Source organism: Daldinia loculata (assembly GCF_022478755.1).
Source record: "Daldinia loculata strain CBS 113971 unplaced genomic scaffold F4817scaffold_95, whole genome shotgun sequence".
Lineage (NCBI taxonomy): Eukaryota > Fungi > Ascomycota > Sordariomycetes > Xylariales > Hypoxylaceae > Daldinia > Daldinia loculata.
The window spans coordinates 20,929-84,974 of record NW_026054949.1 but is presented as its reverse complement, the minus strand read 5'-3'; the positions used below and the strand labels follow the sequence as shown (position 1 = coordinate 84,974).

The window sequence follows — 64,046 nt, the reverse complement described above, 5'->3', positions numbered from 1 at the left end:
GGTCGAAATAGCATTGTTGCTATCTTCTTGCGTTTGCTTGAGTATTATCGTGGCATGCTATTTATGACCACCAACAGAGTTGAAGCCATGGACCCGGCATTCCAGAGTAGAATCCATCTGACTATCCACTACCCCGTTCTGGATGTACCGGCGCGCCGACAGATTTGGGAACGATTTATCCAGAATTCCCATCAGAAGTCGACATTACTTCCGCATAACTTCCTCGAATTGCAATCTATCCCTATCAATGGGCGCGAGATTAAGAATGTTATCAAGACTGCTCAACTACTAGCAAGTCATGAAAGGGGTCCTTTAACTATCGAGCACATTCGTACTGCATTGGGTGTGTCGCGGGTTGGCTACAAGCCTGGAGTCGAGATATTTCATTACGTATAAATGAACCTGGTTTATTATACGATGGTAGTTGAAGGTAGGGTGTTGGTCTACGTGCTTGTCGGTCGTTATAAGGACTTTGAACACTATGGCATCTGACGACTTATATCTTGATTTTGAATGTTACAGCTTCATACGAGGGGCTGAAGCGGGTTTTTCTCTTTATCTTAGCTATTAGGCGGCTACATCGTGATACGGCAGAAATGCTGCGTTCTAACATGCCCCGCGATAAGTCGCATAGGACTGAGCTATCTTTTTATGATTTGATTCTGCCTCCGAAATTGCGGATGCTATGATCCCCGTAACGGCTGGCCTTATGCTGCTGCTCAGCTGCGTAAATATTATTTGGTAGTTGTAGCTCTTCGCTAGTAGGCTTCTTGGGGCGCGCATGTTGGCTCTCATTACCCCTGTCAAATCGATCTCAAACGTTGCTATAGCCTTGGGGATAACTGCGGGGAAGATGATCCACGATGGAATATAACCCATCACTAATCCAATGTACCATGTAGTCCTTAGGAGCGATCGTGCAGAATAACTTGAATTTTCATTACCCCCACCTCCGAATTACCCATCCGAGGAAGCTGACGCCTGTGATCCAATGGCCCAAGGCCTTAAATTTCAGCTTGTCGCCCCCATTTAGCCAGACGACCAACCCATCCCCAAACCTCACCAGAGATAGAACGGCTGCGAACGTAGTGACGGCGGCCGCATTCCCCTGCCACTCCAAAGCAACCAGGGTAAGGCCATAGCTCATCTCCCGAATACCCTTAAAATACATGAGCGGCGACGTGAAGCTAATGCCAGAATCATCGTACTGGTCCGTCGGGGAAGGGCCCTCATCATGAATGTCAAATGGCAGGCCGATGTTATTGTACTCCTTCTCTGGCGAGAATATAGCCATAAGTCCACGGGCAAAGCATGCCGTGCCAAGGATGTACGAAGAGAAGGGCGAAAAGGCAGCCATTTCGAGGGAGACTTTAATGACGATGAACTCGTTGTGTTAAGTGAGTGCCTCCTAATGTCACTATTATAGACTATAGTAAGGAGTAATGGGGGACTGGATTCATGATGTAAATATTAAAAATAGTTGGTTTTACATTAACTAACATATCGACCTAACTGCTTTACCCAACTAAATCGTAAATCGTGTCGTGTGTAATTTGATGCAGCTCTCGTATAGGGCTAGCTGGATCTAGGTATGTTGGATCGGAGCAAGACAAGCGAGAGCGGGTCAACTTATCAACTTTTCCATTTGCCGTCTCTTACCTGCTTACATAAACTGTAACACGTGTTTTTAGTACACTGGGCCCATATTAAAACCCTCATTTTTCGGTCCCTCTTTAGCTGGGTATATCCTGGCCTAGTGCATATGGTCCTGTAATGTACGGATTACCTAGGCAGATAATTAATCATCTTTTTGGTGAAAGTCGTCGTTGAGTCTGTGGTGGTATTACGTAATTACTAGCTATACTGAAAATTACTGGGCCTTGCCCAGTAATTATGAACTTTACTCAATCAACATCACTTTACACCTTACAAGTCCAAGCTCAACCCCGTCTAAGTAGACTCGTCCCGGAGAGTCTATCTGCTAGTTTAATACACACCAATGGCGCTCATGATCGGCTTTCTCTAAGTGTTGGTCGCTGGATGAAAAATAGCGAATGTCATGGATGGGCTGCAGGGATAACATCTATGAACATCAATCTAGATACCTACCTACCTATGCTTGGCCACATGAGTTCTCACCATCCCAAGACCAACACAATTTGTCGGCAACTGTCATCAACCAACAATAGGATGGATGTCGCTCTTTGCAGATGGTTTAATTCCTCACAAGTTTACTTATGCTAGTATAAATGATGGCATCTACGAGGTAAACGGTACATACGGTGGCACGTTCGGCCTTGAGTTGATGACTCAAATTGTCGGCGGTCCTATCATGTTGCCTTTAATAGCACTATCGTGTTACCAACTTGACAATGCGTCACATCTGCCATCTTGGCATATTTTGCTCGCTTCTGTTTTCATACTGAGTATAAGACGACGACCTGAATAATTTAGCTTTTAGTCTCATTTTAGAGCGCTTTGATACATGCACATCGATCCACCTTCAAGATAAATCTTTACTATCTCCTTCAGTCATCGTCCTCTTCATCGGTCGTCTCTTCGTCGTCATCGTCGTCATCGTCGTCATGCTGTGCCTCGATATCAAATCTTTCCTTCGCGTCGTTTAGTGTATAGTCCGCAAAAGACACCCCCGAAAACAACAGATACGCATCTTCGAATTTGAAGAAGTACTTGTCCAACTTTCCCCCGTTTCCTTTCTTGCCATCCATCACGTAGACCCATAGCAACCCGCCGTCTTCCTTCCAGTCTTTCTTTGTCACTACGACAAACGCCTTCGGATAGACAGATATGTCTCCTTTTGAGCCGCGACCTTTCCCTTTATGGGGTTTGACTCCCTTATCCGTAGCGACATGAGCAGCGACCACATCGCTGAGCGTCTTACCCGCGAAATCAGCCTCGGGTTGTGCGATTTTGATTATAGGTGTTTCATTGTCTTCCTCGAACCACTCTTCTTGCAGGCCGGCGGCAACCTCAGTTAAGTTGACTCCGGGAATAAGGTTATAAAGGTAGAAAACAGCGTCGCCCCAGTGGTATTTTCCGTATGTGGTGAGTTCGGGCGCGGCTTCTGGAAGAGTCAGGTCTAGGGATGTGGACGTCATGTTGAGATGATGAGTGTAATTAGTTTTGTAATTGAGAATTGAATGACTTGGTTTTAGGTGTTTTGTATTAAGACCCTGCGCAGGAATTGCGATTGCTGAAGAGAAGGAAAGCAGCTTTTATGGCTGGTTTACTTAGGTTAGGTAAGCATGGGCATACATTGTTAGGAGGTACCTAAAATTGTTCCTTATAGGGGGGTACATCGAACTACTTTATGTGCTACCAACGGCTTTTATTTACGGCGTAAGACGAAGGATTTTCATCGTCGTAATTTCACCTGCAAGACATAACAGGAGAGGGATTCATTTAATTTAGGCACTTAGAGCCTCATTACCTAGGTACTTAATTAAGTTCTACCTAATCACGTCATATGAAAATTAACGTGGACCGTCTCTTCATTTCGGGCTTTTATTATTTTATTCCTTCACCTTTCGTGTATAGGCAGTTTAGGCTGCTTAAGAACTCTTATTTATATGCCAGCTGAGGAGTTAACTACCAGTTGACTGCTGGCGTTTGTAGGACTAATCAACCTTCTGGTTTAAGCTGTAATATAGCTATATATAGCAGTGCGTAGCCCTATAAGCTGCATTCCCCTGAACGTCTTGGCGATAGATGTTACCATCTAAGGTCTAAGCCTCTATCAAGAACTAAAGTACTGATCTTTAATCATATGTTGGTGAGATTAATGAAACGGCCAAGCTACGAAGCATCAGACAGCTCCACGAACTACCTGACATGGTAAAGCCTTTCCCATGCTGCTGTATCTGTAACGTTTATTTAAAAGTCTTGTCGGTTAATAGGGTGCTATGCGTCACGCGTGTAGGCCAATCCACCAACATAAGATACAATATCAAATAGCCTGATAGATTTGCTTGTCACTGAGAGCTAGATACATTTGAAAAGCACACGATGGACTTAGCTACGCCTTCCTTTCTGAAACGAATTGTTCTAATGGATGTCAGCCTTACGCCGCCATCTAAAGAGATTAGAAGACACACTAGTATCGTATTATGTGTCTAACACTGAAAGGGTCGAGGTCTTGAGCATATAAAGCGTCATGTATTCCCAATGCAGTCGTAGAGTATAGATGGAGAATCAAACAGATTCGGTTCATTCATTTAGTCAATATTTCCATCCCTTTTCATTTCTTTCTCACTTGTTTCATCTTGTAAATATACCATTATGAAGGCATCTTGGATCCTCGCACTGGTTGCGGCAAGTCCCATGGTCCTCGCCCTAGGCCAGGAGCCTTCTACTGGCACAGAGCTAGTTGACCGGGCGGTTAAGAAGAAGGTTCTAACCTTCGACTGTGACAGGATGCCGGAGGTCTGTCACAACATGTGCTATGGTATGACTCAACTATACGACATCTATCCCTTTCTCTTCCACCCTGAGCGTACATATCCTAATTTCTTTTTTGTAAATAGCCACAAACTGCAAGAACCAGCCTAAGCAACTCACCTGGGACAAGCCTCGCCCAAGTACCGAGAGTAAACGCAGGCGAACAGCAGGTTGTGGTAGCAATAACCGCTGCAGCAAGAAGAAACTTATGAAGACAGGGTTTAACTGCGACGAGTATCCCTTTGCCTCTACCAGAAACGCAGATAGGGGTGGCCAGATCAACCGCTGCGTGCCAGAAAGGGAAAATAGCCGTAAGCTGGATTTTTGGTAGTCACTTGACAAATTCAGCAGACTAAATATCTTATTCTCTTCAGGCCAAGGTTCAGCTCTCAACCAATTCTACCACTCCAAAGGCAAATTCAGGGCCACTGGATGCAAGAGCAAGAAGAACTGCAGTTTCACTGTCGCCTTCAAGGGCACCAAGACCAAGACCATTGGTCCATGCAAGAAGAAGCCCGACTGCAAGAACGACGGCAACCAGTGGACCAAGACTGGTCCTACCAAGCGCGAGGAGCCCCAAGAGCCTCAAAATGTGGCAGAGTACAAGCTCCGCCGCAGCGGCGACACTATTATGTCGTCTGAAGACCTGCAGCCTGGTGATCTCGTATACCACATCGTAGAGCGTAATGCCACGCTAGCCGAGGAGCACCACATGGGCCACGTTTTTAACGAGTTCGCCGGGGTTGAGCAGTATGACTACATGTCGGACAACATGGACATGGAAGAGGATGAGATTCTTGCCAGGGTCTGATGCAATATTTCATATATAGGGGTTAGGCCCACATAGAGTCCGGGTTTGGAAAAGGTTTGGACATTTCTTGTATATCTTACATTTACTCACCGACTGGATCGGGGCCGTATATCCTACATACTTCTTGTATATAAATTAGATGATGTACATCGTACTAGGAAGGGTTTGAAACCTTTTAGACTACCTAGACATTCTGCTAGACCTCTAGTCAGCCGGGCTACCGGGGGTAACGAGATCCAAATTTAAGATAATTATTGTGTTTGGAACTTCTAATTCACTCTAGTTATCAGATATAAGTTTAAACTGGGTACCGAACAGTTCCCCCTATTTAGTCTAGTTAATAGCGATCCTTAGAATACTAACATTACTCTTAGCTAGATACTGGTTTGCAAAGCTTAATGGGAAAGAGCATCTGCAGGACTATAATAACCTAGGATAGGAAAATATAATGGCCTAGCAAAAGAACATAACGTTTGGTGTAGATACGATGCGCGAGGAACCAAAAGCCGCCAAAACGTCAAACCTTCAAGCACTAAAAATACACAGCGGAATGCACAGTGCCTGTGGCTTCATAAACTTTAAGTTATAGCATAAACCTCAAGTAACTATAATTAGTCGAGATGTCCTCAGATTCATGATGCAGTCTTGGGGGTGATATGCCGCCCACGCGTCAAGAAAAGCGAACAAATCGTGTAAAGCGCACCGGCCGCGATAATCATTGCCCATACATCACCAATGACAGACACAATAACATCAATACATTGAGCCCGGATTTCGGGAGGAGCATTTGTCAAGACTTCGCTCCTGGCTCCAGCAATAGCAGCCTGGATCTCGCTCTTCGTGTAGCCCGGTCCCAGCACCTGTTGGATCCCGTCATATGCTTTAGTCTGGAATATCGCACTGGCTATCGCCAATCCAATAAGACCACTGGCACCTTGGGAGATATTGAGGAACTGAATGACGTCGGATGCCCTGCTTGGCTCTACCAGAACATTGCCTACGGCGTAGACAGCTTGACTTGTCGTCATACCTAAGCCGACGAGAACCGTATAACCAGCGATGTTCGCGTTTGACGTGTCGACTGTTACTGTAAACATTGTTGCTCCACCAGCAGTCATAAGGAGACCGCTGACAGTAAACCAGACCATATGATAGCCAACCTTCCTCATGGCTGCACCGCAGAGGAGGATTGAAAACACATAGCAGCAAACGTACGGGAGCAATCTCACAGCGGCGCCAGTACCGGTAAGCCCATAGACAAACAAGTAGTACAGCGGAATGTAGTAAACGGCAACGAATACAGCAGCTCCACCACAAGCCATGATTATGAAGAGAAGAACCAGCTGAGGATTTCGTAAGAAATCACAGGGGAATAGTCGGTCAACCTTGGTCGTGAAGATGGCGCGGGCTTGGGATACACCGAAAGCAATACCGCAGACACCAAAAACGACGAACAAGGCGATAATACGACCATCACTCCACTCCCATATAGCGCCACCAAAGGTAAAGGCAACGGTGAAGCAGCAATACATGCCAGCGTTGAGGATGATTCCCAACCAATCCAAAGTCTTCACTTTGTCCGACAGGGCTGTCTCTGGCTTGCGTGGGATGGATGGGAGCAAAAAGAGGTAGATCGGAGCCATGACGGCGAATATGCATAGATTAAGGTAGAATGCCTGGAGATGCATTAGCAACATAGACTTAGCCAATGATTATCATGGGAACTATGCTTCTTACCCATCGCCAAGTGGCAGGGCTGTCAGCTAGAAGACCGCCAACAATAGGCCCCAGGATACATCCAAGACCGTAGACGAAGCCAATGAGCCCTACATAGAAACCGTGTTCCTTTGGCGAGCTCAAGGCAGTGCAGATGTTCAACGTTCTATGTAACCATTAGTAAATAGACTTGATTCGACTTGATGGAGTATGTCCTTACCCGAGGTACATGCCCGCTCCGCCGGCACCAGCCCAAACACGGCCTACGATCATGGCATTCATGTTCGGCGCACCTCCACAGAGGGCACTAGCCGCAGCAAAGTTGGTCAGGCAGCCAATGAAAATCCACTTATTGTCGAAAAGGCCGTATGCTTTGCCCAGCGGTAAGATCATAACGGCCGAGCCCAGCGTAAAACCAACACCGAGCCATCCCAGCTGTGCAACATTGCTGTAAGTCTCCGAGACCGCACCCTGAATATCGGCAACGATGGTGGAGTCGAGACCGTAGAGGATATTTGCCGAAAAGATGGCGATGCAAATGAGAAGCCATCGGATACCTCGAATGGTGCGTTCTTGTACCTCCCCGCTGCCCTCGATGTCACTCGAGTTGGACGATGGCTGTTCCTTAGTATCGACCTTAGCACTGCTGCGCTTCTCGATGTCTTGGCTGTAGTCCGCCATTGGTGCGATGGTAAGGCACCGAAGGTGGCTGAGTTATAAGGCTTGCCGGATGGAACTAGTATCGGACACGATGGTGGAACGAGAGGAAATACAATTCAGGACCCGGTGCTAAAAGGTCTTTTATTCTCAACTCAGAATATTTTGATATCATGATTGTCACCCTGAACTTGATCCGTCTATTTCGGGCTTAAGGAGTTAATCCAAAGTTCTTTTTATTATTATGCTGCAGTTCAGATTTCGTGATGTATAGCCGTCTGTTATTACCTTGGCGCGTCGTTAAACTGTCCGTATTGCGTCTCTGAATGGACTGTGCCTAAGGCTGTCATGCTTGCTTATGCCATGGATCCTCTACCAAAAGGAGATAGAGAAAGTTTCTGATTGGTCCGATGAAAGAGGCGTTGGTCGGAGTCCTCCTTTCGGGTGCTGACTTAAATAACTTGAAGCGGTAAATATCCCATATCTCCTTTTGGAAAGATATTACATTTATGCCTAAAGTTTCTCAGCTCTGACTCCTTGAATGAAAATAACAGAAAATTTCGAGAAGCTCCAGATCCTTCCTATGATATCATGATGATAAACTCCATGGGCATTTCGGCGTTAAGCTTATAGCCTTGCATCAATACGTACTAAATCATACCCTTAACGTTACTTCGACCTCACTTCTCAGCTCACACAGCTGCAGATCGCTCGCTTCCATGAGGTATTCTCCTGCCATTCGTGCATATGTTCGGAGTAGTTCAGCTCCGCCAACTCATTTTGTTTTTTTCTTCAAAATATTACCTGCCTATTTCCTCCTTGTAGACGTAGATAAAAACATCCGCCTACCTCCTCTGCTCTTAAATTCAAACTACACATACACATACACATGCTATCTCGCGACATGTGGTGTATGTCCTACATTGTATGTCCTACATAGGTTCTAGAAACCCGAATTAAGGATCCGGAGCGACTCCACTAAGCCAAGCCCGGCTACCCGCCGCCACTAGGTCTTTAGATCTGATCCTGTAAGTAGCTTATCTTCCACGGCTAATCCTAAATTGATAGAATTTTAATGGAGAAGCGCCTAAACATTTTCTTCCGATATGCTATCCGTATGGGACCGCGTAAGCGCTAAACCCGGATCCTAGTTTAAATATTTCGAGATAACTATAACTAGTTATATCTCTCTCGGAATCCTTCAACTAGGTGGTCCTAAAGGCGCAGGGAGGCAGCCCCCCCTGACCATCGAGCAGGCCTATGCGACAGGGGAAACTGTTCCTGAATCAGCTTACTTCGTACATGGCTAAAGGTCGAGCGTAGGCGTTCAACTACCTAAGCCATGCGATAAAAATGGAGGGAATTCGTCATCGTGGCCTACCATGCCTACCATGCCTACCGGGACTGACATATGTAGTCGCCGATTTTTCACACCGAATAACTCTCGCTGACGGCGACGACAAAGATGAGGGGTGATCCTCCGCCTATAACGTTGTATGTACCACGTGGGCATATCAAAGGATCGTACACTTTTCGTGCACTTTACCACGCCAGTCTAGCTCCTCCAGAAGCCAAGTACGAAATACCTACACCACATCATCCTACGGAACATCCTGCGCTACGGGACGAAGCGGCGGCCCGCATACCCGTGAGCGTGGATGTGGCTCAGTACGCTGTCGATTACGTATATGTGTATGAGAATGTTGATATTCAACTTGATGCGAAATGCGGACGGGAGACGATAGCGGTGTATGGCCTTGGCAGTATTGATCGCCTGGGATTCTATCCGGATGCCGGACGATAGTTGTTTCACCCGATTCCGATGGAGATCCATACAGAGCTTCGGTATCCACATGAATACCGATTTGACAGCTTGGCTTGAGACTACCGACACATGCAAGCTGCAAGCGGAATCTGGGGACCGCTAAATTAGCAGCGGCTATAGCGCGGTTCAAGACAAGGTCCCCCCGGACAATTTCTCTTGCCGCGTTTGATCTTTGTACGTTTGACACTGTCATGGCGAGTTTTTACGGGTTTCTTTTGATTCTGTTTCGTGGTAACCAAATATCGCTAATAACATCTCTTACAGCACGCTGAATAAGTTCTCAATCAGGAAGAAGAAGTACCTAAATTAATCATCGAGATTAACGCCTTCAGTGCCCAGTCTCCAGATATATCAAACGAGAGCTTTGCCAAGCAATTCATTTAATCGCGTGTATCTATCGTAACCGCAAATCTACAGATAAAATGTGATAGGAGAAGATAGGAAAACAAGTTAAACCGAAAAATGATCCAGAGGACGAGTATTTCGTGAGTTTTGTGTTTCTCATGACATAAATAATTCGAGTTTATAAACTTATATACTCTAGGCATAATTCTCATGTTCTAATACGTGCCTAGGTACTTACGTATATCAAAATGAAATACTGACCCCAAACAACACCTGCATATGATATTGATATTCTCTGCATTTTCCCTGAAGGGTTCAACAGGCTCCGAAATTGTACCCCCACTCATCCGGCACATTGCCCATGGCAGACCAGAACATCTCTAAGCCAGTGGAGGAGTCTACGGAGAATGCCGTGTCCATTGCCATTACATTCTGCATCGCCACGTGGTCTTCGTTTGTATGCATCATAGGACCACTACCCTCTATGAGCCCTGTTCCCACTACGTGGTCGGGTACCTGCATCTGGCCGTCAGCCGTTCTAGACGCCAGAAAGTCAGCCTTCGTTGTAAGATCCCGCATCACAGCCGCCGCACTGTTAGCAGCCGCAAAACTGCGCCCGAATATCTCAAATACGGCTATGGCGCGTTCCACAGCCTGGCGCACAGTACCCGCGATGTTAGAGTTTGGATGCGCGAGGAGGTATCCAGCCATTGTAACGGCGGCATTCCATTGCCATTGGAAGGCTTCGAGCCAGCCACATAGGATATCAGTCTCTGATAGTATCTGATGCATGATATGTGTTATTGCCATACCATGGTTGACGGCCGAGTTAGCATGTGACTGGGTCACCGGTGTTGGGGGCGGTGGTGAGGAGGATGGGGTTGAGGATGTGGATGGGAATGCTATGAACGGCCGATAGAGGGTCATAGACAGGTGGTGATATAACAACTCTAGTAGTAGGCGCTGCCGCTGTAGCCAGAGAGGAGCGAATCGTTCAACAATCAAAGGGGAATGGTCTGTCGACAAAGCGACGCCAGCCCCGACACGTTTCGTCTTAAGCGCATCGGGAACAGCAACGGCCCAGGTGTCCAAGGTTTTCATTATGGTTGCGAGATAATCGGCATATCGTTCTAGAGCTTCGAGGTCGTCATAGATGATGGTACCTTTCTCGCCAGTATAGATATCCGAATACTTATCGTACAGTGCTGTATGGACCGCACGTGCGGCTAGGATCAGCTTCGTGTTGTATAGGTTGTAACTGAGCCACGTGACGTTCTCTCCAAGCGGTGCAAAGTCGGATCCCGCTAGCATTGCAACATTGTGGTCATCGCTAGGCAGGCTACACAGGGTCGTAGATAAACTAAGCGAGAAAGGGCGGCCTAGTTTCATGCCAGTCTTACTCTCGGCCATGTAAAGCGACCAATAGAGACGCTTGCGCATTTCTCTTTCAGCAAGTGGCAGGGTCTCGGGCGGCTCAAAATGCAGTCCAAGCATCTGCGCAGTACGAACAGCGAGAGCAAGGGTACTGTGCGCCATGTTCTGGAATGAGGCACAGCATAGATAGACGACAGAGAGAAGCTGACATTGTAGCGTGCTTATCGTCGGACTTTCCAACTCGCTAGTCAAAAGGCTCTGACATCTCCGATAATACCAACGTCCGGCGATGGTCGGGTCATCGGCGTCCACGTCAGATGAGACCCTTGTACCGCGTGGTATCCCCGCCACTATGAAGTTATAGGGTAAGCAGCTATTACTATATCTAGCATAATAGGACGATGGGTTAGGGCGATAAGATTCGTGGGTAGGATTCGTATCTACGCCCAATACGACAAGGGGGATGTGATTAAGGACTGGTGAAAACCACTTACTACCATATTGCATACACAATGCGATGACAATATCCACTAGGGCTGAAGGTTTCCGGGGTTTACCGGGGGTCACCCATAATGACTTGTAATGTTTTTTGAAATCGAGCTCATTGAGGACGAGCAGGGAGCTGTGGAAAGATTGCCAAAATAGGTCCAGAAAATACTCCTCTTGGGTTGGTGTGAGAAATTCCCCGGAAGATGTTCCCTTGTTAGGCTCCTGAGATGACAGCTCTTGGTCGTCCGATGGATTGCTACAATTGGGAGTCGGGAATGATTTGGCAACCGAATTGAGTTGGATCTGTTCATCTAGATGTAGCTGCTGAAATACCGCTGTAAGGTAGCTGTTCATGCGACTAATAAAGTAGAAGAGCGACGACGGCCCGTACCACGTTTTCTGACGCGAGTGGGCTGTGCTAGTCTCGATGCCATCCCAAGACTTCTTCGTGCTTGTGGATTCCCACATATAGTTAAGATCCACAGGCGACGATGCTTTTGTTGACGATGAGCGACTAGCATTATTGTCCTCCTTGAGCTGTTCTTCCAACTCGGTGACTTGTTGCTTCAGTCGGTCAATCTCACTATCAAATCTCAGCATCTAGACATTCTCGGGATTCATATAAGTGGCACAGCCAGGCAAACTTACCGGTAAGCGTGTGCTAAGGTCCGGGCCTCATTTGAGGCTTTGTTGCTACATTGCCATCCTCTGCTTCGGCAATTCTTGCATGGGAGGTTATTGTCGCACTTGACTCGGTGTACTCGACACCTGTTCGATGTCCATTAGGAGACGTTGAATTTAGATAAGATAGATAGGTATCTAGGTAGGCATGATGCAGCATAGAGGAGAAAAAAAGAAAAAGAAAAAAAAAAGGATTAGGTACTTACCAGTCGCAAGCCCGTGCAACTTGTGGTCGCTTTGGCCTGGGTGGAGCACGAACCGAGGTTTCGGTCGGTTCAGACGAGGGTGACACTAAGGTTCCTCCCGTATGCCCACTCTTGTTACTCCCAGTTAGTGACTGAGGCGTTCCCACAAATGTGGTAAACATTAAGCGTTAACTCTCTGTTGTTGGCTTTTTGTGATCCTATGTTAACAATCCAATCGGTTTTTTTTACCCTGGACCAACTCAGGTACCAGTATTCAGTATTCAGTCAGCTGACAGAGATTCCCGTTATAGACTACACTTTGATTATAGATACTATGTAAAGAATTGTAAAAAGGAATCAACCGCTATGGGAAAAATAAACAAGTGGGGACTCCGAATTGGACTCCGAAGGTTCAAAGTGAGGTTTGGTGGAAGAACATGTCATGTACCCAAATGAGGAGCAAGTCACGGTATTTGCAAAAACTGTGAACCGGAGGCTGTGGCAACCAGTTACCACGGTATTCGGTTTACTAAGTTAGTACATGTAAGATAAAAGAAATCCTTTCCGTGCTTATTTATGCACGTAGGCGGCGTTGAAAAAAAAAGAAAAGAGGAAAACCAATACCGCCTCGTTATTGTCAATTTTCGATTTAAGTAATAATTATTATTTAAAAAAAAAATTTACTTTAATTGCGACAACATAAAATCTAACCTAAAACTTAAAAAAGTAATTCCCATAATTATTTAGTTAATAATCAAAAAGCTTAAGTGAGCTTTATTATCAATTAAATGTTTATGAAAGTAGCTAAGGGGGTAGGTATTTATAAAGACTATAATATAATGCATAAAACCGCATCGTCAGCTCCTCACTGCAGATATGCCCTACCGGTAAGTAAGACCCAGGCTGTTGGTTGCACGGCATTTTCAGCTTGCTTACGGTTCTTTACCACTTCTATCGCATACCACACACCCCCCACGCACGTAAGATCCTTTGCAGCGCCTCCGCAGGGCCTCTGCAGGGCTTGACGTCGATCCTAGACAGCTCGGAAATATAAGCTGTACCTCTATCGATCATCTATAATTACCCCTGGAACGAATCTGCCATAATCCTTGAATAACACAAGCACAGTAAGTGTTAGGGCAACTAGCTGACATCAGTTACGATGGGTAAGCGAGATAACTTTCCAAGAGGACGCCGCTTCGGAACCTCCTTTTGGACTGTATTCGACATCAACGCTCGAAATCAAACGATATAGCCATGATCGTGTTGACTAGAGCTCACCAAAGCTGAATCCTTCACTCGGAAGGATCCAGGGGAAGTTATGACTTCTCGGTAATCTAGATCACGGTCGCGCGAGCGAATACGTGCGCCTGGCCATAGCTTACCGTATGGAGTATGTATCGAGTATGGCTATGGCGTTGTTAGCTCTAGTCTGAGTAGGCCGCCAAAACATATAAAACAGGCCGATGATGTCGACCCCATCGCAAAAAAATTAGAAGCCAGTCTCACCAGCAAGCTCTTCGCCGATCCTCGATTCCCCCAGCTTCGACTGCTTGTCTTGTCTACCTAGTCATCTGTTAATTTTATATACCAAACCGTGATGGCTTGGGCAGCGAAGACGGCATGTGCCGTCGTGGCTTTGGCTGCTATTGCGCAGACTACACCTCTAGATAATCATATCCAAGCTCGCCGTCTATTGGGTTCTTCCTTCGGTATGCCAGGCGACGACGCTACCTATGACTATGTTGTTGTTGGAGGTGGAAACGCTGGTTTAGCTCTTGCCACGCGCCTTGTCGAGCAGAAGGCCGGTACGGTTGCAGTTATCGAAGCTGGGTCATTTTTTGAGATCGATAACAGCAACCTCAGTCAAGTACCAGCTCAAGCTGGTGCTTTTGCTGGGAAGGGTGATCATGACTGGCAGCCTTTGATCGACTGGGGTTACATGACAGCTCCTCAAGCTGTAAGTTTCAGTGATGCCTCTTCGATATTTTCTCTCGCTAACGAGTCATAGGGTGCAAATAATGATTCGATTCATTATGCTCGTGGTAAAGGACTTGGTGGTTGCTCATCTAGGAACTATAGTACGTATCTCAATAAATTTCCAATGGATAGGTAGTTACTAACTTAATCTTAAACAGTGGTATACCAGAGAGGAACCAAGTCATCCTATAGCATGTGGGCCGACCAAGTGGGAGATGATAGTTACCAGTGGGACAATTTCTTGCCGTACTTCCAGAAGAGCGTTAAATTCACTGCCCCGAACATGGAATTGAGGTCTTCCAACTCAACACCCGAGTATGATATAAACGCTTTCAGCACTAGTGACGGACCACTTTCTGTGACCTTCGCCAACTATGCACAAGCCTTTGGAACTTGGGCGCAGAAGGGTCTCGAACAGATCGGTATCTCTGTGATCCCTGGTTTCCAAAGCGGTTCTCTCCTCGGCCAATCATACAGCATGTTCACCATCAACCCAGAAACCGGAGTGAGAGACTCGTCCGAGACATCTTTCCTTCAAAATGCACTTAATTACCCTGAATACACAGTATATCAGTCAGCCATGGCAAAGAAGATTGTTTTCGACGGAACTAAAGCTACAGGCGTGCTAGTCGATACAGAAGGCTTCGAATATACCATATCCGCCAGGAAAGAAGTCATCCTTTCGGCCGGTGTATTCGGTTCGCCTCAACTACTACAAGCTTCCGGTGTTGGTCCCGAAGACCTCCTTAAAGAGCTCGGCATTCCAGTTGTAGCTAACCGACCAGGTGTTGGCGAGAACATGCAGGACCACATCTACTTTGGTCTTACTCACGCAGTTAATGCTCCCACAATTTCCAGTCTCTCCAACCCGGCTTTCGCTGCTGCTGCCGCCGCTGAGTTCAACGAACGCGGAGGCGGTATGTACTCCAACCCCACGACCGACACTTTCGGATGGGAAAAGGTCCCTGAGCCTCTCCGCTCCGAAATTTCTAACGGCAGCCTGGGCGTTTTGAACAGCTACCCTGAAGACTGGCCTGAGCTCGAATATGTGTCCCTCGGTGCTTATATTGGTGACCAGGAAGACTCGCGACACGGCTCCCCTAAAGATGGCCGCAACTATGGTTCAATGGTCGTTGTACTCATCACACCGCAGTCCCGAGGTACCGTTAAGATCACTTCGCCCGATACTAGCGTTCAGCCGGAAATCAACCCGAACTTCCTTGTCAACCGCGCAGATCAGGAGGTGGTAATCGCAGGATTCAAGCGCGCCCGTGAATTCTGGAACACAGACGCCATGTCCAACTTTTCTATCGCTGATGAGACATACCCTGGTCTCGACGTTAAGACAGACGCCCAGATCCTAGAAGCTATTAAGAAGAGTTATAACACCATCTATCACGGCTCATGTACTTGCGCCATGGGTCCCAAGGACAATGAGATGTCGGTCGTAGATAATACGGCAAAGGTTATCGGTGTTCAAAACTTGCGAGTTGTTGATGCATCCGCTTTCCCTCTTCTGCCTCCCGGTCACCCTATGGCAACAATCTGTAAGTTGCAGCCATTTGCAAGCAACGTTGTGAAATTGAATTAGTGCTAACAGTTCACCAGATGCCCTCGCTGAAAAGATTGCTTGTGACATATCAGGCAACTGCTGATAGCAACAACATTACAACCAGCGTGTTCGATGAGCCAGGTCAGGTCAGATAACTGTAAAGACTTGACCTTATCCGAGTCAGGTCAAATATATTTAAAAATGAGGCTTACCTGGCCGTATCGTGGGATTGGCCTGAGGCACCTCTCTTATCGATACAGGCAAAAATTTAGGTAATCAAAGTCCGCGCTATCCAATTGGCCAGATTCGGGGTAATCTAAAATATATACCCACTCAACCCCACCCTTAACGCTTTTTTTTTAATCAAAACACCAAAAGGTTATCGTAACCTTAAAAAACACGATTACAGATAGCCTCATTACCTTATACGTATCGGTGTACGTACACTTTTTTGTAAAAATTGTCTTGATAGCTTATTATTACGTCAATTGTAAAAGGTGTTAGAAACAACCCTATATTTACTTTAATATAAAACGTTGCCGATCATATAAATATGATCAAGCAATTTGCCCCAAATCGACCAATTATATCCTATAAATATATACTAAAGTGGGCCTGAAAAGCCTCAACTTATCTGCCTACTAGGCAAATAAATTTTTTTTATACCTGAACTGTATAGATATCCCGAAAAAGCTATCTACCCAGGCTAGGTCAGGTCAAGCCCGAGTCAGGTCAGGCTATTAACTGACTCATCGAACACGCTGATTACAACAACTGTATTACAACTTCATTTGTACTCAACTTAATTTCGCTGTATATCTAGATGGATATTTGTTAGATATTTAGACTTAGAATGTTCACACGCTGAAAAATTTAGGAAAGCTATAAGAATGGGAAATCTCTTCGCCGTAAATGCGCCAGTGAACATTGTCAATTATGGATATAGTAATTAATTCACTGGCATTAGAGTATTTTCAAGCAACTCAAAGATACCTAGATCCCGTTATATCATAGTTGCTTCCTTAAGGGATAGGTATTAGTCTGATATTTGCCACTAATAGTATTACTGTTGATCGTGGTTCAAACAACTGTTAAAGTAAACCCAAGCCTATAGATACCATAGTTTCGTTAGTCAGGTACCTATGATTACTGAATTGGAATCTTTTTCGGTGGTTTCTAAACATAATCATGATGGTATTGACTCCAATCGTGGCTTACGTGGGGGGTTTGGTAATAATTCCTGCAAGGGACATACCGTATGACTGCATTTACTTACCACGTGCTATTTAAGTATCGGCCGCAGTCATACTTCTTACATAGTACATGAGCATATGCAGTCATGCTACGATACTAATTTGATATGGGATGAGATAAGAGCCCCAGTACGGTTGACCAAACAAAGTACTGTGTTATCTCAGTTTTCAGACCAGAATTCATTGAGGCGGGCTGCGCCCGCTTACGCCACGGAACGCATGGCCCGTGTGTTTGTACCTGTAGGGCACGTGCGTAAATTTTAACAAATTCTGGTTTAAGGCCTGTTTAAGCCCAAGCATAACTTACTTTTTAATTTAATGGTAAATAATAAAAAATTTATTTTATAATGATTTAATATACCATAAAAACGTATAAAATAACTTTAATTAAAATATTTAAAATTAATAATATATTTAATTTATTTTTTTAATTTTTTTATATATGCGTATAACGTTACGTTTTTATATATTAAATTAAAACGTTAAAAAAAACTTAATTTTTAAAATATTATAATTAACATTATAATAACATTTATAACCACGTATAAAATATTTTAAATGTTATTATTTAATTGTTTAAACTTTTTTAACTTTTTTTTATATTTATATAATTTTATCGCGTGTTATAATTATTACGTTATAACCGGTGTTATAATTAATGTTACGGTTAACGCGTTACGACCGTTATAATACAATTATTATAACCATTTTTAATATTTTAAAAAACTTAAAACGCGTGGATTTAATCAATAAATTTAATAATAAAATTAATATAATTATATAATTAATTATTATTTATTTAATATTATTATTTTTAATAATTTTATTAATTTAACAATGTTTTTAAAAAATAAAATTAATTTTTAATAAAACCGTATTTAAAGTAATTTTAAATTAAAGTTTTAAAATTTTTTAAAAAAGTTATATAAAGTTATAATTAATTAAAAAAGTAATGTAATTAAAAAAATATAATTTTATAAACGAAAAATTTTAAAAAATTTAATTTAAAATTATTTAAAATAAATATTATATTAAAATGAAAAAAAAATCGCATATTAAATTAAAGTTAATAAAAAATCACGGGTTATAATTTAATATATATTTTTAAACTTTATACGGTTATTATTATAATATAAATATTTAATTAAAAAATATTTAAACAATAATTATATTTAATAATAAAATATTATTACGTAAAAATAATTACGTGGTAATATATGATTAATTTTTATATAAAAAGTAATTTTTTTTAAATAATATTTATATATATAATAATATAATTAAATTAATAATAATTATCGTAATAATTTTATTTTATATTATATTTCGTTTTTTTATTAAATGTATATTATCATTAATATTTTATTATATTAATATTAATTAATATCGGTAAAATTATAAATTAATAAAATATTATTAAAAAAAAACGTAATAAATTTAAATAATTTTAATTATTACGATATTTTAAATTTTTATTAAAAAAAAATAAACTTTTTATAATTTACGCGTTTTTATAACGTTATAAATATAATAAAACTTTGTGTTAATTTAATGTTTTTAAAACGTTTAAAATACGTTAATAAAACGGCGTTTATTACGCACGAAAAATTAATTTATTATAATTTACGCGTATTTATACGTTATAAATATAATATATTTTTTATTTAATAATAACATTTTACGTTTATTATTATTATTTTTACCGTTTATTATTTAAATAACCGATATTTATATTAATAAACGGATTTTTTTATTAAATACGTTTATTATTACGATATTAATTTTTACCGTTTATTATATTAAATAATTAATATTTACATTAAAAAATTAACCATTTATTTTTTAAATATTTAATTATAATAATAAAAAAAACGAGGACGTAAAACGATTTTATTAATTTAATTTTTAAAAGTTAAAAATATTACCCGTTTAAATTATAAAATTAAAACTTTATAAATATATATGTTATTAAAAGTTTTAAATTATATATAAATATAAGTTTTATTAAAAATTTAAATTTAAATAAAATTATATATAAATACGATAAATAATTATAAAATAATTTTAAAAAATATTTTAACGGTTAAATAATTAAATATTTTATTTTATTTATAAAATTATTTTATTATTTTATGGTTTAATATTTAAATAATTATAAAATATATTTTAAAGTTTATATATATATCGACATTTTATTTAAAATTTTAAATAATTTAAAGTTTTTTCGATTTTTTATTAAAATAATTTTCGAAAAAATTATTAAATCATTAAATACGTTTATTTCGAAAAACAACTTACATTTAAAAAAAATATTAAAACTTAAAAGAAAAAACTTTAAAATGATATTAAAACGTATGGAAAAAAATTTAAAAAAAATGTTTAACTTTTAAATGTTAAAAATGTTAATTTATTATAAAAAAAATAACGATAACTTTTACGATTTAACCGAAAATAACTTTAACTTTAACTAGTTTTAACCAGTTTTAACCAGTTTTAATTAACCCGACGAAAAATTTTATATACAAAAAATTTAATTATATATAAAAATTTCGACCATTTTTACCTCGACCGTTTTAATTTAACTTAATTTACCCGAGTTAATTTAAAATTATTACATGTTATTATAAAATTTATTAACAATTACGTTATAATATAAAAAAAACGGATTAAAGGTAAAAAAAAAAAAATTATTAATGTTAAATTAATTAAATTATATATAATTACGTTATATAAAAAAAAAAAATTTTATTAATAATAAAATATTATTACATAAAAATAATTATGTGGTAACACGTGATTAATTTTTATATAAAAAAATTTTTTTTTTAAATAACATTTATATATATAATAATATAATTAAATTAATAACAATTATTATAATAATTTTATTTTATATTATGTTTTATTTTTTTATTAAATGTACATTACCATTTATACTTTATTATATTAACATTTAAAATAAAAATAAATTAAAAATATATATTTTATTATATAATTTTATTAATAACTTTTTATATTATATGTTTATTTATTTTATAAAACGTTTTTTTATAAAATACGTTTTATTTTATTAATTAAATTTTACACCGTTTATTTAATAATATTTTTATTTTATAACTTTTTATTTAATTTAATTAAATCGATTTAATTTAATTAATTAAATTAATTTAATTATATTGTTTTTATTTAATCGCATGTAATTATTTTAAAAAAAAGTTAAAAATAAAATTTTTTTAAATGATTTTTAATGTATATGTAAAATTTAAATGTTTAATTAATTAATTAATTAAAAAACGTGCATTTTAAAAAAATAAATATCGCGTAAAATTAATATAAAAAATACGTGTATATGTTAATAAAATTATATAAAAATACATGTAATGTTTATATAATTTTTATATAATTCCCGTTTATAATTAAATTATATAATTAAATTATGTAATTATTATTTAAATATAAAATTATAAAATATATATTTAAATAAAATAAGTTTTTTTCCCGTTTAAAATTATAAAATATTAAATTAATTAAATAAATTTATCGTTAATTACCCGTTTAAATTTAATTTATATATTTTTTTTTATTTTAACATAATATTTTATTTAATTAACCGTATTAATATATATTAAAAATAATTTTATAAATTATATAATATGTTTAAATTTATATAATTATACACGTGTTAAATATTATTTATTAAATTATTTTTTTATTTAAATTATAAAAAAAATTTAACATAATAATTTTTCGTAAATTTAAATATAATTAAAAATGATTTAATTAATAAAATCGTAATATTATAAATAAATAAATAATTATTTATAACGGGTTTTTTTTTAATTAAAATAAAAGTTTTACGTATAAATAAAAATATTTTATAAAATAATTAAAAATAAATAATATTAAAAATTAAATAATAAAATATAATAAATTTATAAAATTTAATTTAATTACCGTATATTTATTTTATTAAATACGGTTATAAAAAACATATTTTTAAATGTTATTAAATTAAAGTTTAAAATAATAAATGTTAAATAAATATAAAAGTTTAAATTAAAAATTTTATACATTTAATTTTAATAAACCATGTATAAATTAAAAAAAAAACCGCACGGTATTATTTTAATTATAATAATTAATGTTATTATAAATATAATGGTAAATTACTTAAACTTAACATATAGGCCACTATTTAAATTTTAGCTTAACAGGTAGTTAATACAGTGTTAATAAAAAAAAATAACGTTCGAATACGATGTTAAAGTCCTCCACATGTGCAAGACTTTTAGCCCGGACCTTCGTACAAAAAATGATATCAGTAAATAAAATATTAACTTTGCTTTCACTTTCAAGCTTATGGCTTATATCAAAGCTTTAATGGGTTTTACGACTTGTCCCTAAAACTTAACCATACATAAATTACCTACCTCTTAAATGAAAGTTTATTAATATGCAATAAGTGCAACCAGTAGGGGGTAAAATAAATACAAAACATTTGCAGAAAATCGTCACTCCCTTCGGCCATTTCAGGCAATCCGCAAGTGAGTTCAGTGGGGGTTAGCGCCTCTTATTAGCCATATATATGACTTTTCCAGGTTTCCGTCTGTGATTAACTACATTTAAGTTCAGACATGGTTACTCAAAGTAGGTACAAGTGTGGTCGAAGGTCGCCAAGGTGAGTCTAGATGTCTACTCCGCATCGTTTCCTGTCTACCCCGACAAAGACTAACTGCCTAGAGGAGGAGATCAACATCGTGTGTGGGGAGCCGACTGATAGGGCCGAGAACGGCGAGGGGAGCCTTCGCGACTCTCACAGTTTTCCGCCAGAGAAGGAAACCTGGATCCAGAAGAACAAGAAGGCCAAACGTATCGGCGAATGGCGTTAGACGCATCACACCGCCTATGCTGTTCGTGACACTACTCACATCTAACCTACAAGCTATCACGAGATTCGCCACACAGCGCTATGTACGAATCTCTTACGGGCCGCCAAGAGCGCATTGACTTTCTCAAACGGCACGGCATTGTTCGGCGCCGCCGAGATGCTTGGGAGATAATATGAATATCATAACTCCTGCACTTTCGACGCGTATATGTATCTGTAATAGGACAGTTATACGGAAGAAAGAAAAAACGTGCTTGGTAATTCCCCAAGTGCGAACTGACTACGGAGGAACCCCCGCTCATTCGGAAACCGGCCAAGGATCCGGACATACTCTTCAAGAAAGGCTCATCGTGTCAGCCAATTAGGTTTTATATAACCTTGAGGGGTTTACTCTGTAGCTAGTTCATACCCCAGGGGATACTAGCAATTAGGCGGAGTTAACCGGCTTTACCAGCATCGCGACCTATAGGTTTACATATCGGGGACGTAGGTAAGTAACGCCAGTAGAAAGAAAGGGGCCGGTGTTACAAAATCCCCATCAAATATATTAACTGAAGTGTAACTATTATCCCAGATTAGAATTACGGATATAAGATTACTTGTGACTATGAGGGTATGTGGGATACTAGTCTTTATTCGATATCCTAAAATTCCATACATAATGGTACGTTCTAGCTGAATAGACGTTAGATATTCTCTATAAGAGAGTATTGTGTGACTTTAAACGGTAGGAGGCTTATAAATATCCACGGTAACATCGCGAATCTCGACTCCCTGGTCTGTAATATTATGCGAGCCGCTAAACACACTATTCAGCCACTCCAATGCTCTGTCTTGACCATTTACGATCTCAGAAACATGACCACCGGCCGTGTTGCGCTCATATAGAATAGAGACGTTATACCGCTTATAGTGGGCGATGTGATCGTCCGTGTCAGAAATAGGGGTAAACTCGTCCCCGATTGCCTTATAAACGAAGAGCGGGATCTCCGGGGCACCATGGAAACCAAGGATCCACTCAACCTTTTTGATCCTACGCAAGGCTTCTGATTCCTCAAAGTCGGCCTGACCTCCAATAAAAAAGCCCCAGATATCCTGGCCGGCATATGCTTGGAAAGCCTGCACTGAATCCATCTCGCGGCCCTTAAGAAAAGCAGCGGCATTTTGCGGACCATCAGTCTTGAGGCGGCTACGGAGATATGTATCAACTTCGGGATATTCGTTCATAATACCTAGTAAAATCAAGACCAGGTTCCCCATAAAGGGCAGTTTGTTAGTGAAGCTAAACTCAGATCCTACATCGCTCACCAAACCACCTAACGCGGCACCCACGAAGCCGGTTGACAGTTCAGGGGCATATTGGACTTGCAGCTCAGCGGCCTTCTCGGAAGCGAGCGAGCCGCCACTATATCCCCACATCGCATACTTGAACTTGTCTGCGCTAGTAGGTAAGAGCAAAAATTCGGAATTGCCACACAGAGAAAGCACAGCGCGAATGCCATCGAGAGTAGCATGGCCGGCTTGGACGATGGCGCCGAAGGCAGCACGGGGTCCTTCGAAGTCGGGAACGGTAACAAACCAACCGCGACCCAGCATTGTATCAACATTTTCATGATTGGTGGGGATGCCGAACGTGTTCACGGGCGGTGGCTGGAAGATACGGTATGACGGTCCGAAATCGATACTCGGCGAGTTATACGCAAGCTGATGAGAAAGGAGGGCATTGAATCCGGATGGTGAGACAAAGGACTTCTTGGGGATAATCAGGGATCTAGTCAATGGTTAGGTGGTTAGATAGGTACCTAGATATTTCGACGAAGACTAATGGATTAAGTTATATTGAACAAGAGACTTGGGTTACTTACGTCACTGCCCAGGTTGGCTGGTATCGTGAGCCAGTGGTACGGTATAGAATATGAAAGGCTGCAGAGGCATTGCTGAAGACAGTCGGCCCACCCGGGACAGCTCGAACCCGGAGCACAGTTCCAGGGGTAGAAGCTTCGAAGTCGGGCGGGGCCGTATACCACGGATCCTGGCTCGGAAGAAGCAACCCGTCCGGGCCGCCGCCAGGGGTGGCTGTTGATAATACCATGCTGTGATCGTATTGCAATAAACCAGCCCTGCTAATCTGAGTTGAACAATATTTACTACAGAGAGCGTTACATTCATAGATGATTGATCATATCTTGTTGGTGGGGTACATATATGTAGGGGGTTCGGAGTTTATGGGAATCTCCGGACCCAACAGTATCTGGAAAGGAGAAGTAAACGGCCCGGTGCGCTGTCACGATGAGGCACAGCCATGGCGCTTTTCGGGCTTACATAAGTGAATAATGTATATATTTATTTCATATTCGGGCCCTCTTTCACTGATACACATGCGTTGAAAGGATTTAGGGTTTCCACTTACTTTCTATGTATGTGATTTTTCTTGTATTCAAGGTGTTTAATAAGCTCAATGAATAGGTAGTAACTGTCAACTCCGTGCGCGTGAAGGTTTCTCATATTTACTTAACGGCTATAGGCTTTAGACACTTGTTTATAAAGTTATAAGTTTCTTAACACAGAGTGATAGGAAATATTGAACAATTTAAACCTGCTTTACGAACGGCCCTTTCATATTTAAGATGGATACTAAATTAATCGAACTTGGAGACCATACTACTAACCAGTGCCATTTAACTTCCTTAAAGTATGGCATAGCTTCATAAGCCAAATTGTGTTTTTACACATAGGTAGTTACCAAGTCTTCTTCACTGACAATAATAGTTAAAATGGCGCTGGCGGGGCTTTCCTCCCTCCTATTATCGTTTCTACCCCGTAAGCCAATTCGAGCAGGGTTTGCTCCTGATATTCTAATCCGATTAACTCCATACCAACCGGAAGTCCGTTTTCTGTGAACCCAGCTGGCACTGAGATGGCCGGATGGCGTGTTACGCTGGCGAGATATGTATTGGTCGGGAAATCTTCCTCTCCATTCTTCATAAATCTGCCGTTTGTAGCATCTTCAAATCGCGGAGGGGGAACTCGAACATCTGGCAAAGTGAGCGCATCAAGACCGAGTAATGCAATGAGGCACTCCACTTTACGCTTGAATTCGTCACGTACCAGAATTCGATCGAGGTAAGTCGGATCACTTCTAGGATCCTCTGGGCCATGCGCTACGGCGCATAGCGTACTCATATAGGGGGTATCCGACTTTTCTGGAAGAATATCCGCAATGTCCTGTGGAAGATGTGGCTTCGTCGCCAAGAAGCTGTTGATATCGCTGCGTGACCTTTGGAGATATGTCAGCGGGTAAATCATGTAATGGTCCAGATTCTCGATATATACGTCGACAAAAGTTGTGCCGCTGCTCCGAAGTTTATCAATTGCTGCTAGGACCACTCTGTTCACTGCTTTGCAATATGGATCAGAGTCTGGGCCAAACTTTTGTCTGACAACCCCTATCTTCGCCTTTTTAATCTTCCCTACTCCGTCTCGAAGGAAAGCTGCGTAGCTACCGCCCTTTGGTAGGCCAAGGGCGGCCGCAGTGGCTGCGAAACCCGTAAAATCATCTCTGGGGTCGAATCCCACCATGCAATCTAACATAAGCGCGCAATCAGTAACTGTTCGCGCCATCGGCCCTGGTGTATCTTGCACTTTTATCAAGGGGCAGAAGCCTGTTCGCGAGATAAGGCCAGGTGTTGGACGAAGACCAACGATATTGCAGAAGGACGATGGGACCCTAATAGAGCCACCTGTGTCTTCTCCCACAGCTAAGATAGTGAAGTTTGCAGCCACAGCGGCACCAGAGCCTCCAGATGATGCTCCAACGTCGTAGCCAAGGTTATAAGGGTTCTTAGTGAACTCGTAATCTGTCGCGCCGTTCGCACTAAACCAAACCGTAGCCCATTCTGCGAGTGTAGTCTTGCCTAGAATCACTGCGCCAGCTTCCTTTAACTTAGTGACCACAAATGCGTCCTCATCGGGGATATTGTTCTTCGCAACAGCTGAACCATATGTGGTGACCATTCCTTTCGTATCCGCCTAGGGGAAACATTCTAATTAGCTCAATATCTCTTGACCTCTTGAGGATGTCCGTACCTGGTCTTTAACCAATACTGGAATTCCGTGAAGTCTTCCCTTTAACTTTCCATGCTCCTTGAAATAACAATCAAGAGCTTCCGCCTCTTCCAGTGCCGTGACAGACATGGCCATTGTCGAATTAATCCGAGGACCGGCCTTATCCCACTTTGCGATACGTTCAAGAAACGCGCTGGTGAGCTCCTTAGCGGTAAACTTACCACTCTTGAACCCATCTTGTGCTATTTTTATTGTGATCTCACGAACTTCGAGCATATCTACGCTTTTGGTATAAACTTTGAGTGACAATAAATTCAGTTTCTTCTAGTTGTATTGTGTAGATTGAGATGTCTTATCGACAAGTCTCCACGTCGCTTTTAGAGATATATCCGCCGACCAAATATAGGTAAGCAGTACTACATACGAGTACGAACAAGGTGAACTTGGACATGAATCACTTTTTCGAATCGAAGGTGTATTCAAGCAAAGTTATTACCTGGGTGTCTACTAGTAAGGTAATAATCAAAGTTTTCAATATGAATATTCTAGATTCTAGAAAGGATTATTAGACCATAGCTTTGTGGTTACTACATGTATTTTTGTGCCCAATACAAGCGAGTCGTTGATAAGAATATGATTTATAAAGGCGGGGGAGGAGAGGGGGGGATAGTAGAAAATATTCCACTGGTACACTGCAATCGTATGTGCGTGGATACTATACTTCTCCAAGCATGTTCTCCATCTCCAATTACTACATAGCATACCTCTTATCAGGCCAGTTATCACGGGTTGATTACAGTGGCATGTTGAGTGTTATCGTAACGTTTGTAAAGCGTTGAATGCGGATTCAGGGGTTAGATGGATCATTGAGCTTCAACTTCGAATAGTTCACAAAGCCTTTTCCCTTGCCGTTTTAGTCAACACCTTAGAATGTGATAATAATTGATATTTTATCTTTGGTAATAAAGGGAATTTGGTTAGAATATTTCGAAGCCACATCTAGAATTTCCTCGAAATAGGTATAGGTACCCAAAGCAAGAGAATATATTCGAGTAAAATTATAACGGCTCTATTACCTAAGGCACTATAGAATGTAGAGAACGAATTGGACCGATCATTCAGAGCTCATTTTCAATGATTATCAAATGTTCTACAGGGTTAAATAACTACCGAATGCTATAGATTTCGTTCCGGGGTTGCTCCCACCTATTCCCACATGTGTCCAGACTCCAGAGTCATTTTATCAATCATATAACAGCGCTTCAGGTTCGTATAACTCGAATATAATAAGTGCCCAGTCAGCAACTTGATTGAATAATATGACAATCCACGCCTTTGGCGCCGAAACCTACCTTATTTACACCTAGGTCGACTATTGTGCTAGGACAATTATCGGTGCTCCAAGTACTTACCTATACGACCCTGCAACGGGTTTAGGTCTTGCCCAATCGATATTCATATTTATTGGCGCTGCGCTTTAATTAAGGATTGATCCGGGATACTTCTAAAAGCACTCTAATTCTGTAGGAACATAAGTATTTTCAAACTTTCATAAAATTTCATAAATATTCTACCCTTTTTAATTTCAAGCCTCGAGATATCATTCTATTAGTTCGGACTAGGTAATCCTTTATCACTGGCCTTTTCCGAAAGGCGCGACAACTCGATAGATAGCGCTAATATATTACAAGTCAAGTTCACTATGTCTATTGGATGTCATGTGAAGACTGATCCTTCAAAGGTCAGCTTCTCAAGGGAAATTAATTTAAGGCTTGCAGAATAGAACACCTAGAACATTTGAGTGGCAAGATACGCGCATCAATGCAGTAGAAGTGATCAGGCCAAGTCCGCAGCTTCTAGGCTCATGGTGTTACCCTTCGGAGTAACCACAATATGCCATGCAGCCATGTCCGACGTGATAAAATGCATAGGTATGATTTATTGATTCTGTCCAAAGCCACATTCGGTTCTTAGCGTTCCAATAACATGTGGAGCACAAGCAAAAATTCGGAATGCAATATCTCCAACCATCTGATGTGTGATCTAGTATAACAGACCATATTCACACTCGAGATTGGAGAACCGACCCATCCTGTAACACGGCATCCAAGTCCTGAAGTGCGAGTTTGCTAGGAATATCATGGACTTGTTGTTTCTTGTTGTTTCTTGTTCGTATGACTATTGGATGGTTAGCAAGAGATTTGGATGGTCAATGGGTTTTCTGTTGGGTTGCCAAGAGGTGGATATGATGAATGTTTACATATTTTATTAAGAGTGATAAGGAATTGGACAACGTACGTATGCAGCTGCAATTGAGTACCTGTTAAGTACCCATATGACGATGATATATATTACTTCTATAGCAACACATGCTTAGACGAAGGTATATCGTCATTGTTAGGTGAGAATTTAATTGAAGTTAGATAGGTTAGAGGTCCTACTAAATCTTTTAACAACTAAGACACATCATCACATAGTAGTAAACTCTTGAATAGAGATGTCAAGCTCTAATTTGGATGGTCATAATGTACATAGGGGATCGCCGGAAATCGCCTCCCGCTAGACGAGTCTAGACAATTGCCTTAGAGAATCCGGGGTTCCCCAGATGATTAGTCGCCCGGTTAAATTATGCAATTGACGGTGCGCGGCTTGTTTGCGAGTTCGTCGTGCTTTCGCAAGCGACCGGTTTGTCCCGATCGTACGATCGTCAACTCATTGGCTCAAAAAACATACCATTTGCACCCACTTTCAATTATTATGCACTTCGGGATGCATTCGAGTGCATCAAAAAATGACTTTGAAACTCTCTGTAGTTTGCTTGTGAGACGAGAATGGCTCGGTGTCCATAGTTTGATCGATAAACTCTCTCAGACCATCTGTCGGCATGAACTGGGGATCTTGATCACTCGATCTAGATAGATCAGGTATATAATCAGATCAATCTAATCATGGATAGACTCTTTTTTTTTTCTTCTATCCAGCACATCTACCAACAAGCCAATATCTTCGATATATACCTTCAATAGTAATAGATATCAACAAGTATCACTACACACACAAAGCCAATCCCTAGAGATGGAGCATCAGACCAATTACACCACACAAACCAAACCCATCGATATTCCAGCGCCAAGCAAAAAGAACACATTACAAGACATTCAAACATTCTCATTTGAGGTCGGAAGCCCAGCCCTCAGCGATTGCGAATCAGCCTTAGACGAAGATGAGGACGCCTACGACATGTACCACATTCCCTCTCACCACCGGAGGAATGCGCTGAGCTTTGAGGACGGCTTCGAGTTTCCCGTCTTTCTCCACAGACGAATGTCGGCATAACTACAATCGACTCTGAGGTGATAGAACTCGGCGTTCCAGTTATGCCCGGTGCGCAGCAGAAGAGGACGTGTATACGCGCTCCTCGGCATCCATGCCGCCACAAGTGTTGTCAAACAGGCACCTGTGGAAACATCGCACGCGAATGGGTCGAACAGATTGAAGCGGGAGGGTATCAACACGATGCTATCGCAACACTGCGTCTCGGTTGTTGATAAGTCCTGGCTTTGGGATATAAAAAAACACGGATGGGGCGAATTATATCGCCGATTGAGATAGGAAAATGGGTTACTTAGATTACGGCGTTTTGAGGGGGGGGAACTTGGGAAGGCTATCTGATTAGGAATGTTCGGATACCCTTAGCGTTATCCTAGGACAACAGCTTCACTTTTGATTTTAAGGATGTATCTATTTAGTATTGCTTGCCCGTCTGGGGCAGCTTGTGTGAGTATGTGGATATATACTACCTCTGAGCGCAATAGCGAATGAAAAAATCATCAATTTAAACAATAACTTCATATTTTAAAAAAGGTTTACGGGTCATAATAGTTCATAACAGACTTCAAGATCATTCCATTATAAAAGACGACAAAGGCTGGAATGTTATCTCCTAGAGTCTCCGATTCTTATCTCCGTTCTAGTAACATGCAACTATTTCGGGGTTATCTAATATTATGCCCACTAATTCCGAATCCTCCACCGAATACATGTACTTCGTAAACCAAAACTAAGCTACAGGACTCTCGGAGATATGAATCGTTAGTAGAATACAAGCCCAAGAAGCACGTCAAAGACTATACAGCTAATTGAGCCCAAGACTTCTTAATTCGCAAGACGTATTTATTTTAACAGCCTATATCTCTGATTGCTATTACCTAGGTGTTAGCTATAAACTCCGTTAAGACCATCCAACACGACAGGTTATTCTGCATACTGAACTTCCTCAACTTCGCTAGGAATACGCTCATTGGGCAAAACAAATAGAAAGTTAAGAATATAAATAAGAAGCGAATTCGAGACGAGAGGCTACTGATAATAATTCTAAATAACTACCGTGAATTGATATCATATCGACTTTTTGAAAAGACTGACCCACTCAAAATTAACGTGATAGACGAATCCAACGCCAAAATGACTACTACAACCCATCCCGAATTCAATGATCATACAGAGGCATTGGATGTTGCGAAGGCCTTTGCTGTGGAGATTCGTGGTAAAACGGTACTCGTGACGGGTGTAAATGTTGCCGGTATTGGATTTACAACTGTGCAAGCTTTTGTAGGTATCCTTCTCGCTTGTCCCTTAATATTCTAACATATTATTATAGGCTTCTCAATCTCCAGCCCACATAATCCTCGCCAGCCGTACTCCATCCAAGATTCAAGAGTGCATCGACAAGCTCAAGGCTGAATTTCCTAATGTAGACTACCGCTCTCTTATTCTCGATCTTTCTACACAGAGAACTGTTAGGGCCGCTGCCGGCGAACTTCTATCATGGTCTGATATACCTACTATCGATATCATCGTCAATAGCGCCGCCATCTCTATTATTCCCGAACGCACGATCAACGAAGATAGACTTGAGATACAGTTTGCCACTAATCACATCGGACACTTTTTGTTCACTTGCTTGATCATGCCGAAACTTCTCAAGGCGGCAGAGCGCAGCCCAAAAGGGGCAACTCGGATCATCAACGTTTCTTCACTTTCTCCAGTATCCGCCCGTATGCGATGGAGTGATCTCAATTTCGAAAAGAAGAGCAAAGAACTCCCCGAAGACGAACAGCCCCCTTACGAGATGCACAAACGGTGGGGAGGGGTGGATATTGAAGACAAAGCATACCTGCCGCTTGAAGGTTACAATCAGGGCAAGGTTGCGAATGTACTATTCAGCATAGCATTGAACAAGAGGCTGTACGAGAAGTACGGAATCTTGAGTATATCCCTGCACCCCGGAGTAATAAGTACAGAGCTGGCCAGAGAAGCTACACAAAGCACGAGAGATCTAATCGACAGTTGGAAGAAAGGGGGGCAACTTTACTTCAAAACACGAGGAGCGGGATCAGCAACAAGCCTTGTTGCTGCATTGGATCCGAAACTGAGCCTTCCTGAGACCAAGGGCGATAAGGAAAACCACGGGGTTTACCTTATAGATTGCCAGATTTCCGATCGAGCGAACTCCTATTCAACCTCAAGCGAGGGGGCTGAAAGGCTATGGAAGCTATCCGAAGACTTGGTCAAAGAAAAGTTCGCTTGGTGAGGGAGTAACAGGGGGTTTGCGCTGTTGGATCTGCTGGTGAAGGTATTGGTACCTTCTACTGTTGGACATAGGATGTGGGACGAAGAAAAACTCCTCTCTCTAATAGCGCTCGGGATGCCATAGCTATTACTCTTATTCCCTAGAGAATACACTCCCTTCAAGACGCAAACATGTTTATAATTCGTAAATAAGTTTACGTAAACGGGCCTGATCGATACAGCACCCGAATCGAAAACGGTTAGCAGTTGCAAAGCTGAAAGTGCCCAAGCTGTCGTAAATGCAATATTGTAGTGAATAAAACTAACTTTCAATAACGTTGAGTAGGTTGTTAATTTCTACCTAAGGTAGTGAATACTGAGCTTTGTATCCAAATCTTCCATGTCAAAAGGCATATATACTAACACCATCCCTAAGACGGAGTCGTCTTGCGGCTTCACTCAGCTCTACTGTGCTTGACTAGAACTATCATATCATAGTGCTAATTATTCAACTGTAGTAACACGAATGGGGTTCATGGCCTAATGGTAAGGCGTCAGATTTCGGTTCCATCAATGGTCTTCCACTCTCTGAAGATTGCAGGTTCGATCCCTGCTGAGCTCGTTGCTACTTTTTTTCTCTTTTTTTCAACAGTTCACCTAGTCCAACTCGGGGTTTTAGTCCAGAATTATCAGACGCTAATGATTATCCGCACAGCGCGATACTCTAGTGGATATTCTGCCAAATTTGACCAACCAGCTAGCGCTAGCTCGTTGATTGTAATAAATCTTAGGGTTGGACGCGGTGGATCTCCTCTGTCAAGGACTATTTACTAGGTTTCAGTTTGATTGTTAACTTGACATATAGCGAACAATGTTCTAAGAGGCTAGGATAACGCAGTATCTTCCCATTAACTCAGTAGTTAAGCGGCAGTAGTACAGTTAGCTTGGCCATAGCCAATTCAGAAACCACTGGGTATGCTACTTCGGAGAGACTTTTAATCAGGTAGTTATGTAATTCAGTATTATGTTAGGTACCTAAAGTAGGATGAAGCCTTGAATACTAAAGTCGTAGCTCATGATACACCCTAGATAATCACGATATGAAATCTCCCACTATTAGGAGGCGTACATACCCCTAGAAAACCACTTCCTATCTCTAATATCTTCTGAGTTCTATGATGAAATGCGTTTAGTTAATAGATAGGTACGTAAACTATGTACGTCCGTATACGTACTCCAGTATAAAGCAGGCATTCAATAAGGAATAAAAAGTAACAAATCGTTAGCCCGGCCCTCAACTTTCTGCCTGATACAGTCCCGATTCTTTTGAGCCAGTGCGACTTCATGAACTCCAGCAACTTCGTTAAAATTACACGGACCTATGTGTAGCACATTATGTTCGGGCACCTTTCCATCGCTTGTCGGAATTAGGAGCGAAATCGACTCAGTGATACCCGGGTATTGGGTATGATGTCCTCTTTGGCTGACAGCCGCTGTATCGGCAACGAAGATGAGGCTAAATTGACCTCCATTTACAAATGCGCTGGTGTCTTTATCATCGGGGAGCGTAATGTATGCCAATCCAGTAGTGAAATAAACCCACCTAGCCAAGCAACTTGTATTAGTACCAGGTACCTAAACTGCCTATGTGACGCAGCTTTTGGAGTAGGAAAGGACTTACTGTACGTATGGCGCATTGTGTAAGCCGCCATCGTACTGGGGCGGGAGGATAGAGTAGGACACATTTGAGACATTGCCCAGAGTCGTCACAAGGCCTCCAGCTGTTCCGGGCTCGGAGGATGTTTTGAACGGTACGTTCATTTGCCAACATTCGAGTGTCGAGGAGCCGTCCCTTGCCCCGATTGCTGTTACATTAAGGTACAAAGAGGTGGCATCTCGCAATAATAAGGCGAACGCTAAACGAGAAATCAAATATCTCATTTCGGGCACAGTGCTCTTAGGGTCGGTGTTGAAGAGTTGGTGTTGACGGTTATGTTTATTTCTGAAGAGACTGATAACCCCCCGCCTTTTTATAGAAAGAGTCGAACAAGGAGAGGTATCCGAGGTGCATTTCGTTGGAGATGAGCGAGGTCAATACCGTGATAGGCGGTATGAGGGGGAGGGCGGAGGATTATTTCTTGCTGCTATACCAATTCGATGATTCGGTAGAGGGACGACATAAGTGTCTCAGCCAAAGCCGAAGCCCCTATCAAGTCTATTAGGATGATAGGCGCTATGGCTCTCATGATAGTATTCTGTACGACCTTCACGTTGGCAAGAATATGCATTAGGTCAGGTTGGTACTTTATGAACTAACATCCGGAGTAGTCTGATCAGCGTAAAAGGGGCGATGTTTCTTGGTTAGTTGGGTATCATTTGGCTTTGCGTATTACGGCTTTCGATAGCGGAACATGGAGGTAGCATTAGTATATAGGATGTTCGAGTAGTTGCATGAGTCGCTCGATTGTCTATTGCGGTGCTTTGACTGCTAGAGCAAGATCTATGCTGTTCTCATAAAGGATATCTGTTAATTTAATAAAAAGTAGAGGATTCTATAAAACCGATGGAGTGCATAAAAGTTACATAGCCATACCATACCTCCCTAGGTATTGGGCTTCAAGAGCATCGGGTTGCTCTGCACGCCGGCCATGTGTCCCGGATGAATCAGACCGATTTACCCTTGACGATGGCGGCCCACCAGCTGACACAACCACTGACACGCCCGAGTTATTATATGCGCCAGTGCTATTCCCTTTCGGTATATCTAGAGGTCCAGCATGGAATTGTGTGAAATCATCGGATCCTCTTCCAAAGGACCCATTAACACCCGTGATGCCGCCGTTGGCGAGATGCTTGAATTCGTTTAGAACGACAAATTCTATCTGTAGCTTGAAAGCGTAGATAAACGAGTGTATGACGGCCTTAAGCGTAAAGTAGTTACAGTAGTCGAGCACGATGACGGGTATGTCGGCCAGAACCACGGCTACCTGGACGATGATAAGAAATGCCAATGTGTTCTTGGCCTTAGCGTTAAGTGATAACTTGAACATCTGCATCGTTCCCCAGATATAGATGGAAGAGATGATAGCCTCCTGCACCGAGAATGCTAAGACCTGGACACGCTCCATCACATTCATGTAGGGAAGATATTTCTCATGCGTCGCTGCGTTCGACATGAAGTACTGAAATATGACGGTTGGCACGTGAAATAGGAACCCGTCGATTATAATCATGGCGAGTACGATACGCAGGATCGGTGTGCCTGGCGAAATCACGAGGTGTAGCCGGGACCACAGGACGATGCTAAAACCAGTCACCATCATGACCCAACCAACCTCGGCTAGCACATATGTCAATATCCAGTTCGCTTGCGGCACGCAGAACTTGAGTAGGAAACCGACGGCGCGGATCGTCAAACCCCACGTCGTAGCGAGGACGGACCAGAAATAAATCCCGCTCCATCGCTCAAAGGCATATAAGACCCAGGCGGTCAGCTCGACGGTCATCCAGATTGGGAGGGATGTGAAGACGGCGAGAAGACACCTATGATCCGTTAGCCCCTATCAAACAGCCATGTTGGTATATCTCATGGGTCTTGGGTACATACCAGACCGTCAGGTTCCAGGGCAGCGGGCCGGTGCGCGCGAACGACCAATCGAACTCGTCCAACGGTACCCATGGAACCGTAATATTTCGAACGCCAGACATGACTATGACCCGAGGATGCGGATAGGGGGAAACTCTAGAGATTTGCTGGCACTAGTTGCACATATGTATTGTTTACGCCAGAATAATTATTGTCATATTTCTTGTCTAGACTCGGCTCTGATATAATATAACAGCAACTCTACGACTAGGGTCAGCTTGTTATATATAACTTGAGCCACGGCGCAGAGATCTTACGGAATCTCTTTACGGTCTAGCTTGCACACCTTGTATTCGGTCAGACTACACCTGTACATAGATTACACATGTACATGACGAGGGTTCTGTCTCGCCTGTCAGTTTTCATATTCTCCTATCATCCTAGCGGCTTTTTCTTCGGCATTTATAGTTATATTTAGATAGGTATGTCAAAGTTCGGGGCAGGCCGATTAGGCGTTATATTGATGTGGGGGGTAGATATATGAATGCATTATTACCGGCCCATCAGTTGCAGATCGGGGGATAGGGGATAACAACCTGGTTTAGCCTCAAGGTGACATGCGCGGAAAGGCGGATATAGAGTTGAGATACGAATACCGACAGAATACTTGGTAAGGCTTCATCCTAGTAGTCCAATATTTCCGTCCGTTCTTACATGATATTTTTGGTTACCCTATTGGCGAATCCAACCGGAGCTCGCGTGGTTAAGACACACCTAAGGTTGTAGTCGTATCACGTAAGAACTTCGCACGAATGAAACAAACAGAAACTCGACTCCACGTAATCTGGAGCGCTTGGACAAGCACGCTTCGTGGGTCGTACGCTTATGTAGTGCCACAATCATATTCATACCTTGGTACCATATACATTAGACTGATATTCCAAGATACCCCCAATCTTCCACGTTTAGACAGACATTTTCATTCCTTACAACATTGTACAGCATATAAACCACATTGACGAAGTGATAATCGAGCATTTTTTTGACTTCTCGTATGAACAAAATCTAGAAATTAATAATATACAATGGTTTTTATCCGTGGAACCTGCCACCTAAGTTAATACTATGAAATATATAGTGACTATCCAATGCAATGTAAGTCCCTACTTCATCCGTCTAACTTAGCATCTCATTAATGTCCATGTGCGCCCCCGTTTCCATGACCTCGCCTAAACCACCTTCGTATCGCCGGCGTGATCGTCGGGTAGGCGTTCGTGGTCGTCCCACCTGTGCCGAGAGGAGCAGTACCCATAGAATACGTGCTGGCGATAAACGGTTCGGCTGTGCTTGTCACAGTGACTCGTGCAACTGTTTGAGTGACAGTCACGGTCGAGGGTTCACACACGCACGTGCCTGACTGCTCGGAAGATCGTGTCTGGAACACGGTACGAGTATCCGTGGTGGGGGAGGTTACCGTTGTTAGATCATTACCGACATGCGAGGACTCACCAGGTGCATTCTTGGGGACGGTCTGCGACGACGCTACCGGGTAGCTAACAGGAACGACCATCAGTTTACAAGTCCTCTGAAGGTTTGAATGAAAATTGCGCAAACGACCAAGAAAAAGCTAGACAGAGAGACTGACCTTGAGGCCGAGCTAACAGCAACCGGTACTGAGGTGGCGGCTGTTCCTACGGTGCTGGAGGCTTCGCTCATCTGATAGCTCGAAGCGTCGGCAGATGCTTGGGATGCTGTGTAGTAGCTAGTAGGAGTAGCCCCAGACGACACGGAAGCGGGGGCCTCGGGAGTGATCGTGTCGTACTCGATGACAGTCGTGAAGTAGTTACCGAGTGTCACGGTTGTGCCTGGTTTGGTTATATTAGGATACGTTCCAGGCGAACTCGACGCGATAGCATCAGTCCCTGCAGTGTTAGACGTGCCAATCGCTTGAGTTGGGTAATACGAAGTTGGCACAGGTGTATCAATAAAGGTGATAGTCGTTGTTACTACAATAACCGAACCGCTCACGGTATCACTGAACGTGATAGCAGCGGTTGTGTATTGGGATTCCACGGCAGAGGCGGTAGTTCCCGGCGTGTCTTTTGAATTGTCCGCCACAGGGCAGACCGTGGTAGACACAGCAACAACTTCCGTTGTCACTGCGCCCTTAGTAGGACAGTTAGTCACTCCCGGAGCGCAAGACGTGACAGTGTAAATATTCGTCGAGTATATAGTCGACGTTGTGTATGATGTAGGTTCTGTCTCAGATTGCACAGACGTTGCATAGGATGACGCAGCTTGACTAGTACTGGACTCAACCAGAATTCCAGACTCAGTAGACATCGAATAAGACGGTACGCCTTGGGTAGCACTTGACTGAACTGGGGCAGATACACTTGAGCTAGGAATAGCCCCAGCCGACGTAGAGTTTCTCATTGTAGCGTACGAGGAAATTGTCTGACCGGGCGTGGAAGTCTGTGTAGCAACCGGAAGTGCCGAAGAACTTCCGTCGATCGTGGTTTGCGACTCGGTAACAGGACATACAGTCGTATACAGCGAGATAAGATCCGTCGTGACCTGTCCTAGCTGAGCAGGACAGTTCGTAACGCCAGGCGCACAGGAAGTTATAGTATAAATATTTGTTGAGTAAACTGTCGAGGTAGTCATACTAGTTTCAGTGCTCAAAACCGGAATGGACGAAGCTGGATAGGTTTGAGATGATGCTTCGGAGATACTCCCAGGGGTAGATATTGTTGAGTTCTGGAAAATAATACTCGAACTAATTATCGAAGAACTAAATCCGACAGAGATTCCCGAACTAGCTGTAGGATAAATATTACTAGAGCCGAGCACCGGAGAACTTATTGTTGCTGAACTTATCACGCTGGTGGTGGGATAGAGGCTACTAGAACCGGATAACGACACCGATTCAACTGGGTTTGAGCTTGAAGAATTCACTGGATAAGCGGATGATGATGGTGGCGGCAAAGCGGTGGCCTCTGTCCCTTCTACTACACCATAAGTTATGCCATCGAGGATAGTTTCCGTGACTGGGCAAATGGTAGTGTACGCGGAGATGGTCTCGGTGGTGACTTGGCCTACCGGGCAGTTCGTTACAGAGGCAGCACATGAGGTGATAGTAACAACATTCGTTGAGTAGACCGTTGACAATATCGACTTGGTAATTTCACTGCTAACGCTGTACGTACTTGGTAATGTCTGCGAAAATAACGGGCCTCCAGAAGTTGGATAAGTAAAGTATGAAATGCCTGATTCGGTTGTAGGCAATACGGCTGACCCGCTTGAGATCGTCGCATATGAGCTACCTACGGAGGAGACAGTTGCGGACGAGATGGTTGCTGATGATACGGTCGCAGATGAGCTGGGCTGCGTCTCGACACTAGTATCGCTAAGAGTGCTAGATGCAATTGGTTGAGACCCTTCTGACTGGCTGACAGGGTATATCGTTGTCGACACTGAGACCGACTCTGTAGTAACCTTCCCGACAGGGCAATTAGTTACTGTCGGCGCACAGGACGTGACAGTGTAAACGGTCGACGAATATATTGTAGAAATAGTGTTGTTACTTCCGCCTATCACGCTCGAGGAGGCACTTCCAAACGATTCGGAATAAGAGACGACAGTGCCGCTAACTATGCTCGAAGTGGCAGGTTGTGTTACTGAAGAGAGTGAACCCGAAGTGGATGAAACCGAAGCGGATGAGGCCGAAGGGGATGAAGCCAGATAGCTAGAACCGGATGCCTGCGAGCTTAAAGAAGCACTAGAGCTGGCCGCGTCAACGCTTGAGCTAGCAACCTGGGCAGAACTCGATTCAATCAGCTCAGTGGTAGAAGTAGACTCTGTAACTACACTGGAGTCGGTCTGAGTCAACACGCTACTGGTAGTAGTGCCCAAGAATAGTGAGCTTAGACTACTTAAGATTCCACTACTAGTAGTCGGTGAGCTCACTGGATACCCTCCGGGGGCCGTTGCAACTGATGTCTGTGTCGATACAGTCCCAGATTCGGTTAGCGGTTGGGTAGGATATCCATCAACCGTCGACGAGGACGGTACCCCAACAGAGGAAAGACTCAAGCTGCTAGCCGACGATACACTTTCCGACGACACGCTTGCTGATGATACGCTTGCGGACGGTACGCTTAAGGCGGGATACGTCTCGAAAGTCTCGGCGAGTGAGGAAGCAGACGAAGAGACCACAACAGATGACGACCCGGCCGGGGACGTGGGATAACCGGATGCAACAGAACTCGATGATTGGATGCTGGAGGTCCCCACCTCACTTGTAGGATATCCTGCCGACGAAGAAATTGATTGATCACTAGCTGAAGGTAAGCCAGCCGAGTACGTAGGATATCCGACAGGAGAAGAGGTAGGCAAGTCATCGCTGCTAGACAGCAAAGTAGTCGGATACGTATCGAGGGACTGGGAAGAAGAAGAAGTAGGTAACTGGCTAGTAGAAGGCGAGCTCGCATCATATGTAGGATAATTGGCAGGAGTAGAGGACGCTACTTCGCTGGCCACCGATTCTGGCGAACTGACAGGATAGTTATTCGCAGCAGGGTCCCTCTTAGCCATTCTCACGAGTTCAGGGTTACAGCCGTTTTCTATCTTCTCGATGGAAGCTTGCTTCCCACTCTGTAAGTCGTTAGTAAGACTGTCGTAGCCTATAAGTAATTGACATACATACCTTATCCTTATATCTGTACTGGCAGGCGGGGTATTTGTTTGTAATATTTACACTCTTCACATACATAGTATAAGGAGCGCCTTTCATGTCGACCTCACCTCCGGCCCATTGAATAGTCCAGTGATTGTTGCTAGGATCTCCACCTCCCCATACACCAAGTTGAAGCTTCATCGGAGACTGGGGAAAGGCGAAGCCTTTAGGAGTATCCTTGGCTAGAACACTCCGGACGACCTTATCATCCACATACCAGTTCATGTGGTCCTCATCCCACTCCACCGAATACTTATGGAACTGCTCTGCTGGCTTGTATGAATCTTTCTGGTAAGTAGCTGCACCGTCCCACATCTTTCCCTGCGTAAAGATGTTGGTCTCAAAAGCCCACATCCCATCCCGAGGCGGGAAAGGCGTCTGGCCAAACTGATTACCCGAGAATTCGAAATCGATTTCATCCTGAGTGTCTGACCATAGAGCCGCGCTGCTAATCACTCCCTGGCCCGGAGCAATTTTCATCTCGACATCATATCGGCCGCCAAGCATGTAGAAATCGGTCCACATATTCGGTGCATCCCCCCTTTTTGCATATGACAACTCGGCTCCGTTGGAAGTGAAGTTGACGACCTCGGAGTTCGCAACCGTCCAGTCCGAAGGGGGACCCTTTTGCTTGGTGAAATCAATATAGTAATTCTCCTGCGGCCAAGACTTCTTTGATGGGCAATCCGTGTGGAGCGGATTGCAATCGGGTTGAAGCTGGCCATTGGCAAATTGAGCTGTCAAGCCCAATGCTGTAAGGAAGCCAATAATTCCTCTCTTTGACATTATGATGACCTTGAAAATGGTCTATAGTAATTTTAGAATTTTAGAATTAGATAAATGGTTAGTAGGAAAAGAATATCTCCACAAGCGTTAACTGCGAGGATTCCGCGCTGCCTATATTAGTACTCGGAGAATAAAGCATCATTGTTGTTTACTCATTGCCATCCAAGCAACAATGCCAAAGCAGAGATTAAAAGGGACCTGGACCGGCTTCCTATTCCGGGGGACAATCCCCCTTATTCCGTGCTTAACGGATAATCCGCTCGTTATCAACTCGGAACACTTCCTTTCGCCATACTTTGAAGGAAGTTCAGTGGTGGCCACAACCGCAGCAACAATGAAACCTACTCTTGTAAGCCGTATAAATGTACTAGCCCTTTGAAGGCTATGGAGCCTTTCATACGCAACAAAAAGTTGAAACTGCCTAACAACCTCGCTTCGTTAAAGTCATTGTTGGGTGATTATTGACAGCGACAAGAGCTCGTCGCCCTTGCTTCATCATATCCTCGAGCATCCCCGCGGGTGAGATTCATACTGATACTGATACTGTCACGAATCAGAGTATTCTGCTCTGTCGTTTGTAAGATGTATAAGGGGGGATGACATATAGAATCAAAGGTCTTTTTATGTACCTATCTTGATTGCGCAGTATATGTATAACTAGCCAAAGGGAGAGAAGCTATTTACCTGAATAAGAGATATATCTACCTTATAAGCAGCCAAGCCGAACGATAAATATGTATTTAAAATCTTTCTTCAGGTGAGGCACGTGCCTAGTAATAATTGGTAAGTAACTGCCACAGTACGAAGTACAGTACTACGTAATGAGGTACCGGTACCTAGGTCATGTAGGCGGGGACAATGTCTTACCAATACCGTAATTGTCCGATGCAAGGCAACCAGGTCGCCAAGCTTTCGGGTGGGCCACCCTGGCATAGGCCAGCCCGCTTCAGCAGAGAACCTTCTTTAATTCTCACGTCAAAAGTTCAGGTTATCGATAGAAGTGGATACGGTTCTTAGGTAAACAGTTGGAAAAGCCGATTCCGCCTCATACCTAATTTGTACTTGCACCTGCACCTGCACCTGCAACTGCACCTGTCACTCTAGGACTCCGGGGGGCTCACCTACTGAATAATCAATCAGTCCATCTTTTTTTCTGCTTGTCCTCGTTGCCTAGTTACACCCTCTTTTCCGCCTTCTTTGAACTTGATTGCGTACCTACCTACATATCATATGCCCACATTCATTTGTGCATTGCGTTAGTTCTCATGGCCTAGTCACTCACTCGCATTCGCATTCGCATTTTATATACATATATGCGTAGACGCCTAGACTCAGTATCTTCAGATCGTTATTCTTCGACCAGTATTCCTTTAGATTATCCCCGCTCATAACAACGCCCGAGCCTGCGCCACCGTTTAGAAGCTATGGGCATCTTCAATCAGAAATCCCGGCTGAAGGCCGCGCCTCAGGAGATCCGCGTAGAAAAAGTCGTCGTTCCCACCAAGCCGCGGCCCAGCCTGACCGTGAATCCTCCCCGCGGGTCTTCAAGCCATTACTCCGCGTCTCCCCGCCTCTCGCCAAATCCGCGCCTCTCACGACCCAAAAGCGCGTCGCCGTATCCTTCCTCTTCTGACGAGAGGCGTGCTATTATAAGGAAGCGCAAAGCTGTAGCCAGCACCCCACGAGACTCCCCCGCCTTCGGAAACGATTCGGAGTCGGAAGATGATGATAGCGATCCTTTCCGAAAGCGACTGCGACGTAGCGAATCAAGGTCGGTGGATCTAAATCGCAAGCTGCGCCATAAGAAGGCATTCGGCGATGAGATCAGAGACCCACGCATCATCCATGCGGCGGATATCGCCTCGGTCGCCACAAAGTGTCCGCCAATTCAGGGCGCGAAACCGGAAGAAGTTGCGATAGAGCTACAATATCCGTCTCGGTGTAAGCGCGAGAGGTAAGGGTACCAACTCCAAAGGCATTACAGGGCGCACTAACATAAGACAAGATACGAGCTAGTATGGCAGAAAGATAAGATCGACGCTGTTAAAGACATTCTTTTAGTCGTGGAGCACGTGGCCGAGACATATCTCACCGATGACGAAGCGAAGCCTTTCATCGACCACAACGCAAGCTTCAGAAGACAGATGGAACGCGCAATAAGCGAGAAGTATAGAGATGTGCCAGTATTCAGAGCAGCACTTAAAAGCTACAACGACAAACTATTAGAATTGGTAGAGAATGGTACGATAGCGAAGAACATAGAACAACAGCACCATCTTCCGCCCAGTCTGGTGTCGTTCATCCTCACACAAGTATACGATCGCACGGTTGCGCCGAAGGTAGAGATGCTCACAAAATACGAGATGGGAAGCGACAACGTCTACGGAGAGCTGCTGCACCCTTTCATCACGAAGCTGCTCGTCGAGCAGACGAAAATGACTTCCGACCAGGTTTTCATAGACCTTGGTTCTGGGGTAGGTAACGTCGTACTTCAAGCGGCCCTTGAAATAGGCTGTCGGAGTTACGGCTGCGAGATGATGGAGAATGCCTGCAATCTCGCCGAGGCTCAGGAGAAGGAGTTCAGATCCAGATGTCACCTTTGGGGCGTCGCGCATGGGCGGGTCCATCTTGAGAGAGGTGACTTCCGCACCAACGCTAAGATCTTGGAGAAGTTAAAGGAGGCGGACGTAATACTCGTCAATAACAAAGCCTTCACTTCCACTCTTAACGATGCCCTTATTAACATGTTTTTGGATTTGAAGAAGGGCTGCAAGATCATATCGCTAAAGTCCTTCGTCCACGAAAACAAAACCGCTATTAACGATGTCGCAAACAGTATCCTTGACGTCCAGCATTACCGCTACCACGAGAACTGGGTCAGTTGGGCCGCTGCGGAAGGCGACTACTATATCTCCATCAGGAAATAATGATGCCGACCAGTCTATAGGGGAAAGAGAAGTCAGCAATGATTTCCATGTATAGAATTTAGAGAACGGGTAGGTGAGAGCGCGCGTTAGGATACCACATTCGCATAGATAAGCATGATTCGAAGGATACCAAGGGATGCGATCAAATGGTAAGGACTTACAATACCGCTATTAGGTTATATAAATAGAACACATCAATACAATAAAGCTCGATAGCATCCGCGAGCGGTATGCTGGTTTTTCACCTCACCTACGATTCTTACTGCTTGGTGATTCGTTTTCCAGGTTCATGGCGTCTGCCTCGTGCTTCATCCGATCCATCCACCTCTTAATTAGGTCCTTATTGTCGGCTGCGATCTTGGCTGCTTTCTGCTCGGTGACGTCGAGTTGTATGTTTAAAGTCAGGTTCTCATCCTGAATATCCTGTTGCTACGCATTAGTCCCAGCCCAGTATACCCATATCTACACCATCGTTTATTCGTACCTTGAGCATCTTGTTCTTGCCGGCTAGCTCTTCGTTGCGGTCCTTAAGTTTCGCCGTGAGTGCGTTACGCTCTGCGGTCAGATCGTTAATACGCTTAGTATCGACTTTCGCTTTTGACCGCAGCTTCTGGAGTTCGTCTTCGGCGGCTTTTAGTCTGCTCTGCAGCTGGCCTTTGGACCGGAGCGTTTCTGCTAAGTCCAGCCGAAGTTGGGCGACGTTCTGATCCGCACTACTATCCGTCGTACCAGTTGTCGCAATGCGTTTTCCCGACGAGTTTTCTGGCGATGTTGGGGGGTTCGTTGAGGTTTGCCAGACTACCTTCTCGGCTTCGAGGGCGGCTACGCGATCGGCGAGTTGGGAGCCTAGAAATGAGATTTATTAGGAATGGTCGGCTGGGGAGTGGAATACAAGAAAGAGTGTGGAACAAAAGCTTAGGTACTCACAAGCCTCGACGAGGTCCTTGTTCACGGGATTGTTCCGCTCTGCTTCTTGCAGGGAAGTAAGATATTCAGATCTCCAGTCAGTCATGGTGGTCGAATTCTACATAATAGTATCATCTGGGATATTGAAAGAATGTGTAGTTATAGAAGCCGAGTCTATTTATTTCTATGTACAAGGTGAAGTTGCTTATTCTGCTCAGTGCTCAATGATAGGCTTTTGGGCAGTTAAGGGCAGGAGGGGTACCTCTACATAAGCTTCACAGGGTCCACAAATACCCGCCAATTAGTGCCAATAAGTTCATATCTATTACATATTCTCAGATCTGAGATATTATTCATATTCACTCTATTGGTTCAACCATTTTCATACCTGCGAACGGGATAATTCAACTACATCATCAGGATGATGAGTATCAAAGAATTGCTACATATCCAATCTTTATACCAGGGAACCACTGACCCTCACTCTCCCATTTCTCCTCATAGCTATTAACAATTATGAGACTCCAAAGATGAAAACTCCTATACTTCTTGAGAACCCAACCTATAACTTATAAGTACCTAGGTAACTTAGTCACTCATCCCATATAACATGCGATATGCCCCGGCCGTCAGGCAACGTATCATCCGTAGTCCAAGTCACCAGCGGCCACTGATCATCTATAACACCCGTCCCGGGATCCCTCGAGAACACAACCAGCCGCCCCGGAACGCTATGTTGATTCCCAGCCGCAAACAGCGTCCCGTCCTTGCTAATAGCAAACGACCGCGGCCAGAGACCTCCCGACGCCGTAAGCCCCACGAGCGCCAGACCACCGGTCTCAAGATCAGCGCTATACGATGCGATAGTGTCACTACGCTCGCCACGGTACATGCTTCGGCCTTCATCGCGCGTAGAAAGCACGATATGTCTACCATCTTCCGCCGCCGCGATCTCCGCTGGTATCGCAACTCCTGCGGCATCGCTAAAACCGGTCTGGTATGCGCTGTCCTTGTAGAACTGCTTGAAACCCAGGGTCCCGTCTTTTCCGTACACTACCTCGAACCCGTGCAACGAATTGGTAAGCTCGCCCAGCACGTAGAAGAACGTCTTACTACTACCTTTAACAAAGACGCCGTGGCGCGGCCCGTTCCCGGGATCGATATAGTGCGCGCCTAATTCAACTAACCGATCATCCCATCCTACCGCGTATGTCCGCAGGGCATCTGCGCCGCGGTCGAGCACCACTACGAATTTTCCGGTAGGGTCGGCGACGATGCCGTGGGGATACGGTTTATCTTGCAGCGTCAAGTTAGGGCCAGGTTTGTCCATGAAGTAGTGGAAGCTCTGAAGCTCGACCAAGTTACTAGGATCCGAGGTATCAACCTAATGTATGGAAACATTTCGTGTCAGCTTCGCAATACTATAATTCTAGAATATTCGCCGTTATTTTTCGATTGAATAGAAATGATAGGGTCATCACACTTACTACTAAGCGTTAGCCACTGTATACCTTACGAAGGCAGTTTCAAGACCATTCTAGAAAGGGGGTTTCAAAATAACAACACGAGATGTTTTCATACATACCGACGGAGACCGCACCTCCCGAGTAGTGAGCCAACCCTAAGCGATTGGGAGCATAAAATGCCGACTGCACTGGACCATAATCGGTAGTGATGTTGCCCAGTATTGAAAGAGACTCTTTGGAGAATGACGCCACCGAGCCAGCGTTGGTGATTGTATAAGCTTCATTTGCGCAGAACAGCGTGCCTGTTACTGGATCAAGTTCCAACCATCCCGGATTACGACCACATTCCAACGTCGAGCCGACCTCCCGTAATGAATAGCTCCCGTCGACATTGCTAGTAAAGGCCAGGCGATATACGGGCCCAGCGTAACTAGCCACATAGATGTCCCTCGCAGCAGCGATGCTGACGCCAGCGGATACCGTTGCGGAAAGAAGATCATACTTCATGGCCGTTCCGTAATACTCGAGGCGAGGAAAGTAAATAATCGCCGGAAACGACACGAATAAATAAGCTGCCTGTCTTTGTAAATAAGAGCAACCTTTATATATCAATACTAGGTTATGTTAGATTTTGAAAATGACCAAGACCATAAGAATATGATTTTTCGTGATGAGTATCACACCGCTTTTCACTTAGCATCTTACATAGATACTGTAGCGGGATTATGGAAGGTAATTATGACTGTTAAAGTTCCATAGGAATAACCACATTGACGCACAGCCATTTATTCAAGTACCTGAGCGTTATCTCGCCTATCCCTATAGGAAAGAGACATCTAACTCAGAGAGGGATATACCACAACAATTCTCCAATGCATCACCCCTTCACACAAAGACATAACATTTGTATTTTCTAACCTTATTAACCTCTGCTTGCTGGCCGCCCTCAACATGTTACTCCATATGCAGTTTGGCTTAACGGGTTCTCTTGGGCAGATTCTTTCTTCGTGACTTAGGTGACCAGTATAATCGTTTCCTCCATAGGTCATACATATACCGAGCCCCTGACAAAGGAGATCCTCCATTGGTACAAGATTGCCAATCTGAAATCGAAACGCGCTCTTAGCGCAATCTTCGATTTTCCTCATTCATTCATTCCTTTAAACAGTTCCTCCTTGCTTATAGCCCGTCATTTCTAGGCATATAAAAGCTCCAACCCCTCCTATTTCCTCTTCGGAGTACTTTCCTCAACCGTAACAGAGTGCAGCATAAGCTTCGTCTGGATCTCCTGGCTATTCGCGGCACACCCCTTACTCCAATCATACCCGAGCGCGTACGCAAAGAAGCTACCGTTGTGATTAAACGCTGTCGTTGTAATGGGACTGCCGGTCGATGGGTACGCCCGTAGCCGAGAGTGCGCGATGCGGTCCCAGAAGTTGAACACGCCATCGGAGCCAGCCGTGACTAAGACCGTATGCTGGACTGGGTGGAATCGCACGTCATTGATGGTCCATACCTTCGAAATTTTCGTCTCGGGGTCAGGCGAGTCACGGTGGCAGCGAAATGCAAAGTCGACTTTGCTATATTGATTCAATGTCAGTAAACGTTCATTACGATAATTCCGGTGCTCAGTGACACGCGCGAAAGGTCAGATAAGAAAAGGATCATAATACCTATCTTTGTCCACGGCGTTAAAACTACAGCGTCCCTCAATGCTTGCTGTGGCCCAACCCTTGCCGTCTGGGAACACGTCGACGGCCTTGGTCTGATGCTTGAGCGGCGATTTCAGAGTTCGGGAAATGACAGTCGGGTTTCGAAGGTCGATGAGATGGATATGGCGCTCTGCGGTAGCAACCACCAAAAGAAGAGACTTGGAATCCATCGAGTAGACGCGGTCCTCGCACATGATGGTAGCGAACGGACTCTGTTGACGAAGATCCCATAACTTGACTGTCTTGTCCCAGGACCCGGACGCCACAATGTGGGCGTTCGATCCCGGAACTTCGACGAAACGCACGCTTCGAATGGGCTTGTCGTGCGAGCTGAGAGTAGCCTGCTGGCCTGTCGGTAGATGCAGAATATGAAGCGACTTATCAGCTCCTCCAGCGGCGATTATCGTCCCGTCCTGATTTCCCACATCAATACCCACCCCATCCATCCCAGCCTATATCGCATCATTCCCACTTACCTATTTTGATTCCCATATTGGTTTTACTTTTCTTTTTTTACGCTGTAGGGTTAGAAGAAACTCAAAAACTTACCTTGGCCCAGTCGCAGCCTAGGACAGGGCCGACCGCGTTGAACACGGCTGTTCCTTTCGCGGTTCTGCTGTTGGCGTTGACGTCGTAGACACGTATTTTGCCATCCCAGGATGCTGCTGCCAGATAGTTGGCAACAGGCGACCATGAGACGGACGAGATGGTGTCTTGAGCGTCGTCTGGTAGGCTGACATCATTGGATAGAGAACCCATACTAGAAGTAGGAAGAGTCTTAGGAGTTCTCTTAGTGAGCGACATCTCGAAGAATAATGTTGATGACGCGACAAATTTAAATTATATATGAGAGTATAAAAGGACGAGATGGTCAGGCTGAAGTGCTTATGACTGGTATTTATAAGCACGATCTTTGTCTACAAATAGGTAACAGTATGTATGTAAGTACATATCTGTATATCTGTATGCAGAAATCCTTGTTATTTTTAGCCTTGTCAGGTTACAGGTATTCGGTATACTGTACTCAATGGAAGGAACAAGGCAGCTACACCTTAGAAATAAGGTTAGGTAAGCTCTCAAGTAATTGCATCAGGTGCAGGTGTGATTCGTGAATATAAATAGGTACCTTAGGTATGTACATGCCTAAATTAATAAAATTGAAGACTACAACTTGACACTCTTGACCAAGCCCGGCTTGATACCGGTAAGCTCGCCTCCGTATCCACCACGGCCTTCGCCGCCCCCGTATACTGGTTTTATGCTCTTCAACTTCTTTTGTTTCTCTGCATATGCCTTTCGCTTCTTTACTCTCGGGTTCCTCACGTCCTTCTTACGTCTCGGCGCAAGTCCCTTGTTCTTTTGTATCTGATAAGTAATCTTGCGCTTTCCATCCTCGCCGATCTCCTCCGTCTCCACGATGCGATCATTCTTGCTAGCCGCTGCGAGAGCTGCTGCTCGGGCCGCTTTATCTCCTTTCTTCTTGCTTGTTGCTGCAGCAATCATATCGTAGTAGTCGTCCTCGTCATCTCTAACCGCAGTAGCAACTCGCTCGTCCTCCTCATCGCTAGCATCTCCGAGATCAGCACCCATCTTTGAGCTCTTCTGACCACGCTTCTCTGCTTCGGCGTTGAGGCGCGCTTGTCTATCCTTCAGGCGTTCCCTGTAAGGAATATCCATGTCACCGCCTGCGTCCCTGCCTCCGGCTGCCCGTCGGTTGGCTTTCTGTACGATCTGCGAAGTGTAGAACCTAAGACTCTTCTTCCGAACTGCTTTTTCAGCAGCCGATTTGGCATCAAGAGTCTCCTCTTCACCGAAATCTGAGTCACTGTCTCTTGCCGCAATATCAACGGTTGACTTCTTCGGTTTCTTCTTAGTAGCAACGAGCGCATCGAGATCAGCAAGTGACTCTTCAATGGCCTTCGCTTTCTTCTTTTCCGCCTTTGCCTTGACCTTGGCATCTTTGCTTAATTTCTTCGAAGGCTTCGTTTCCACTTGTATTTTCTCCTCGATAGCTGGTAGCCCCTCTTCCGGTGGTGATGGTATGCTGTCAGTTACGTGTGTATGATCCGATATCTTCAGGTGCTCTACTTTCTTCCATGCATCTCGGCACTCTAGCAGAGTTCCCATCACTTCGTGATCACGTAGTTCTGCGGGGTCCAGCGCTTTTGCAGCTCCGTTGGCAGCATCTCTAGCTGGTGATGCTAAGGTAGCGAAGTACATAGCAAGCGTGGCGACGTAGCAGCCTAGGATTCGGTATTTGACTACCGGTAACGACTTAGGCGGCTGCGCTTCTGCCTGTTTTTGTATAGTCACAAGTAGAGGTTGAAGTTGCTGGAGCTCATCTGCTAAGTAATCGAACTCGGGGTATCTTGTCCGTAGAATTCGGTATCTTTCCTCGGGGCTCGTATCAGCGGGAATCTCGACATCCTTCAAGACTTCAGTAACAACGTCATTTTGATCCGCGTCCTCGCCCTCGGGAGCGAGCCACTCGGTTTCATCGAAAATGAAGTCGCTCTCGGACATCTTTGCCAGTTTTTTCTTCTGCAGTCGCCGGGCCTCCTGCTCCTCCTCCAAAGCGTCGGCCTCCGTCTCGGGATTGTCGGCGTTGTAGTATTCTTTCCTCGACGAACCCCACCAACCGGAATCACCTTCCTCTTGTCCAGATTCAGATCCATTATCAGGCTTTCCCTTAGTGGATTTCGTAGGTTTACGAGCGTATCCGTCTTGGTCGTCGCCGTCCTCATCATCATCATCGGAGTCCTCGTCATCATAGGCAAGAGCCTCTTCGTCAGAATTCTCCAAGAATTCTTCTTCCTCTTCTTGCCGCTTCTGCTTCTTGGACTTTCGGTCATCCTCAAAAAGAATTTGGTCCTTGTTCATGAAGTGTTCCTCCTCTGAGTCGGCTATATCTTCAAAGGTGTTGATAGGACCCAATCTCGCATCAGCAGGGTCATATTCGCGAGGACCCTTTGGCTCCGAAGGGCCACTAGATGCCTTTCTCTTCTTCCCCATTTTGACAATGCGAAAATATATAAGTATAAGCTGGCGTGAGTAGTCGCAAGCTTAGGTAGCTATGAACTTTTTAGTGTTCGCGGTTAGAACTTTTTTTTTCTTTTCCCCACGCCAAAATACTAAGCTCGATCTCTTATCGTTATCAATGGCTGCTCCACAAGGAAGCACCGCAAGTGGGACATTAAAGTTAAGAAATTCCACTTATTATGCACAATAGCGGAGTGCATAAATAGTCCCCTGCTTCCATTTTGAAGTTACATATCCTCGAAAAAGGGCCATGATAGCTTCAGCTAATCCTACACTACTCTTCCTCATTTCACACTTCGCACGTACACGATGCAGTAATTGCAGTCCACCAATACCCTACTTATATGTACTCTTCCAAGGTTCCGATTGTCGCATAGAATTTCCTATCTCTCCAATAGACTTGATCTTCGGTTGTTTATAAATTGACAGTTCAATCGTCCTTCTATAATTGTAATACTCGCTACTTCCGTGATGGGGATCTCTTGGAGCAATCAAATGCCCGTGGAGGGCAAGGTATGTCAAGTCAACAGGATCACACGAATTGACTCTTTTTTGGGCATATCTAACAAGTGTTTTCGCCCTGCTTATAGACCGTCTTGATCACGGGAGCCTCAGAGGGACTGGGCAGGAGCGCAGCTCGACAATTGGCCGAGAAGGGCGCAAACGTCATCCTCATCTCACGGAGCGCCAGCAAGCTCGAGACTGCCATGGCCGAGGCCAAGGCCGCCGCCCGCAACCCCGAAACTCAAAGGTTCCACTTCATCTCGGCCGACGTTGCGAAACCCGACTACGCCCCTCCCTTGCTCGCCGAAGCCGTAGCCTGGAACAACGGCCAGCCTATTGATATCGTGTGGTGCATAGCAGGCATGTCTGCCCCGGATTTCTGGCTCGAGGTACCCCTATCTCAGACGCGAAGCCAGATGGATATTAACTTCTGGGGAGCGGCCGAGATGGCCCATGCTATACTGAGGCTATGGTGTGCGCCCGACGCGCCGGTCGTGCCGGAACCGAAACACTTAATCTTCACGTCGTCTGTGCTAGCTCTTTTCCCGGTAGTTGGGTACGGGCCGTATACGCCTGCGAAGAGTGCGCTACGTGGATTGGCCGATACCCTGGTACAGGAAGTAGAGGCGTATCCACAGAACGTGAAAGTCCACGTTGTATACCCGGCCTCGATTGGTAGCCCCGGTTTCGAGCGCGAGAACAAGACGAAACCGGGAGTTACAAAGATGCTCGAGGAGGGAGACCCGGTACAGAGTCCTGATGCTGTAGCTTCAGGCGCGATCCGAGGGCTCGAAAAGGGGCAATACTTCATAACAACGGCCTTGTACGGATATGTTTTCAAATGGAGTACATTGGGAGGCTCGCCGAGGAATAATTGGTTTATCGATACAATCATGTGCTGTCTCATGCCACTGGTATGGATATTTGTGCTACCGGACATATTTTCTAAGATCAGGAAATACCGTAAGACGCATGGTCACCCTGCCAGTTATCGAGCCAAAGCCATAGAAGACCATCAGAGCTCTTAGTTTACCTACTAAATAATTATACCCGTGTCCAAGACACAAAAGAATATGCACTAATAGTTTCTATCCTGCCAGTTCTCAGGTGATTGCAAGATTGTTTAATCTTAACATTAAGACGATGTAAATCTCGATTTCTAGATCCAAGATTTTCAAGAGTTTGTCTTTTCCCTTTTTTTTCTCAAAAGAAAAGAAACGAAACGACTGCGGCCTAAATTGCTTAAATCAGATAGCTAAGGTCCTAAGATGTAATTCATTAAATTTTCCCGTCTAATAGAGTGACAGTTCTTGAGCAGTTAGTCCTTTCCGAGAACAGAGGTTGGACATAAATGCTTTGAAGTACCTCCTGAAAAGCCAAAACCGAAGGTATAATTAGTCTAGTGTCTAGTTAATTGTTATATTATTACTCATCCTTCAACGCGCTGTTTACATTATATTCTAGTGTCTTACGGGTCCCGGGATATACCGGAGAGCAAATAGATAAAAATAGTCTCAACTATGATTTCTTCAACCGCTAAGCTTAAACAGACTTCAACCAATATAATATACCACCAGATGGGTAGGTATCTATACGTGACGTACATCATCAATGCTACAGCCAAACGTAGAAGATGTTAAGACAATTCAGTCACCATGAGTGAGTTTATTGATGATGAAAACTTCGTGGATCCTCCGCGACCATGCCAGACTACGGCAAGACAGAGACAACCTCCTCCTTTTCCGGATATTCTCGCAAACAAGAAAAAATACCCTCAACCTAAACTCCGTGCGTTTCCATATAGCACGCATCGAGTCGTGTATGACTAAAACCAACTAGCATGGCAAAAAAGAGAATGTTCCAAATTCCTCTTATAGACATCTTAGAGTTTGACCAATAATTTTGACTCGGGAGGCCACTCCTCCACTTAGAAATTGCCTTGAACATTTTCCTCAATGATGTGAGGATTCAATCGCGCTGAATCCTGCCAGCAGGTCAAATTGAGGAGCACCATCCCCCTGATGCCAACCCGGCTGCTAACCGCTTTGCTGGGCTTGTCTCGCGTCGTTGATGGGGTGGCCATTCTAAGGTGCATCTTGCTCATTCACGACGGATTGGGAAGCTCCATGAGGGCCGGTTTGAGGACCAGCTTGACCAGCCTGGCCAGCTTGGTTCTGCTGCTCACGAACAGCCTCCTCGTACAGGCAAATCTGGTAGGCTAGCTGCTTAGTAGTTGCATCGATCATGATCATAAGCCTGTTTGCGCGATCTGCTCCGCGGACCTGCGCTAATGCTTGCTCTATCGTATAGCGCACAACAGGGTCAGTAGAAGCAGGAATCGAAGCAAAGTTGAACGGGGTCATGGTTGCGGGTGGCGGTGGAGCGGCCATGGGATAGGCGAAGTTGTCACCACCAATCTGACTTCCGTGAGCCTGGGGGTTGCGAGTCTCTACGTATATGGTTAGCCTATCAATACCTGCTTATACGTGTGTTTTGAAATGATTAAGGCGAATGGCATACCGTGAAAGGAGCATCGAGCACCAGAAGCGTTAAACCAGCAATTGGCACAACTACCACACATCTGACCGTCGATAACAACACAGCTAGTCCAGGGACCGTGGCCTTTGTGGCAGTTCTTACATGGCTGGGGTGCCTCCTCACCAGCGATATGTGCGAAGAGAGCCTCGACGTTGCTACGTCGGACTAAGTTCAGTTTTTGACCGGTACGCCGCTGCTGGGCAAGGCGCATGCCAGGGTCGCGGGCTAGTCTCTTTGCCAAAGCGCTCTCAATGTTGATGTTGAGATATCCAGACTGGTGAGCAAGCTCTTCTGTAGTATGAACTCCAGCATCGTCGCCTCCCATAAGATGACCGCTAAGGTCGGGATGCTGATCATTGGGATTCTGAACGCTGTTGGCTAGAATACTAGCTGCGGTGAGTTCCACCTGCTGCTGGTGATGGTGATGCTGCTGAGCAGCGGCGGCGGCAGCAGCGGCAGCAGCAGCCTCAGGATCGAAAGTGGTATCATGATCATTGTCGAAATCGTCATCAGTAGTGACATCCTGTTGCTCAAGGTCAGGGTCCTGATTTGTAAGTCCGTCGGCCGTTCCGATTCGACGATTGACTCTTGCGCGCGGAGCGCCGACCGGCTTGGTGACCTTGCTTGGTCGGCCACCTCGGGATGAATGCATGACGCCTTTCATGGTGGGCCAGGTGATCAAGAAAAAACCGCCTGCTGGCTGACAGTTGGTAATCAGATTGATGATGTCTTATGGAAGAATGATCATTTTTCAGCTGTCGGCAGCTGTGTGAAATGATGTAGGATGAAATAATCTTTCGGAAAAGGCCGTAACTTAATGCTTAGCTCAAACCGTAATTTCGCCGGGCGGTGTGCAAGGTCTACACCTAAATCTAAATCCTAAGGTACGTTATGTAGGTACGTATCTAAGTATATGTGTGTCAGGGAGATCCCCGCATATATCCATGTACCCGATGATAATACTAGTACATATGTACAATATCAAGATTTAGATAGACAACTCCATTGCAATTGCTCAGGTATTCATGTAGGTGATTCACAAACAAATTGGAAATCATACTAGAAATACATAAGTACGTGACCAAGTACGAAGTACGTGCCTTAAAATAGGTATTTAGCTAAAAGTCAGATATGGAAGTGGGCAGGAGTGAAATATCTACCACGCATGGGATGTAGATATTCTAGAAGATGAGCCCCTAATGATGCCAGATCAACTAGACAATCGACCTACAATCCCAAAATCCTAACCCGGCCTGTTACCAAGTATCTTATTAGTCAAATATCTTGGCACGGACATAAATTCACCAAGTGCAACACCCAGAATTTTCAATCATATATCGAAGGACATCACTTTTAACATCATATCAAAGTCTTTTATACTGTACAATTAAATGCCACCTGGTTAACGCGACACGATCTATGGCCACTCAATTCATCGAACGCCAACTGCAAGATAACAGCTCTCAGAGGGTATACAGATTATAATAATGGGATGGGCTTTTATTGATCTTTTTACAGATCCAACCAATTGTTCAGGATCTGCCTTTCCACGCTTTCCCCCCCTTATTGGTATAGCTTCATCAGTCATCCTCTCCTTACTGTGTAAAGAGGCAACTGCCTACGATCCACCTCCCGGCCGGATTTCAACCATCCCACTAAGGCACTCATTACGCCTTAGATTAAAAAAAAAATATGAAAAGCAAAGAAAATGGAAAGGAACCGGCGTAACCGCGAATTCGTTATTAAACAAGGTATGTAATCCGCCGTGACTTTAGATGCAAACGTCCTCCTTCCTGTCACTACTTCCGGATCGTGCGATCAACGGTGTCCTGAATCCTCGCGCAAGGCCGGTAGGGGCCGTACCAAAGAGTATAAAAGGAGTATGTGAGACGAAAACGGGCGCAAAACAAACACACGGAAGGAGATCGTTGGCCAGTTCATGGTGAGGGCGCAGGTCAAGTCGTTAGCCAGATTTATAACATCACTGGCAGCCGTCGAGTATGCGGTACCGTGGGGGTATTGGGTGAGCTGGTGCTCTATAATAGATTTTGTGCTTGTGACACTCTTATTCTCAATCAGATAAGACCGCATAGACGCAGGTTCTCTTGGATGATTATGTCTTAAAATAGGGTTAGCACGGACATTGTCAATTAGCAAGGCAAATTATATTACATACCATTAACCGCAGCCATAACGAAGCGAATTTGCGTCGTATCTGTTGCACATGTAAAATGCGTGTAGATCTGCTTCGTTTCGTGCTGGTTCAAACTGACGAATCGGTTAAGGATGTAGTCGCAAGCGGCAGCATAGTCATCGCCACCTTCGTAGTCGGGGAAGTAGTTCTTCATTGGGCTGACGGGAAGCTTCTCCTTGAATCGGTCGATCTTGTTCAGGAAGAGGATAATAGAGGTCTTAATAAACCATCGGGAGTTGCAGATCGAGTCGAATAGGGTCAAAGCTTCCTGCATACGGTTTACTGTCTCATCTTCGAAGAGTAACTGATCATACTCAGAGATAGCGACCAAGAACAGAATGGTGGTGACGTTCTCGAAGCAGTGAATCCACTTCTTACGTTCTGATCGCTGGCCACCGACGTCGAACATTCGGTAAGTTAGATCGCCAATGATGAAGGTTGTCTCAGTGATACCGGTTGTCTTGACACGAGATCGAAGGACATCCTGATCATTAGGCATGTAGTCAGGTGCAGCAATTCGGGCAATGTTGTCGAAGTAACTGCGATGGTTAGATGGCCCAGGGTTAGAAGATCGAACAGTGATGTACGTACTATCTTGCAGAGTCGTTCAATTGATACTCACGCGACCGCTTGAAACAGTCTTGGACACCACGGTCTTTCCACAGAGTCTCAATTGCGTTGCCAACCTCAGGAGGCAACACGTCACCCTCGATCTGAGCGGGTTGCATGAAGATGGTCTGAACGTGATACTCCATTCGTTGATCTTCTAATGGAAGCTCTAGGGATTCCATGGCCTCGAGAATGACGCGCATGGACTGAACGGTGTTGCTGAAGATAATTTCCTTAAATGACTCTCGCTCGTCGCGCGAGTAACCGCCCTCGTTGATTATCTTCATCTGCTTCAAGATTGTCGACTTTCCAGATTCACCAGCACCTTCGGCTATTAGATCGATTGCCGTGGTTAGGGGGAGAGGTCCTTAGTACTCACCCAGAAGAAGCATCTTGATCTCGTTGCGCTGCATCATCTTATCACGCTTAAGCTGATTCTCAATCTCCTCGTTGCGGGCCTTGCCCTCCTTCTCCTCCGTACTCATTCCGCAACCCATCTTGACTGATTAAAGGAGTCTGGACTAAATGTTATAACGAATGTAAACTCGGCGTCTATCGCGAAAATAATCTACGTCGAGTGATGACTATATTAAAACAAGGGTGTCAGTAGGCAATAATGCTAGAAATAATAGAAGACAACAGTCTAAGTGATGGGACGCTCTCTTCATCCAAGGGCGCAGATAACAAGACCAGCCAACCGCTTGCGCCAGCTTAGACGCAGCTGTAAACTGTCGCTCTGGGTAGATGATTTCGATAGGCACCACTAAATAGACAAGACGACAACATACCGGAAAATGTCAATTGAACTGGCGAAGAGACACACGATAGATAAGAAATGGGGATAAATTCGCCGAAGGAAAGAAACGGCGAATGTGATGAGAAAAGCTGACAGTGGAAAGGAAGAGTGTAAAAAAAAGGGTGGTCGCGAGAGATTGTGACGGGGCGAGATGGATGACCAAGTGGAGCACCTTTGCCTTTGAAAGTGCAGCTTTGGTTTGTTGCCGGACGCTCCCCTGTCCTAAGGAATTGGTTTGAGAAGGGGAAAATACGAAAGGGTGAGAGAATCAATTCGGAAATGGGGTGGTAAAAGTCGTGCCGGGGCTGGCAGCAACTGAGGGGACTATGACCGAATATAGTTAGGTCAATCACAGATTATGCGAGGAACAAAGCCAACGCTAAGCCCAATAGTCTCTAGTTAATGGAAAGCCTGTGGGTATACCTCCTATTGCCCAGCATTGTAGATGGATTACCTAGGTACATCGATGCTCAGTGTTTAATATTGAAAATTTTAACTGTACAAAGAACTTTGGAAATTTTGTCTTATTTATATTTAGTCACTTACTTTTCCGTATATTAAACACTCTCCCGACTTAAGATAATAATAATATCCGTAGGTAGCCAGTAAACTTAAGTCTTGGGTAAAGTTAATACCGCATAAAATATCAATACTCGAGTATATCCTATAACTAGTTATGTACTTTGAAACGTTTACTTACATACCTAAGGTAAGGTTCTGATGCAATTTGCCCACGCCACCGTAGTACATTAAGCATGTACCTGGTTAGTGGATCTGGAATATATTATGTACATGTACGTACATGTGCATACATCATCCACACAGCCATCTATTAGTAAGAAGAAGTACTAAGTACATACGAGTATCAAAGTCACGTCAGCATCAAGTACACTATGTAGGTTACGTACATTGATAGAGACATACATATGATGATGGTGACGATGTATTGATAATTCTAAATGCAGCAACAAAATTACCACAAAAATTACCAGCTGGTCAGATTAGAAAAGTCTTACCCATGGGAGCGGACGCATTTTTATCAGCGCTGGAGATGACCGAAGAACTGGTAACCATACAAACCACAAAAAACACGGGGGAGAACCACTAGTTAGGTACTTCGCATACAGTAGCTGATTGACTGTATAGGTACCTAGATTTACTGTATGATGTATGGATGTTTGGAAATACCTATCAAAGATCGGGGAAAAGCAGCCGCAGTACATATTTAAACATCACACCCAATCATAAAATCTCATCGAGCAGAACTAGAAAATAGTTTCTTGTTCTGTAGTTTTTTTCCTGCCTACATGTAGCGACAAACGAACAAACGAGAGCGGCATATATCAACTACCGCATCCACTAAAAAACAATTGATTCTAGGGCACAGACCAATTAAGTTAATGGCAGATCAATGGTATATGCTTAAATAAGTTAATCGTATAACATCTACTTTTTTCGTAACTTTAAAACTGTAAAATACTACTTAAAAAATTAATTAAATTAATAAAATAACTTTAAATAATCCGTTTAATAAAATTAAAACAATTTATTAATTATATTAATAACAATTATTAACATATTATATAAAATTTTTTATTTATTAAAAATTTAAATATTAATATATTAATTTAAATTAATTTTTTTTAAATATTTTAAAGTTAATTTTAAAATTTAATTATTTTTACTTTTATAATATATATACATTATAATACCGCATATCCCTTTTTTTATATTTAAGTTTAAAAATATTTATAAACAACTTTTAAAAAATTTATTATAATTAAATTATAAAAAAAACGCGTTATTATATTAAATTATATTTATAAACTAAAAAATACGTTTAATTAATAATTAAACGTATATATAATAATTAAAAAAAAATTTATAAAAATAAATAAAAATTATATATAAATAAAATATATAAAAAATAAGAATTAAAAGTTAAAATATTTAATATATTAAATAATTTTTTGGAATTTATTAAATTTAAAAAGATTATTATAAAATATTTTTTTAAAGTTAAAATTTTATTTAATCTTTTGAAAATTTAAAAGTTTAAAAGGAAAAAAGTTTTAATAAATTTAAATTTATTATTTTAAACACATTTAAATTTTTATTTAAATTAATTATAACCGTTTTTTACTTTATAAAAATCTTTTAAAAAAAATGTTTTTTATTTTATTTTTTTAAACGTTTAATTAATTTAACTTTATTTCCATTAATTTTAAATTAACGTTAACAATAAAGTTTTATTAATGTAACCTTTTTTAAAAAACGGTATAAATTACGTAATAACATTAAAGCTTTTTTAATAGTAATTAATATTTTAATATTATTTAATTTATTTAATATTACGTTATATTAAAAGTTTTTAATTAAGTAAAAAATAAACCAATTATTAAAGTATAATAAAAATAAGTTAATTTTTTTAATATAAATTAAATTATTTTTATTTTTAAACAAATGGATAATTATTTTAATATAAATAAAAAAAATTTTAATTAAAATTTTATTATAAAGTTATTTAAAACATTTTTACAATTTTTTAATAACGTAAATAACCATAATTTTTTTATTTATAAAAGTTTATTTTTTAAAAAGTTTATTAATAATTTTTAACTTATTTAAATATAATTTTATTTTTTTTTAAAAAACTTTTTTAAAAGGTTTATTAATAATAACGTTAAAAAATTAAAAATAAAAGGTTAATTTTAACGAAATTATTATTATAACAATATTATTGTTTTTTAATTTTAATTTTAAATTTTTAATTTTATAAAATATAATTACATTTATAATTAATAAAACTTTTTTATTATTAATATATAAAAATAACTTTTTATTAATTTATTATATAAATAAAACCTTGTTATTATACGTTATATTATTAAATTTAATAATAACGTTTAAATAATAAAACTGTTACTTTTTTTTTTTAATAATACTTTTATTATAAAAAATAATTTTAAAACGTAAAAACATTAATTTATTTATAAAAATATATAATATTAAAATAATTTGTTTTTTATTTTAACCATTTTTATTTATTTTTTCAATTATTAATTTAATTTTTTTTAAATTATATATATATTTTTTAAAAAATTTAAACAATAAAAAAGTTTTATTTATATTAAAAATTAATTTGAAAAAAAATCGGCGAAAAGTAAAATTAATAATAAAATTGTTAAATAAAGTTATATTAATAAAATTTATTTTATAAAAAACTTTTTAAATATATTAAAAAAAATTATTCGTATATTTTATTATTTTATTAAAAAATTTAAAAACTATATAAATAATTTAATGTTTTATAATTTAATGTTTTTAAAAAAAAGTTATAAATTAACCGTTTAAAAAAACAAAAATTTAAAAATATTAAAAGTATAAATTTTAAAATAACGTTTAAAATTTCTTTTAAAACCAATATTATATAATTATTTTATAAATTTTATAAACGGTTATAAATTAAACTTATAATTAATTTTTTAATAAAAATTATTATAATAAATATTTTTTAATTATAAGTTTTTTACTTTTAAATAACTTATATTTTTTATTTTACCAATTTAATATAAATTATAAATTTTTTATTAAAAAATATTTTTAAATTTTAATTAAATACAATTATTTAAAACTTTTTTTAATAATAAATATACCATTTAATAAACGTTTTAAATATATATATTCTTTTATTTTATTACTTTTTAATAATATACGATAATTTTTTAAAAATAAAATAATTTTAAGTTTTTATTAATAAAAATAAATACGGTAAATTTAAAAAATTTATTTTAATAATATATAATTATTCCAAATAATAAATTTTCGTTTTTTACTTTAACATATAATAATAATAATAATAAAAATTAATTTTATTTTTAATAAATAAATTAAAATATTTTATATTATTTTATATTATTTATAATAATCCTTATAAAAGGTTGATTTTTTTCGTGAGATTTTCGTAATATTTACTAAAAAAGCCACGGCCGTATATAGTTTAGGTCATACCAAATATAGTACGTGGTCCGTGCCCTAGAATCAATTGTTTCTTAGTGGATGCGGTAGTAGATTACAATGGCATATCAGGATGCTCTGGACGCTCCGGACCCCTGTCCTAACCTGACTGCAGGTCCATCCACTGTCACCCACTATCTGCAGGTCTGTCTAGGTCTTCCAGGCTTCGGAGCGAATAGATTGCCTCCATCTCGAATTGCACACGCATCGACACATCCGTAGGACAATGTATTGTATGCAGCAACAATTCGCCTTACGTGAGCACTGAAACAAACGCGCAGCTAAGACAGGTTTTCGGCCTTTCTAATCGGCCTTGATATACCTAAACTGATAAACTACTAGGAGCTGCATTAGGTAGGTAATGCTTCTAGAAGTATACGAGATAAAAGTCGAGCCGTTTCCCCAGGATCCTCATAAGCAAGCGGGTTGGCTCCACCAGATCGTCGGTTTCGCGCAAAGAAAAAGATGTAAATAGCAACGTGCATAATATGGTCTGACATGTTATGTAGGACAAGCCTTGTCATCTCAATGTGTGATCCATGGGCTGAAACGTGATCAGGTATACGTAAGAGCTAACTCGGAATAAATAGTTGCGTCTTAAGCATCTTTTACATATAGGACTGTTTTATTCCGTATATATATTAAAGTAATGGCTTCATTAATTGCTACCTAGGTTATATCTCTTGAAGATCACCTACCTACGTAACTAACATGTCTAATTCGGACTATCATGCTTGACCCGGTTAGCCTGTCGCCTTGAAATCAATATTTTAAAAGACCCGCCTTAGACCGTGCACAGTATAAAGTGACTACCCTACCAGGTATTGATAACGAAAACCAAGAGTATTCAACATCAACATTAACTTTAAAATCATAATAAAATAAGACAAGGCTTGAATATACAGTTTCAGCAAGTATAGAGGTAGACATAGGTAATAGGTAATATGAGCGTTATAATGTTATAATCTCATTAGAACAACTTAAGATCACCTCCTCCACGATACCACCTATAAAAGGGGCATTATTACGCTTAAGCCCCCTCCAAATAGTAGGATCATTTTAAGTTTCAAAATGCATCACATCTTCCATTCAACCCTCTGAAACTTCTCAAACAACAACAATGATATATATCCAATGCTCATATATCTCGACCTGGTGATATGAACCATGCCGACCACGCGAGAAGTCGATCCATCAGATCAGATAGGTAGATACATAGGTAATAGCCCCCTGACACCAGTCCACATTCGTCCATGGTCCGTCCATGTTGTAAATTTTCCCAAGTTCGCATCAATGAGTTATCACTTCTACGCTAAGATGTACATGGATGATGTATCGGAGTAATGGGAAGATTCGCCCATCCACGACATAGGTATTTCCCCCCCCAAAAGAGGTTTGGTGTACCATGTAAGTTGGTAGGCTGACAAGGCGTAATACCTACCTCTCATTTGTATAATGCATCAATGTCGTCCCAGCTTGTTCGGAACAATTTCCCCTATTCTCAAATAATCTTGGGTGAAGCCCGGACCAGCCATACCAGCCCAGACCTACCTACTCCATTGCCACGAGGTCGCTGGGTTACAATTTGCGCCATTGCGGCTAGATGACGCTATTCTGGCTCAGCGATTTTTTTCGTGTTCAATCCGAGTCTAGGCCGAGACGGAGATTTTGGCTTCATTTTCTTGTACAAGTTTATCCTTGCAAGAGAAACGCGCAGCTTTGTTTTAGATCAAGTTCAGCTCAGCTTAGGTACCTAATATAAACAAAACCTCTATCCGGTCCAAAGTGACTAATAATATGAGGCTTGAGCAAAATTCTACTACGTATATGGATGGTATTACCAGAATTTGCCTCAGCTGAACTTGACCTATGCGCAGCGCATGCGGAAGCATACTTCCAGCATACTTCCAAGCTTCAATGCATCATACAAGGCTGTTCTGATCTCCCAGGTTTGAGAAGGATCATGCCTGAATGCATGAACAAAGAAACCTTCTGGAAGCCAACAGCGTCGAAACATCTATACTGCTTCAACTTTAAGGTTGCATTTCCCTATAAGCTGAGCCACCCCATACTGCCAGGGGCATGCAATCTGTGCCGGATTGATACATTAGATACCTAGTACCGAAGCCTACAATCCTACAGCCATCCTGCAGGAGGTTTAAGCAGTAAATTAGAGAGATGTCTCGTTAATTCGGTAGCGTAACTCGATGATAGGCCGTCTTCTGCATGTAGTCCCCCGAGTAAAGAAAGACTATAGGCCAACTTTCAAATACCAAGAATTACTAGAATATCTACCTATTGCATAGATGTTTTTGTATAGGAGAGGCATGTACCTAATTAAAAGTTGTTTCTTCTATGGCATCCATTTTTTCGAGTCC

At 42.5% G+C, this 64,046-nt stretch overlaps 23 protein-coding genes and 1 non-coding gene across 24 annotated transcripts in view; 9 read left to right on the top strand and 15 right to left on the bottom strand.

Moving 5' to 3' along the window:
* F4817DRAFT_362439 (putative AAA family ATPase) overlaps positions 1-396 on the top strand; it is a gene marked incomplete at both ends in the record, with an annotated part of 2,532 nt that extends 2,136 nt beyond the window's left edge. The window contains one exon of the mRNA XM_049306531.1: positions 1-396. This exon is cut by the window's left edge and continues 176 nt beyond it. Within this exon, the coding sequence (XP_049153970.1) occupies positions 1-396 (396 nt within the window).
* Positions 397-414: 18 nt separating this feature from the next.
* Positions 415-1,597, bottom strand: F4817DRAFT_308329 (uncharacterized protein). The gene has a single exon (XM_049299888.1). It carries the CDS (start codon positions 1,355-1,357, stop codon positions 941-943), a length of 417 nt encoding a protein of 138 aa, XP_049153969.1. The 5' UTR covers positions 1,358-1,597; the 3' UTR covers positions 415-940.
* A 159-nt stretch (positions 1,598-1,756) lies between these two features.
* On the top strand, positions 1,757-2,386 carry F4817DRAFT_308307 (uncharacterized protein). Its single transcript, XM_049299887.1, has one exon. The coding sequence runs from the start codon at positions 1,894-1,896 to the stop codon at positions 2,242-2,244; it is 351 nt and encodes a 116-aa protein (XP_049153968.1). The 5' UTR covers positions 1,757-1,893; the 3' UTR covers positions 2,245-2,386.
* On the bottom strand, positions 2,387-3,251 carry F4817DRAFT_308306 (uncharacterized protein). Its single transcript, XM_049299886.1, has one exon. The coding sequence runs from the start codon at positions 3,117-3,119 to the stop codon at positions 2,529-2,531; it is 591 nt and encodes a 196-aa protein (XP_049153967.1). The 5' UTR covers positions 3,120-3,251; the 3' UTR covers positions 2,387-2,528.
* A 1,048-nt stretch (positions 3,252-4,299) lies between these two features.
* Positions 4,300-5,269, top strand: F4817DRAFT_369617 (deoxyribonuclease NucA/NucB-domain-containing protein; the record flags this gene model as incomplete). Its single annotated transcript, XM_049307373.1, has 3 exons — positions 4,300-4,465; positions 4,545-4,769; positions 4,833-5,269. The coding sequence occupies 3 exons, from the start codon at positions 4,300-4,302 to the stop codon at positions 5,267-5,269; spliced, it is 828 nt and encodes a 275-aa protein (XP_049153966.1).
* Positions 5,270-5,531: 262 nt separating this feature from the next.
* Positions 5,532-8,199, bottom strand: F4817DRAFT_308188 (MFS general substrate transporter). Its single transcript, XM_049299885.1, has 3 exons — positions 7,206-8,199; positions 7,007-7,151; positions 5,532-6,945 (listed from the first exon to the last, which is right to left on the bottom strand). The coding sequence occupies exons 1-3, from the start codon at positions 7,664-7,666 to the stop codon at positions 5,902-5,904; spliced, it is 1,650 nt and encodes a 549-aa protein (XP_049153965.1). The 5' UTR covers positions 7,667-8,199; the 3' UTR covers positions 5,532-5,901.
* Positions 8,200-9,723: 1,524 nt separating this feature from the next.
* On the bottom strand, positions 9,724-13,117 carry F4817DRAFT_308185 (fungal-specific transcription factor domain-containing protein). Its single transcript, XM_049299884.1, has 4 exons — positions 12,563-13,117; positions 12,324-12,443; positions 11,681-12,258; positions 9,724-11,536 (listed from the first exon to the last, which is right to left on the bottom strand). The coding sequence occupies exons 1-4, from the start codon at positions 12,721-12,723 to the stop codon at positions 10,128-10,130; spliced, it is 2,268 nt and encodes a 755-aa protein (XP_049153964.1). The 5' UTR covers positions 12,724-13,117; the 3' UTR covers positions 9,724-10,127.
* A 737-nt stretch (positions 13,118-13,854) lies between these two features.
* Positions 13,855-16,646, top strand: F4817DRAFT_308132 (putative GMC oxidoreductase). The gene is made up of 4 exons (XM_049299883.1): positions 13,855-14,501; positions 14,553-14,622; positions 14,680-16,279; positions 16,334-16,646. The coding sequence occupies exons 1-3, from the start codon at positions 14,142-14,144 to the stop codon at positions 16,110-16,112; spliced, it is 1,863 nt and encodes a 620-aa protein (XP_049153963.1). The 5' UTR covers positions 13,855-14,141; the 3' UTR covers positions 16,113-16,279; positions 16,334-16,646.
* A 6,158-nt stretch (positions 16,647-22,804) lies between these two features.
* Positions 22,805-24,452, bottom strand: F4817DRAFT_308090 (LIP-domain-containing protein). The gene is made up of 2 exons (XM_049299882.1): positions 24,080-24,452; positions 22,805-23,985 (listed from the first exon to the last, which is right to left on the bottom strand). The coding sequence occupies exons 1-2, from the start codon at positions 24,304-24,306 to the stop codon at positions 22,935-22,937; spliced, it is 1,278 nt and encodes a 425-aa protein (XP_049153962.1). The 5' UTR covers positions 24,307-24,452; the 3' UTR covers positions 22,805-22,934.
* Positions 24,453-24,516: 64 nt separating this feature from the next.
* F4817DRAFT_353547 (amidase signature enzyme) lies at positions 24,517-26,882 on the bottom strand. The gene is made up of 2 exons (XM_049305387.1): positions 26,301-26,882; positions 24,517-26,243 (listed from the first exon to the last, which is right to left on the bottom strand). The coding sequence occupies exons 1-2, from the start codon at positions 26,553-26,555 to the stop codon at positions 24,984-24,986; spliced, it is 1,515 nt and encodes a 504-aa protein (XP_049153961.1). The 5' UTR covers positions 26,556-26,882; the 3' UTR covers positions 24,517-24,983.
* A 3,493-nt stretch (positions 26,883-30,375) lies between these two features.
* Positions 30,376-32,093, top strand: F4817DRAFT_353508 (putative short-chain dehydrogenase). The gene is made up of 2 exons (XM_049305386.1): positions 30,376-30,890; positions 30,940-32,093. The coding sequence occupies exons 1-2, from the start codon at positions 30,744-30,746 to the stop codon at positions 31,870-31,872; spliced, it is 1,080 nt and encodes a 359-aa protein (XP_049153960.1). The 5' UTR covers positions 30,376-30,743; the 3' UTR covers positions 31,873-32,093.
* A 286-nt stretch (positions 32,094-32,379) lies between these two features.
* F4817DRAFT_t151 lies at positions 32,380-32,472 on the top strand. Its single transcript has one exon. It is a non-coding gene; the product is annotated as a tRNA-Arg (tRNA).
* A 413-nt stretch (positions 32,473-32,885) lies between these two features.
* Positions 32,886-33,791, bottom strand: F4817DRAFT_362429 (uncharacterized protein; the record flags this gene model as incomplete). The annotated part of the gene is made up of 3 exons (XM_049306530.1): positions 32,886-32,935; positions 33,164-33,453; positions 33,532-33,791. 3 exons carry the CDS (start codon positions 33,789-33,791, stop codon positions 32,886-32,888), a joined length of 600 nt encoding a protein of 199 aa, XP_049153959.1.
* Positions 33,792-34,429: 638 nt separating this feature from the next.
* On the bottom strand, positions 34,430-35,558 carry F4817DRAFT_369612 (uncharacterized protein; the record flags this gene model as incomplete). The annotated part of the gene is made up of 2 exons (XM_049307372.1): positions 34,430-35,393; positions 35,458-35,558. 2 exons carry the CDS (start codon positions 35,556-35,558, stop codon positions 34,430-34,432), a joined length of 1,065 nt encoding a protein of 354 aa, XP_049153958.1.
* Positions 35,559-38,459: 2,901 nt separating this feature from the next.
* F4817DRAFT_362427 (glycoside hydrolase family 16 protein) lies at positions 38,460-40,960 on the bottom strand (the record flags this gene model as incomplete). The annotated part of the gene is made up of 3 exons (XM_049306529.1): positions 38,460-38,534; positions 38,989-39,252; positions 40,145-40,960. 3 exons carry the CDS (start codon positions 40,958-40,960, stop codon positions 38,460-38,462), a joined length of 1,155 nt encoding a protein of 384 aa, XP_049153957.1.
* Positions 40,961-41,947: 987 nt separating this feature from the next.
* On the top strand, positions 41,948-44,010 carry F4817DRAFT_307997 (histone H3-K79 methyltransferase). The gene is made up of 2 exons (XM_049299881.1): positions 41,948-42,914; positions 42,966-44,010. The coding sequence occupies exons 1-2, from the start codon at positions 42,385-42,387 to the stop codon at positions 43,885-43,887; spliced, it is 1,452 nt and encodes a 483-aa protein (XP_049153956.1). The 5' UTR covers positions 41,948-42,384; the 3' UTR covers positions 43,888-44,010.
* A 73-nt stretch (positions 44,011-44,083) lies between these two features.
* Positions 44,084-45,022, bottom strand: F4817DRAFT_307989 (autophagy protein 16). Its single transcript, XM_049299880.1, has 3 exons — positions 44,815-45,022; positions 44,372-44,733; positions 44,084-44,310 (listed from the first exon to the last, which is right to left on the bottom strand). The coding sequence occupies exons 1-3, from the start codon at positions 44,897-44,899 to the stop codon at positions 44,134-44,136; spliced, it is 624 nt and encodes a 207-aa protein (XP_049153955.1). The 5' UTR covers positions 44,900-45,022; the 3' UTR covers positions 44,084-44,133.
* Positions 45,023-45,385: 363 nt separating this feature from the next.
* F4817DRAFT_369609 (putative isomerase YbhE) lies at positions 45,386-46,766 on the bottom strand (the record flags this gene model as incomplete). Its single annotated transcript, XM_049307371.1, has 2 exons — positions 45,386-46,177; positions 46,383-46,766. 2 exons carry the CDS (start codon positions 46,764-46,766, stop codon positions 45,386-45,388), a joined length of 1,176 nt encoding a protein of 391 aa, XP_049153954.1.
* A 554-nt stretch (positions 46,767-47,320) lies between these two features.
* Positions 47,321-49,020, bottom strand: F4817DRAFT_307964 (WD40 repeat-like protein). Its single transcript, XM_049299879.1, has 3 exons — positions 48,521-49,020; positions 47,933-48,384; positions 47,321-47,839 (listed from the first exon to the last, which is right to left on the bottom strand). Exons 1-3 carry the CDS (start codon positions 48,773-48,775, stop codon positions 47,482-47,484), a joined length of 1,065 nt encoding a protein of 354 aa, XP_049153953.1. The 5' UTR covers positions 48,776-49,020; the 3' UTR covers positions 47,321-47,481.
* Positions 49,021-49,045: 25 nt separating this feature from the next.
* Positions 49,046-51,104, bottom strand: F4817DRAFT_353493 (Sas10 C-terminal domain-containing protein). Its single transcript, XM_049305385.1, has one exon. It carries the CDS (start codon positions 50,981-50,983, stop codon positions 49,136-49,138), a length of 1,848 nt encoding a protein of 615 aa, XP_049153952.1. The 5' UTR covers positions 50,984-51,104; the 3' UTR covers positions 49,046-49,135.
* Positions 51,105-51,229: 125 nt separating this feature from the next.
* On the top strand, positions 51,230-52,593 carry F4817DRAFT_353492 (3-ketodihydrosphingosine reductase tsc-10). The gene is made up of 2 exons (XM_049305384.1): positions 51,230-51,523; positions 51,601-52,593. The coding sequence occupies exons 1-2, from the start codon at positions 51,482-51,484 to the stop codon at positions 52,540-52,542; spliced, it is 984 nt and encodes a 327-aa protein (XP_049153951.1). The 5' UTR covers positions 51,230-51,481; the 3' UTR covers positions 52,543-52,593.
* A 350-nt stretch (positions 52,594-52,943) lies between these two features.
* F4817DRAFT_353491 (uncharacterized protein) lies at positions 52,944-54,885 on the bottom strand. Its single transcript, XM_049305383.1, has 2 exons — positions 54,035-54,885; positions 52,944-53,963 (listed from the first exon to the last, which is right to left on the bottom strand). The coding sequence occupies exons 1-2, from the start codon at positions 54,714-54,716 to the stop codon at positions 53,599-53,601; spliced, it is 1,047 nt and encodes a 348-aa protein (XP_049153950.1). The 5' UTR covers positions 54,717-54,885; the 3' UTR covers positions 52,944-53,598.
* A 504-nt stretch (positions 54,886-55,389) lies between these two features.
* On the bottom strand, positions 55,390-57,929 carry F4817DRAFT_353467 (guanine nucleotide-binding protein subunit alpha). Its single transcript, XM_049305382.1, has 5 exons — positions 57,644-57,929; positions 57,235-57,439; positions 56,838-57,180; positions 56,229-56,785; positions 55,390-56,171 (listed from the first exon to the last, which is right to left on the bottom strand). The coding sequence occupies exons 2-5, from the start codon at positions 57,350-57,352 to the stop codon at positions 56,128-56,130; spliced, it is 1,062 nt and encodes a 353-aa protein (XP_049153949.1). The 5' UTR covers positions 57,353-57,439; positions 57,644-57,929; the 3' UTR covers positions 55,390-56,127.
* Positions 57,930-63,810: 5,881 nt separating this feature from the next.
* The window catches only part of F4817DRAFT_353465 (Smr domain protein), a 2,275-nt gene continuing 2,039 nt past the window's right edge, over positions 63,811-64,046 (top strand). The window contains exon 1 of the mRNA XM_049305381.1: positions 63,811-64,046. This exon is cut by the window's right edge and continues 360 nt beyond it. The gene's annotated coding sequence lies outside the window, so the exon portion shown is untranslated.

Coding starts and splice junctions, on each gene's coding strand:
- F4817DRAFT_308329 (XM_049299888.1), bottom strand. CDS start 1,357: ATGGCTGCCTTTTCGCCCTTCTCTTCGTACATCCTTGGCACGGCATGC.
- F4817DRAFT_308307 (XM_049299887.1), top strand. CDS start 1,894: ATGAACTTTACTCAATCAACATCACTTTACACCTTACAAGTCCAAGCT.
- F4817DRAFT_308306 (XM_049299886.1), bottom strand. CDS start 3,119: ATGACGTCCACATCCCTAGACCTGACTCTTCCAGAAGCCGCGCCCGAA.
- F4817DRAFT_308188 (XM_049299885.1), bottom strand. CDS start 7,666: ATGGCGGACTACAGCCAAGACATCGAGAAGCGCAGCAGTGCTAAGGTC. Junction 7,152..7,205: donor GGAGCGGGCATGTACCTCGG/GTAAGGACATAC, acceptor ATGGTTACATAG/AACGTTGAACATCTGCACTG. Junction 6,946..7,006: donor GCCCTGCCACTTGGCGATGG/GTAAGAAGCATA, acceptor ATGCATCTCCAG/GCATTCTACCTTAATCTATG.
- F4817DRAFT_308185 (XM_049299884.1), bottom strand. CDS start 12,723: ATGTTTACCACATTTGTGGGAACGCCTCAGTCACTAACTGGGAGTAAC. Junction 12,444..12,562: donor GTTGCACGGGCTTGCGACTG/GTAAGTACCTAA, acceptor GACATCGAACAG/GTGTCGAGTACACCGAGTCA. Junction 11,537..11,680: donor ATTGTGTATGCAATATGGTA/GTAAGTGGTTTT, acceptor ATAACTTCATAG/TGGCGGGGATACCACGCGGT.
- F4817DRAFT_308132 (XM_049299883.1), top strand. CDS start 14,142: ATGGCTTGGGCAGCGAAGACGGCATGTGCCGTCGTGGCTTTGGCTGCT. Junction 14,502..14,552: donor ACATGACAGCTCCTCAAGCT/GTAAGTTTCAGT, acceptor AACGAGTCATAG/GGTGCAAATAATGATTCGAT. Junction 14,623..14,679: donor TTGCTCATCTAGGAACTATA/GTACGTATCTCA, acceptor AATCTTAAACAG/TGGTATACCAGAGAGGAACC.
- F4817DRAFT_308090 (XM_049299882.1), bottom strand. CDS start 24,306: ATGGTATTATCAACAGCCACCCCTGGCGGCGGCCCGGACGGGTTGCTT. Junction 23,986..24,079: donor CAGCCAACCTGGGCAGTGAC/GTAAGTAACCCA, acceptor ACCATTGACTAG/ATCCCTGATTATCCCCAAGA.
- F4817DRAFT_353547 (XM_049305387.1), bottom strand. CDS start 26,555: ATGCTCGAAGTTCGTGAGATCACAATAAAAATAGCACAAGATGGGTTC. Junction 26,244..26,300: donor CAGTATTGGTTAAAGACCAG/GTACGGACATCC, acceptor TGTTTCCCCTAG/GCGGATACGAAAGGAATGGT.
- F4817DRAFT_353508 (XM_049305386.1), top strand. CDS start 30,744: ATGACTACTACAACCCATCCCGAATTCAATGATCATACAGAGGCATTG. Junction 30,891..30,939: donor TTACAACTGTGCAAGCTTTT/GTAGGTATCCTT, acceptor ATATTATTATAG/GCTTCTCAATCTCCAGCCCA.
- F4817DRAFT_307997 (XM_049299881.1), top strand. CDS start 42,385: ATGGGCATCTTCAATCAGAAATCCCGGCTGAAGGCCGCGCCTCAGGAG. Junction 42,915..42,965: donor TCTCGGTGTAAGCGCGAGAG/GTAAGGGTACCA, acceptor ACATAAGACAAG/ATACGAGCTAGTATGGCAGA.
- F4817DRAFT_307989 (XM_049299880.1), bottom strand. CDS start 44,899: ATGACTGACTGGAGATCTGAATATCTTACTTCCCTGCAAGAAGCAGAG. Junction 44,734..44,814: donor CAAGGACCTCGTCGAGGCTT/GTGAGTACCTAA, acceptor TCTCATTTCTAG/GCTCCCAACTCGCCGATCGC. Junction 44,311..44,371: donor GCAAGAACAAGATGCTCAAG/GTACGAATAAAC, acceptor GCGTAGCAACAG/GATATTCAGGATGAGAACCT.
- F4817DRAFT_307964 (XM_049299879.1), bottom strand. CDS start 48,775: ATGTCGCTCACTAAGAGAACTCCTAAGACTCTTCCTACTTCTAGTATG. Junction 48,385..48,520: donor TAGGCTGCGACTGGGCCAAG/GTAAGTTTTTGA, acceptor GTGGGAAATCAG/GACGGGACGATAATCGCCGC. Junction 47,840..47,932: donor AACGCCGTGGACAAAGATAG/GTATTATGATCC, acceptor GAATCAATATAG/CAAAGTCGACTTTGCATTTC.
- F4817DRAFT_353493 (XM_049305385.1), bottom strand. CDS start 50,983: ATGGGGAAGAAGAGAAAGGCATCTAGTGGCCCTTCGGAGCCAAAGGGT.
- F4817DRAFT_353492 (XM_049305384.1), top strand. CDS start 51,482: ATGGGGATCTCTTGGAGCAATCAAATGCCCGTGGAGGGCAAG. Junction 51,524..51,600: donor AAATGCCCGTGGAGGGCAAG/GTATGTCAAGTC, acceptor CCCTGCTTATAG/ACCGTCTTGATCACGGGAGC.
- F4817DRAFT_353491 (XM_049305383.1), bottom strand. CDS start 54,716: ATGAAAGGCGTCATGCATTCATCCCGAGGTGGCCGACCAAGCAAGGTC. Junction 53,964..54,034: donor TGCTCGATGCTCCTTTCACG/GTATGCCATTCG, acceptor CCATATACGTAG/AGACTCGCAACCCCCAGGCT.
- F4817DRAFT_353467 (XM_049305382.1), bottom strand. CDS start 57,352: ATGGGTTGCGGAATGAGTACGGAGGAGAAGGAGGGCAAGGCCCGCAAC. Junction 57,181..57,234: donor GATCAAGATGCTTCTTCTGG/GTGAGTACTAAG, acceptor TAATAGCCGAAG/GTGCTGGTGAATCTGGAAAG. Junction 56,172..56,228: donor CGTTATGGCTGCGGTTAATG/GTATGTAATATA, acceptor CCCTATTTTAAG/ACATAATCATCCAAGAGAAC.